The following is a 58,270-nucleotide window of genomic DNA, read 5'->3' on the forward strand; positions in this document are numbered from 1 at the left end:
TTTCAGATCTTAGAATAAAGAAAAAGTTCTCACCAAACCGGCACACTCTCTTTTTCTGTTCTCTTCCGTTTCGGAGCTGTCCCAACTTCAGCAACTTTAAAGGCTGTCTCTTTGCCGCTGGCAAGAAGAGCTTCTCCTGGATCTACCAGGAACTTTGCGGTATCCCTGGGATCGACAGGATGCGCTCTTCACTTTTACCGTCTCTTCGGGACGGTTTAGATCCGATAGGACTGTCTAGGAGCAAAGATATCGGCAGCGATCTCAGACCTCCAAGATCGCATGCCATATCGTCGCGATGCCAGCTCCGCCCTCCGCATGATGAGTAAACTTAATGTGGTTTGCAAACCATAGTTTATGCTTTAACATGGGTGGAGCTTAAATTGTAATTTATCTAGTTAATCATGATTAAGGCATCGTGTCTTAGTATGTTGTGCAAACATAATACAAGAAAAAAAATCATGTGGATATGTTTGGAGAGTGATAAGGCTATTTCATGAGAATCAGTTTGATGTAGTAGTTAAAAGTTCCAGGCAAGAAACTTGGAAACTGAATTCTTGTCCCACCTTAGGCACCAAGCCAGCTGGGTCATTTTATCCTGGCCCCTCAGGAGGCAATGACAAACTATTTCCAAAAACTTGCCAAGAAAACAGCAAGGACTTGCCCAAGTTGTCTTCAGGAGTCTGCACTAATTTGAACACACACACACACACACACACACACACATGGCTATTCCATTGGAGTGGTAATATTTGTAGAGGATATGAAATGTTTGTATCCTGGAATTTACAAAACCCTAGAGCAGTGTGTGAGAGAGATGAGATCCTTGCTTGACAACACAATGTGGGTCTCATTTATTGACAGCTATTACTAAGCAATGTGGTTACATGACAACATGTTTTACAATTACTTTATTTAGTGACAAAAATTCCAGTCCTAACTGCTGTCAAAGACCCAGGATTACCTATATAATACAAATGGTGAATTGCTTAATCTTTCCCACTGCATTTTTTATGTATTAAACGGTGCCAAGTATGATTCAATAATGGCCATGCTACTGAAATAATTTACTTGAGTATATTTCACATTTTGGAGAAACTGTTTTCTGACGATAAGTATATTTGCATACTTTCGGTTGACCTTCTCCAATTATTTTCTTCATTCTCTTGAATATTTAAACATAGAACTAGGAACACAAATTGCTATTCAAGCTGCTTTGCTTTTATTCATCAATAGAATGAAACCTTTGAGGAAAAGCTGTCTTTGAAATCTTTATAAATGACACTGTGACTTCATTGGCATTTCTGGCATTGATATATCAACATTTGCTGAAGCAAATTGTTTTACTGAGAACAAAAAATGAAGCATAAATTCAGATTCCATTGACATTAGAATTATTGGCCTAAATTAAGAAATATCACAAAATCCCATCTATAATAAACATCAAGGATAAGTATTTAATAATACTGCAAATAAAAAATAGAAGCAAAAAAGACTTCAGCAATGACATTCAGACGAGAGAGAAGCAGCTTCTATGGTACTAATTAATTTAGTACATACTGCTTTGAATTAATGATAACATCCATAAAGAATCAGACCAGCACCATTTCAAGGTATGAATATGCTCCTTATGTTCTTTGTAACAATAAAACAATCTGTCCTGGGAGGAGGACCATTTGATGAACAAACCAGGAACCTCTGGAAATAGATAGCTTTCACATTAGAGTGAAATGGACTTTTGCAATTGCCCCGTCCCAATTTTTAAGATGCTATGGAATATAGCTTTTATCTGAATTAGAGGGAAGAGAAGGAAGACCAGTGGTGGGATTCAGCCAGTTCCACCAGTTTGGGAGAACCAGTTGTTAATTTTCTGAGCAGTGAGGTGAACTGGTTGTTGGAAGAAATCATTAGGTCAGAGAACCAGTTGTTAAATTATTTGAATCCCACCACTGAGGAAGACTTATAATCTTCCATGACTAGCCAATTCATTGAAATCTTTAATTCCAGCAGCTTTTAGGGTGGTAGATAAACAAATTTTGAGCAAGTGGTTTAAGAGGTACTTTGTGTTTTTAAGTCATCAACTGTGCTTTTGGGGAAGGCATAACTTTTTTAAAAAAAATCTAGGCCCAATTAGTCTTTGTTAGCTGAGATTCATTTCACAATGGCTTTGAGTTACTTGATTTGTCTCCCCATTTTGTTAATCTGTTATTTTGACTGTGGTGTATAGCACTGTGCTTTTAATGGAGGCAAGCTTTTAAATGTTTTAAGAAACTGTTTCAATTATTGAAACATTTTCTATATTTTATGTGCGTTGATGTATTTTATTTATTTCAAATAAAGGACTTTATGGGCAGATGAATTTGAGTGTGTGGATGTATTTGCATAAATAGCTCACTTTTAAATAAATCAACAGCAGCTTCAGTTGTGTACAAAGGATATCCCTATTCTTTTCAAAAGAGGGGAAGATTCAGGAAGCCAAGCAATATAGCCCACCACTGAAAGACATGAGATATTCACAGAAGATCCTCACAAACTCACAGAATTGTGAATTAAGCTACCTGTAGCTTGCTTTAAGGTTTCAGGCAGAGATAGAGGATCTCACAAAGTTCAAGGCAATGCATATCTAGCTAAAAATTGAATGAGACTTTGGACATTGAGCATAATGGCCAATTGTCTGCTGAAGTGACAGTTAAGACAGTACCCAGAAAATTGGAATCTAGATTTTTTCAGGTTTCCTTTGAACTAGATTCCCACACTATTTGTGCCTTTCTTCAGGAGGAAAAAAAAAACCAGGAAAAATATGCTTCAATTCAGGATTTCTGATGTTGTGCCCTTCTGCCCTCCTTTCAAGTATTTGAAAAATACTACCACATGCCCTTTTGCTTCTTGGATGAGAAGTGATGCTGTGTGCAATTTTAAGGCAGCCATTGCTTATTCCCGTGCTATTAATAGTATTAAATAGTATTACAAGATAAATTACAATTCACTTTATTGTATATTTTACAAATTTATGAAGTTACCCAGAGCCCTGATGTCCATTACTTCTACATGATCCGCAGGAATATGTGTAGCATTTCTGGAAAGGGAATTCAGGGTTTCAGTATAATGAAAGAAAGCTCTAACCCTTCTTTTTTTGCAGTTCAAACAAGCATACATTTTCGGCCAAGTCAAGAAGAATTTCATTTCTATGTTCAGCTGGAATGAAAAAATATTCTAAAGAGATTTGCTGAAAAGCAGGATACAGTTTGGTTTACTGCAGCTAGAAAGAGCTGAGAAAGAAATGCAAATGCAAAATTTAATGTTGCTCTTGGCCATTAGAAATATGCTCCCAAAAGGACAGTTGCTTTCCTCAGAAGTTCTTTGTGATTGACATAAAGGGGGATCTTCTTGTCCACCACCTGCCATCGCACCATCACTTCAAAGTCACAACCCTGGAGAAACTGGAGAAAGAAATCCCAGACAGATTTTTTTTTTTATTACAATTAGTTTCCCTGCAGCCTCATGAAAGCTAGAAGGAAACAGCCTTGGAGCATGTGATATGAGTAGATTACCTCAAAAACTTCAGTGAGACTATTAATCTGAGATCGATGAGAATAAAAATCACCTTTAGGGTCTGCACTATTTCTCTTTGCATATACAATACAGTGTATATGACTGTGTCTGCAGTAGACCTGCTAAATGTTCCTCTTATTACAGTGTAAGGAATTGTGATCCATTCTCTATCTATTTCATAGACATGCATGCATGTACACACACACACATACACACACACACATAAATGCACAATTTATCTTCTTTCTTTACCATGATTTTGTCTTTCACCTTTCAGAGTGCTTTCCTAAATTTCCTTGGACCCTTCATCTATCTCCCTGGGGATCCACCACCCTGGGTTTTGTTCACAGGATCTTAGAATTTGCAACTTGAGGATAGCATGATGGTAAGAAGTGACCTGGTGACACATACTGAATTCAGACGCTTCATTTCGACATCATTCTGATCTTCAAAATGTACACTGATGGCCACTGTCTCTATCCAAGCATTGTCTGTGTTCCTTGGATCATCTACGTATCCTTTATATATCTGGAAGAAGATAGGATTCAGGGAGATAATGTATACATAGAGAGAAAAGACAAAAAGGCTGGTATCATTCAGAGGATAGAACAGTTCCTTATCAATCTAAAGAACAATTGTCACAAAGGTGTGTAGAAGTAAAAAGTACCATTCCTTCTGGAAAGGATGCTGGTGGTACTATTATTGTACTATAGGAAATACCTTTAGCTCAGATGCCCTAGAATAGAAGGCATTTTTCTGTTTCTGATGTGTGTTGTGAGATTAAGGAGTTTTTATAGTGCCATATAACACATGGATAAAATCAACCCCACTTTTAACTGATAAACTATAACATTTTATATCAAGCCAAATCCAAAAGTGCTTATATACTATCTAAAAGACAATCAAAAACCCAGCAAGGAAGGAAACAGCCTAGGCCTTAGAACATATCTCCTCCAGCAGCCAACACAGAAAAAAGTTGGGAACAATACCAGATAAATAATCAGGGAAGAAATAATACCCTAATCCAGGAACCATCAAAGAAGAAGCATATCCCCAACAAAATGGCAGAGCAAAATACTATATTTAAATAGCCACCCACTCCACTCTCCTTCACACTAATGATGTTACCTAACCTGGTTAATGAAAAGTTGGCAAAAAAGCAACTAAGCTAGCACGAAGACCCAACCCTGACCTATATATATTCTCCTATATTGGTTAAATCATTGTTTGATTACAGGCTTGTGAAAATGGATTAAAAAGTCTACTTTGCTAAATATTTGGACCTTATATAATATGGTTACATCATTACATACAGAAATTCTTCCTAATATCAATAAACAAAATGTGTATGACCCATGCTGTGTCTTCGGTAAACTGCAAAATACTGCAGAATTTTACAAAATGTAAAATTTCTGTATTGTTAAAATGTCATCTTAAAAAACATGATTCATTCTATGTTGTGTCCACATTTAGGCCCTATATGGCCCCAGCATCATAAGTGCAATTCTCTACAACTGTCATGCCTTTAAGAAGATAGTGGGAAAAATGGTTAATGTTCACCAACAATTCTATAAGACTCTTCTCCACTTTTATCAAGCCACAACTTCATGGCCAAATACCTCTGTTCCTTGATTCAGCAATTTCTGAAATTGTGGCCAGAACTCTCGTCTCAGGACCTGTTTTATTTTTTGTGGCAATGCTTCCCCAGGTTCTAGAGATCCCTGGAAAGAATCAAAGCATTATTTAGTGCACGAGGCACAGATTCTATTAACTGTAATGCTATAGAAAACAGAAATTTCTCTTCAGTTGGCAGTTTTTGTAATGGTGGGATTCAATTTTTTTTTACTACCGGTTCTGTGGGCGTGGCTTGGTGGGCGTGGCAGGGGAAGGATATTGTAAAATCTCCAGTCAGGGGTGGTATTTGCCGGTTCTTTAAACTACTCAAAATATCCGCTACTGGTTCTCCAGAACTCATCAGAACCTGCTGAATAACACCTCTGGGGTGGGCCTAATAAATTTAATAAAATGATAAAACTCTGAGGTGCAGGTAAGTAACCTTTTCTGAGGTATTAAAATCGAGGATTTTAATTATATATCTCTACCTTCAGGGCATATCATGATACTATTGAGGTTCTGGTGTTGGAAGTGTGGCGATCTAAACAGGGAAGAACATGCTTCAATTTGACCCAAGCAAACTGGACCAATTTTGATTTTAAGGTCCCCTTATATATGGAGATTTACCATCCTTTAGCTCTTTGTAGGGTTGCCTTGCCCCAGGCAGAACTGGTACACAATATGGGGATCCTCCAGGAAATGTGGCTGCTATTTGAGGAATAAGTAGCAGCCATAGCCAGAAGGGCTTTGTGCATAGATTGTCCTCTATACCAATTGTGTGGTTTCCTGAATTGGAAAGCATTACTAAAGATCACTGATGCCTTGATTGCCTCCTAAATGAATTACTGCAGTGAACTCTACATAGAAAATCAGCTGCAGTATGCAGTAGCCTGGGCAGTTATGAGAGTACCTCAGTAGACCCATATTGCGTTCTATGAGCTGCACTGATTCTGAGTTGGCTTCTCTATGCATTTCAAGAGGTGATTGCATCCTATAAAGCTCTTTATACCTTTCTCCAATTGTTTATTCCCAAGCTACTAGTTCTGGATAGGCATGCTGAGATCAATCCATTTGATATTTCATAATCTTTAAAAATTAGGATGTTTCCTCAAGCACAGGGCCTGTAGATTAGACGAACCCATCATTTTGGGGTTTTTTTTGTGTCTAAGGAGGTAAGTAAGTAAGATCTGTAGACACATGCCACTTCATTGGAATCAAATTCAGTCTACAGCACAGAACACATTCTTATCCACATAATGAAAAATATACCCAACTTATATGTTTTTATTATGGAAAACTTCAGAAGGCAGCCATACTTTTATTTTTTTCATATGTGTGGTCCTTGGCTTATTGTCCATTCTCCTCGGCTTATTGTCCTCAGCTTAGTGACCGTTCACAGTTACAATGGAACTCTGTGGGTCTACTTATGACCTGGGTTCAAAATGTTGATGGCTACCCCCTGTGGTCACATTATTGCATTTTGTGTGCCTAGCAACTGACCCACATTTATGCACCATCCTGTGGTGACCATGATTTTCAACATTTTTTGGAGGACAACACATTTACTTGTGCTTTCAGACAAAAATGCCCATTGCAGACAATGGATTTGCTTAATGCCCCTAGTATTTGTTTTAGAACTGCCATTTGTGCTTAATGCCCATAACAGAGAAAGTAAAATCAGATGATCTGCTTAACTACCAGCATAACATAACTGAAATTTTAGGCTCAGTTACAGCTTTAAGTCAAGGACTACCAATAAACATAGTTTGTTGTTTTAACAGTACATATTATTAATTGGCATGATTTCATTAAATTACCAACTTAGATCTTATTGAAGATAGACTGCCCCATATATGCTTACCCCAAGTAAAACCCAATTATCCAAGAAAGGGAAATTGACCACTAAAACTTCCAGCATTTTCTTCAAGTTTTTTCTATAAATGGATCCATCAACATTCCTTCGCCAACTATAAAAAAAGAGAGTATAGCTTGCTGTTGTATCAAGGTACATGAAGAAATCAAAAGGTATATGAAGAAATCTATAATACTAAAATAAAATGAGCTCTGATTGTTATCTGGATGAGAAGCAGTATACAAATGTATTTTTTCTAAATATGTATTGTATATATAATCAAACTCTATTATATCAGTCAGATATTCATTATGCACACACACACACTGAAAGTAGATATAAGCCTCTGCATAGTAGTTAAAAATCATTGTGATAGATTTTTCCAGTATCTCTATCCTATTCAGCCTTAAATATTTATTCAATAAATCATAAACTAAAAACTTAAGATGAATGTTCTGCTTTTTGATAATCAGAAAAAGTCTTTTGAAACTACATGCAGCTTCTGCTCATGCTTCAAATCATGAGCATCCAAGGTTCCCCCCCCTCCTGTTGCCATGGATACCACATTTAAGCTGCCAAGGTGCTGCTATCAACACCTAAGGCTCAGAAGTGTGGTGAAAAGTGGAATGTAGTTCACAATACTGATCTGCGGAAACAAGATGTCTGCTTCTAATCTCTGGATGAGTATAAAACAGGAATTAAAATAAAAACAAATTACAAAAGAAGCACATAAAATTTCCTCACCGTGTCACAACTGAATGCAAGGCATGATTGGGTCCAAAGAACCTAAGGATTCCTTGGCCCCTCAAGCCTGTCCTGCCCATGGGATTTCTGAAAGAGAAACATAGTTCTGTCATGAGCTAGGGCCATAGAGATGCTGCCCTTCCCCTGGGAACTCCCATCTGGAAACAAATGTTCAAGGAGAGGTCAGAACGATAAGCTAAGCCAGGGGTCTCCAACCTTAGCAACTTTAAGACTTGTGGACTTCACCTCCCAGAATTCCTCAGCCAAGTTGAAGTCCACAAGCCAAGGTTGGAGACCCCTGAGCTAAGCAGTTATTAGTTTGAACTAAGGCTCACTAGTACTTACACTTGAAGAAAAGCTGAATTACTGAGGAAAAGGCATTTGGATTGACCACCATTCAACTAAAACAGTATTATTTGACTGGCCTGCCTTTCCCTATGGAGTAACCCATCTCTACATAATCTGCTGAAAGAGAAAGGCTGCCTTCCAATGAAGTATCACAGTAATTGATTATGTCTCTTAGGAACCCTTAAGGAATCAGAGATGTTCAGCCTCTCTGGCTATGAGCCTTTTGTTTTGAAGACATTGAACATTTTCACCTCATTCTTTTACTAACCTAATTGTTATTATCTCCTATCAAGAAAATCTCTGGGTAAAAGTAACCCGGCTTTCTTTTAAATGCTGAACAAAATATATTGCACCTATAATTTGACTCTGGAATGTGCACTCTCAAAATATCTTGATCAAACTACTATGAAGTTGAAAAGGAGAGCAATTTCCTGAAGAAGATACTTCCAAATCGCTTCTTTTGTTATCTGCTATAACTGCTGCACTTGAAATGGGATATATGAGTTCAAGCATAAACATTCAGGACATCCATGATGGGACTCTGACTTCTAAATTCTGATGTTAACTAATTTTCAGCAAAAAGTGGAGACAGTAACCAAGATTCCCTCTGTGTGACTTACAGTGGCAGGCCACCCTCAACAGTATAAGTGCCATGGAAACTCTGCCTGTTGATCTCTCCATCCAGGCTGTTGAAGTTTATTCTTGAAAGGTTTTCCAAATTGCTGGAAGATAGGAGCAAAACTTTTATCTTTTTAGCATCTTTGGCCAGTGAAACGCAACTTTTAAACCAAAGGACCTCAATGTAACAAAAAAATAATCAGTAGAATATTTGTGATAGAAGCAAACAGAAGCAGCAGCTCCACTAAAAAAAAGACAATGGCCAGGTATAGTGAGAGGAAGCTAGTGGTAGGAAGCACCTATAAGAGCACTTACTCTCTCAGGAACTTTGGTGTGATATCCTCTTGTGTTTCAGAACTATAGAAGGGCGGATTATAGATATCGAACTCTGTCTGCCAGGAAAAAAAGGTTATTTTAGACTTCAGAATTTTGCATAGCAACATGTACTCTCATTTCAATTATGAGGTATTTTGGAGAATTCCAAAGTGAAAACTGAATTTCTTTCTGAATTTCCTTAGGCCTAGCAGATCAGGTACTATACGATACCATATTTTTTCCTATTGTTGTAGTGTTCTGCTTTGTTGTTCTTGTATTCTTGTAAGATGAAAATATGCATACTTTATAATAAACAAACATGGTTGCTCATGCATGAGCAATAGTTATATGTATATGCATGAGACAAGAAAAGGAAACAAAAGAAAAGGAAGCAAAATCTACTTAAGGCAACACATTTGCTACACATTTGAATATCTTTTTTAGCCTTGCTTCCATCATGTCCATATAGTGTTCATATATTGCTTGTGTTCTTTAAGTTTCTCAGCTCTCTTTTAAAGGATCTCTATTAACTCCTTCTGGACTTCCCATTTTTCACATTGTAGTCTGTTACAATTCAATCCTTATTCATTTTTGCTATCGGATAAAATCACCTCTGCATACTTTTTTCTACTTTTCTTTCACTTTTTTATTCAAGCCATATTCATAACCTATTAATTCTTGATCCAATCTCTTTTTTTATCACACTCACTTCTAAAGCATTCCATTCCTACTGTGTTCAATTGATTGATTTTTAACATATTCAACTTTCAATTCCATATAACATAATGGGGAAAGGCGTGCTCTTTACACAGACGTTTTTATTTCTTTCAACAAGCATTATATCCTCACTGTAATCAGATACTATCCATTACTTTTCTACAAGCATTTGCCGAGCATATACTTTCTCCATTTACAAACTGAGTTCAGAGCCAAGGCCTCTAAGGGTGATCAGATTCCACCAAATATATTTATTTCATTGTATAGGTATTTAGTTTATAGTTTTCCAGAATTTTCAGAATTGTAGACAGGTGAATTTATGTAGAATTCTTGTTATAGGAGATCCGTAGCACGGGATTCAGATTTGTTTAGTAAGAGGATAATTTAAGTAAACACTTGGTCCATTTAGCATTAATCAGGATAACAGAACCAACTGTCTAAATTTAAGATTCCTACCTGCCATGGCACCTTCTCATCCGGCACAGGGAAGCGAATGGCAGTAGACTTGGGATATAGGAGGTTCCTAGAACTCACATGGGACAGGATGAATAAAGATTCCAAGACTTCCTCTGCTTGCTGCTCCTTTGTTTCAGCAGCCCTGCTAGGGACTGAAACCCGCCCACCACAGAATTCTATTTATCGTATGTATCATCAATCAACATTTTCCATAATTTTGGAAAAATATCTATTTGCACTTGAGAAGCATTAATGACACCAGGGGTCCCAAACTCTCAGTCTGTGGTCTGGTGCCAGGTGCAGCCCAATTGGAATCAGGCCATGGAGGTGGTGGACAAGTGCACACGTGTGTGAGTGTGAAGCTGCATTTGTGAAAGTGGCATGCATATACGAAACCATCCCCTCTCCCCTCCACCCGTCTTTGCCTCCACCAGTCTGCTGAGCTAGAAAGATCGGAGAACACTGACTTAACTCTTCTAAGATAGAGTAATATCTTTCATTACACTAGCATATTTAATCTTGGATAAGAAACACATATTATAAAGGCAAGTGAAGTACCTCAGTTTTACCCATTTTCTCTAATTATATTAGGTGTTCAGCTCCCATAATCCCCAATCCACATAGGTCCTCGAACAGACTATAGGATTATATTTATGTAATATATTGTTTATTTTATTTTTTCTAATTCTTGAAGGGGCAAAGCTCCCCTTGAAACAGCAGATCCATGACCTGAGAGTCCTCGATTCCTAGCTACCACTTGGCAGGCAAGTAAAGACCATGGATAGAAGAGATATTTTTTATTAATTTATACATAACACCCCCACTGTTTATAAGTAACTTAAGGTGGTGACCATATCTAATACTCCTTTTCTCATCATATTTTCTTCACAACAACAACCCTTGTGAGGTGGGGTGGGCTGACAGAAAATGATTGGTCCAAAATCACCCAGCCAGTTTTTCATGCCTAAAACAGCACTAAAACTCACTTGTTTCTAGTCTGATGCCTTAAGGGACTTGCCATAGAAACTCATGTTACTATCACCACCAATTTGGTTTACCACAATACTCTCCTTATGGGGATGCCTCTGAAGACCACTCAGAAATATGTGACGCATGGGGTGGCCCACCCAACTTACCCAATATGGATTTTCTGCTGACATATTTTAATGAACCCTCTAAATGGAAGTGAAAGAGATGGGATTACGATCAATGTTTTTCTCTTGCAGTTCCCATGCTGTGGAACACCTCCCTTTTGAGATTACATTGTCATTCTCACTGTTGGGCTCAGAAATAAAAACATGTACCAGAAGATCTCTGAGGATTCATTTACTCTTTTTATTGTTGTGTTTTTATTGATGGTTATGTTTTTATTATATATATATATATATATATATTTTCTGAGGTTCTCGCGGGTATTTGTATGTGGATCTTTGGTTATTGGGTTTCTCGCGTAGATTGAGTATCTAGGCAGCGATGAAGTCTCATTCATCATCTTCAGGCTTCTGTCTTCAGCTCTGTGCTTCTCAGAGTCTGAGAAGCACAGAGCTGAAGACAGAAGCCTGAAGATGATGAATGAGACTTCATCGAAACGCTGCCTAGATACTTCCAATCTTACGCGGAGAAAACCCTAATAACCAAAGATCCATATATATATATATATATATATATATATATATATATATATATATATATATATATATATACACACACACACACACACACACACACACACACACACACACACATATATATAAGCAATTGATACAAATTCTAACATTTTGATTTAAGCAGTCTTCCCTTCTCAGAAAGGCCCATTGCTGAAGACACATATTGCTTTTCCTCTTTCAGATTTAAAAACTTAATGTGATGCATATAAGATTTCTTCTCATTTTTTCTAGGAAGCCAGAGAGAGAGAGAGAACAAACAACCTGAAGTCACCTAATGAGCTTCACACTGAGTGAAGAACCTAAATTTCCCCTCATTGCAATCCAGTACCTTAATTATATCAGAGAGTTTCTCAGGCAAAGATGATTCAGCAGTGCAATAAGGATCAACATGGCACAGTGAATATTTATGCAGGAAGTAATATAGCAAATGAGAGATCTGCCATCTTCAAGAAAAATTCTGCTCAAGATGCCATTATATCTGAGGTATATGGTCATTATTACATAATGTGAATGAGTGCTAAGAAAATCTACATTCATCTTCAAATGAGGCCAAATGAGCAGAACAAAATATAACTTGGAATGGTAAGAATTCTGTTTACTTCTTGTGATATATTTTATATTCAAATTCTAGCAAGTAAAAATATATATACATCACAGTTCTACTATAAAGGATGTGTGTGCATTATTGTTTTTTCCCCAAAATATAAAGTGGGAAAGAAAGAGTAAGTTCCCATTTATGAAATGAAAAATGATACATACATGTAAACCAAAATAAAAATCTAATGCAAAATGGTTCTCGGAGGTATGTGCTTGCAGAAAAACATACCTAAAACAGGAATATCTTCCTCTGTACCAAACCCACTGTTAGACAACGATTGAACAATCCATTGTAATCCCTTTGCAAATTGGAATATCTAGAGAAGAAGCAATTCATTGCACTTGTTAATTACTACATTCATTAAAAAGTGACTTTCAAGAAAGAAGGTTGGAAGACATGGCTTGTAAGTGAATCTAGGCCACAAGAAAGAACTCTAAAGTGTTTATAATGTTGGTTCATGTAGTATAACCTTTTTACAAGAGACCACTAAAAATTGGCTCTCCAATTGAGATATGTGCCTGCTTGTTACCAGTATATAGCTTAATCCACAACTTGCCCTATTGCCTGACACTAGGAATTTAATGACTAAAAGAAGCTTTAGAAGAATATGGGGGTCTGCAGAAATGCCTTTACTTCTGAAAGCACACAGTGTTCTTTTTAAATACTATAGCATGGCTGACATGAAACAGCCTTATATGCTTTCCAGTTCTCGGAGAGCTGCCTTGTGTCCAGATGGGCCAATGCTTTGCATAAGTTTTCAATATTCTCCAACTAGGCTAAGCTAAAAGACGGGATGGAAGCTTCAGAACTCAACCTTACCTGTTCTTCCAAGTGTAACAACCTTTGTTCCAATAGCTTCATCGTTTTCTCCTGATCAAGATCCAGCATTTCTGTTAGTTTATCCACTCTGGAAAAAAAGATTAGTATTTCAAGCAGCATCAAAGGGAGAGTGATTATACCCTCAAACATGAGGTTTTGTGACAGAATCAACTGCCTCACGGTAGAATGTTCTTCCACTACTGAACATATGTGGATCTTGTATTCTGAATCCTAATAGGAATACTAGGGACAAGTGGGATTTGGAGTAGTCTAAGGCCTAAAATAAGGTATGCATTTGGAGGGTTACTCAAACCTTTCACATTCTTCTGAATTATATTTCACAATCTTGATCATGAGCTGACCTGATGTTATTACTATTTAAATGGAAAAGACATTTTTCACCTGTCCGTGATGTGCTGGATTTTCTGCTCAGGAGTGTGCTTTTGTTGAGACTGTTGGAGTTGCAAATAATTTTCCTTCAGGTACATCTCCCAGGACAATAAAGCTGCCTCTTCATTCTTCTCAAATTTCTTTTCTGCAGGTCAAATCAAATATAATACATAGAGCTCTCATCTCAGAAAATTGACAGTTACAACACAGACGGACAATGGGGTAGGACATCATGACAGTGTGGCACTTGTTTTGCCACTTGGATGAAATTAGATTAGATTTCATTAGTTTAAATTATATTAGATACTGTGGAGGCCACTGCTCAGTAATGACCCTTCAATTACTGGCAGCAATGGATTTAAGAAACAAAGAATTGCTGATCTAATAATTTTTGTTAGGTGTTTTTTTCTACCTATCAAAATCAACTTTTATTGCTTTGCTCTTTCTCTTCTTTCTCTTACATTATTTCTTCTCATCTTTCAGAATTCACTGATCTGCATCACCTCTTCCAAGCCACCATATTCTCCTTTTCAACTGCTCTTGAATTCCAAAATATAATAGGTAGGCTAATATTATCTAATGCAACTGAGATTAAAGTTAGTTTGAGTTTCATTTACCTTCTGGCGACTGTACGAAAAATGCTTGTTCTTTTAATTTGCCTTTAGTAATAATTTGTAGCTTTTCCAACAACATTCCTGGAATCTTTTCCAGGAGTCATCTATTTTATATGTTATTATTTTCCTCAATCTGACAAAGAATAATTTTTTTTTATCCCATAATCTGCTCACATAATGTATCCCAAATATTTGGATTTCAGCCTGCTAAGTATCAGAAAGATAATAAACAGTTGCTCTATATTCAAAAATAATATTTTGTATTTTTCTATTAATTCACCAGACATACTTATAGGATTTCAAGTATACTCTCAAACTTTCATTGAGATTGATATGATAACGAAACATTTCAGATTCAAAGTCAAAAGGATGCTTCAGAATATAGGAAGTACCAAAGACAATACTGGAAGTTGGAAATGTAGTGCAAATTCCTTACATACATGGATATTTTTTCGGAAATTTTATACCAGCAGCCACATAATCATGGAAAAAAAGAATTGCAGGGACGTGATACATGTTCCAAAACATCTTTTTGTCTTTGATCCTGGAGTGCCACAATTCTAAATGCTAATTTCTTAACATCTTGCAGAATTTAACATTGCATCTTTAATTAGGCAAAACCATAATTCTACCACAGATTAAACCAGGCAAGAATAGAATAAAAAAAGTACATAAGTTATTTTAGTAATATTCAGGGGTGGGATTCTACCAGTTCACACCTATTCGCTAGAACAGGTTGTTAACATTCTAAGCAGTTTGGAGAATCGGTTGTTAGAAGAAATTACTGGCCTAATCCTGTAAGGAAGGCAGGAAGGAAACATTCTGGGGTTGCTTACAGAAACTGCCTCTCCGTTAACCCTTATTACATTCTTGGCAGGACTAGACTTCCTGTCTCAGGAAAGTCTCTGGAGTTTTTTTCCCTTCCTTTGCTGGTACTTTGCTTGTGTGGAGTGACCATTTAAAGCTACAATGGCACTGAAAAAAGTGACTTATGAACATTTTTCACACTTACGACTGTCACAGCATCCCCACAGTCATGAGAGGTCAGGCGAGGAGAAGCGTGCCTTGATGTGAGTGATATTGAGTTGGCCATGCCCAGCCAGTCACATGACCATCAAGCTACGTCCACCCAGTCACATGACCACCAAACCATGCCCACCAACTAAGCCACGCCCACAGAACCGGTTGTTAAAAAATTTGAATCCCACCCCTGGTAATATTCACACAATCAATATATTTCTGTGTAAACACTTGTAAAGTACTTGCTTAAGAGGTCTTCCAGAACCACAGACAAGTAAAAATGAACTGATGTGATCATTTGTAACGTTAGCACATGTGCCTTTTTATACTCTTCAAAATTAAGTATTTACTTGTAATGTAACATCTGTTAGTTATTCATGAGCGGATAACTTCAGACAAGCAGTCCAAAATCTTTCCCAAATAGGAAAATGTTTTTGTACCAAATGTCTTAATGAATGCATAGTCTCCTAAAATTGAACACAGATAAAATAATACTCTGAATATTGAATGTCCTTTTAATAATATGTCTGCCATTTTCTGAATGTTTACCTAACTAGAACTCAAAGAAGGAATTGATAATTCTAATATGTTTCATGTTGCGAGCATTCTTGGTTTCCTCTTCCATTGATATGGTATCACAGGAAGCCAAAATCCAAGTCAGAAAAAGGAATATAGAAAGGATGCTTTTTATAAAATCAGCTATCAGCTTCTTCTGTTCATAATCCTTTTCATTTGATAGGTTTCTGACCAAATGATTTCTCTTGGAAAGTTTCTATATTTGATGCACTGATATCCTCACCCAAATTAAAGTCTGCAGACAGCGTTTCCTTTGTCACATAAAAGAAACTGACTAGTTCCTTGTTCTGTCCATAGTATTTTTTAATAAGTTTCACTAAAGATGCCTTCTTTACTTCCTTCCTTTTCAACTCTAAGACATACTGCTTTATTTTTGCTGTAACTGAGAGGTCCTTATCCATCATGATGCCTTTCTGGGGTTTGTCTAGAATGAGTTTGTCATTGCCTTTCTAGAATTAGGTCCTCTTTAATGTTTACACATGCTGTCCATTTATATTAATTTCTTCATCCTTGGAGAACAAAACTCTATACCTGCTTTGTTCACTGTTTTATAGCCAACAGACAGTTCACTAAATGTGTGAGTGGGCTTTACCATTGTGTACTTTTTTAACATATCACATTAACCCAGGTTTTACATTTATAAGCTCGGGTTTGGCCAATTGGTATTTCCTTTTTTGTTCCTAATTTCTTTGTTTATTTAAGTCTTCTCCTTTGCAGTGAATAAGAAACTGTCATAAAAATTGAATTTGGAGAAAAAAAGAACAGAGTAAGATCAGAGTAAGCTGGAAGTCCATATTGTCCCCATACCTGTTTAACTTGTATTTACCAAACAAATTTATAAATGGCAGAACTTGGAGAAATGGCAGCTGAAACAAAAATCTGAGGTTTTTGACTAAACAATAACAAATTAAAATATAAAAACACTCCTTTTAACCACAATTATTTTTAAAAACCCTAAAAGTTCATTATGAAAATAAAAAGTGAAAATTTGGTTTAATATTAACAGATAACAGATAATCAGAGTTGGAAGGGACCTTGTAGGTCAGCTAGTCCAATCCCCCGCCCAAGTGGGAGACCCTACACCATTTCTGATAGATGGCAGTCCAATCTCTTCTTGAAAGTCTCAAGTGATGGGGCTCCCACAACTTCCAAGGGCAAGCTGTTCCATTGGTTGATTGTTCTCACTTTCAGAAAGTTTATCCTTAAATCTCTCAGGTTAAATCTCTCCTTGTTCAGTTTCTATCCACTATTCCTTGTCTGGCCTACAGGCGTTTTAGAAAATAGCTTGACCCCTTCCTCTCTGTGGCAGCCCCTCAAATATTGGAAGACTGCTATCATGTCTCCCCTGGTCCTTCTCTTTACTAGACTAGCCAAGCCCAGTTCCTGTAACCATTCTTCATATGTTTTAGTTTCCAGTCCCCTAATCATCCCGATTGCTCTTCTATTATATATAATATTATATATAATATTAAATATTAATGTTAATGTTTATAGTTAGTAAATTGGAGAACTTTGATTCTGTTTATGACTGGCTGATAACCTCCATTTGTGCTGAGAACTACATCACTAAAGAAAAGTACAGTGACAAAAAAAGCCCATAACATTTTACAAACAGAAGTACCAATGAGTTAAGTCAGAGTGCTGGTGTGCTTTGAGACCTCTAATTGATCTAAAAAGCTCTGATGGATTTTTTTTAATGCTCCATATTCTAAGAATCACCTCTTTCATTCTCCTTTTTTCCTTTGTTTCCATTGTTAAGGAATTACAAGTTGTCATAAAGTGTTAATAGGCAGAAGCTGAACTATGTTATAGCCTGGCTCAAAATATCAGGGCCTTACTGAGCTGCTTGTGCCGTGTGGTTGGCTTCTGAAGAAACACACACTTGACAAATATCTGTAGGTGGTTTAGGAGGATAAAAGGTGGTGGAGCTGGTGGCCTGCTATTATACTCTTCAATCAGGTCATGACGCTGAAATTTCCAGATTTGGTCAGTGTGCTCCTGCACCTGCTGGAATGTGTAACTGGGGAGAAGAAAAGCAAATGTATTACTGAGTTTAATCTTCTACATAACTCATGAAAACACAAAGCATAATGGTACTCTCCTGTGTATCCCACTAACTAAGAGTCAGTACAGAAACATCTTCTCTATTTATGGCAGTGGAAGAATGGATATTATAGAACTGTTTATTACTACCTTTATTAAAACTGCCTCTCTTTACCTGCCTCTGAGCCAAGTATTTTTGGTTCACTTTCTGTTCTATAAGTCTGTAGAGATTCTCAGTCATCCAGGTCAGGTTGTCCCAAAGATGCTTTTTTCCAGGAGGCAACTGCACTTCCTTGTTTTTTCGCTTCTCATCCAAGAAGCTTCTTCAGCTCTGACAGGACAGTGGGGAATGGAAGGGTTTATACTCCTTGCAGACAGCTGGTCATTTGCATCCTTTTAGAAGGTTGTTGAAGCACTTGGAGATATATCTGTGTCCTCAGGGTCACCAGAGTAGTGCTCCTAGTTCCTGTAGTCTGCAATTTTTCCCCCTTCTGGAAATCCATTCCTGCTCCCACACTATCCCTAAAAATCTGTTCAATACTGTTCTATACTAAAAGTCTGTTTCTGTTCTATACTGGCTTATAGTTGTTATAACCAATGTGAGGGGCAGACATGTTTATTTTATTTTCTTGTGAACCTCAGCACACTCTATGATGAGCAGGCAATACAGAATCCCGTGTGTGGAACTTACTTGAACATAGCAATGAGGAGATTGAGAAGGAGAATGTTGGTGAAGAGTAGGTATAGGCAAAGCAAAATTACTGTCAGCCACTCAGGAAAAATGGGCTTCTTGTTGGCTTCACTGCTCTCTGGACATTTGGGCTTGTATGGATCAGTCCCATTTGGGCTGCACTGATCAAAGTTGAAATTCACCCCTGTTAGAAAACATAGTAAAGCCAACAAGCGCTGGAAGTTACAGCAATAAGAGGAAGGTCATCTAATTCCCTGATGCACAACAAGTAACATACTATATTGCCATACAAACAACTATCATTATAAAGTCTTTAAAATATTTTTTAATGGGAAGGCCTGGGATGAATGATTCAACCCTCTATGATCTGATTTTTAGAAGGTAGTGCTAAATAGGAGAGATGATTCAGATGTGCACATACTATGAACAGCTATTAAAACCTGCTGCCATTGGAACGCTGCCAGAGACAGGTCATAACTTATCTGAGGACCTTGTGGTTATTTGGCTTGCTATTTATAGCCAGAGTCTAAAATATGAGCCCTGGAACACAGCAATGTAATTGTTTTGGGATTAAGAAGAGAGTATCATGAGGCACATACATTGTATGTTATTTAAGCAGACCAGAACTGGATTAAAAGGGAGGGTTTCATTTGGTTAAACTTTTCTCATATAAAGATGAGCTAAATGGCATTGTTTCTATTTATGCTGCAGCTTTATCTGGTATGGCATCATCTTTCACAATTATCTATCCTCTCAGCCATTTATTCATAATTTTACTGATTTTTGCACACTATGAAATTTGTACAAACACTTTTCAGAGAAGATCATTGGTGGGATAAGATGTTTAATAATGAATTAGTTTGTAATTATCAGTCAAACAAACTGAACCTTGCTAATCCAGAGTATAAAATAATTCTGTACTCCATACCATCAACATAGGAGGGGATCTGTCCAAATAATGTCAAGTACGAATGGTAAAAAACACCTCGGAAGATCCAGTCTACCCGTTTCTCATTGTGGATTAGGATAGCTTGTTTGGCTACTCCAAAGGATACTATCCAAACAGCCAAGAGAAAAAGGAAAAAGAAGATATCCTTCATCTGTAAACCCACCAAACAAAGCAGAAAGAAAGTCTTCAGGCATCTTCATAAAAAAAAAGTGAATTATGAAAAATTATGTTTAAGTTTCCATGGTGTTTATCAATAGAAACTACAACTTACCATTCTCTTCACTATAATAATCTTGGGACCAAGAGTTTTACTGATTGTGAATATGTGCAATAGACGCAGACAGAAAATAATGAAAGCTAGGGATAGTACAATTCTTCCAGGGTACAAAGTTTCTGGGAACCATCTTAGCACAAAGGATAAAAACAAAAATACATACATTAATTGTATTACCAATGTAACATTGGGGTGATGTTCCCAAAGATTCCTGGTCTTAATTATAAGGACATCTTAATTGCCAAAGAATGAAGTAATATTTTTCTTAAGGTAAACAATCGTTCAGACAAAGAGGATTATGCATACATTCTCTCTTCAGTAATATTTCATGGTATGCTTAGCATATTAACCAAAATATGAAAAAGACTCAGAAAATTATGGATTAACAGGATAGTAAATCTCTTATAGAAAAAGACTAACCAAAAAGGCTATATATTCAGGACAACTGATCAAAGAGTGAACAAAGGGGATTTGCATATAAATGAAACTTCCTCATATATAGAGTTAAAAGGAAAGGATTTGAATTCTAAGGCATATGTTGAGAGAATGTGATATAAACTTAAGTCTGATCTTAGGGCTTTTGCAGCAAAAGAAACTGGGTGAAAATTATTTGCATTTTGATTACTTTTTCTTTTATACATTATATCAGGTAGATTTCTTAAAATAGTAATTAGCATAATGAAACAATCCTTCCACCAAATTTTTCTTTGAAAAATAGGATAACATACACAGGGACTTACCTACAGACCAATCCAACTATAAAGATCAAAATGGCACATGCATCCAATTTATTCCAGTAATCACTGAAATATAAAGAAGCCATTTTGACCAAGCCAAACCCATCAGGATCACAAAAAAGCTAAAGAAAGAAAGAAGAAAGAAAGAGAGAGAGAGAGAGAGAGAGAGAGAGAGATGGAGAGAGGGAGGGAGGGGGAGAGAGAGAGAGAGAGACAAAAGATTTACCATGGGTTGGTTCAGACATTGTGATCCTGCTAATGATCTGCATCAGGATGTCAAACTTGTGTCATCATGGTGTCATCACATGACATAACGTGACTTTTTTTCCCTTCGCTAAACTGGGCGTGGGCATGTCCAGTGCATGATGCATCTGTCCTGCAGGCCACCAGTTTGACATCCCTGATCTACAGCATATTGAAAAGAAAATAAGCTTGAGTGATCCCTGTTCTCCCATCTCATGCACTCGTCTAAAAAAGATTTCTGAAGTTGTTAAATCACAGTTTTTATTACACTGAAACTAGTCTGATTTTGAATTAGGATATTGAATGCAATGTCCTTAAATGGTTACGTAGATTTGTACCATTTACAGAAAAAACTTTCCTACCATATAGAACAATCAATAACCTCTCAAAATGATATATACAGGCCACCTTTCCTTAAGATCTCAGAGTATAGAGGTACAAGTACTATATTATGTCATGCTCCCATGTATGGACATTTCACATGAGTTCTCTATGTTTACACGGTGCATGTCCTCTGAGATATTTTCAATTATATTGACCACCGGGAAGCACCACATTACTGATTTCAACCTTACTGGGAATTACCAGACATGGTTAGCTGTATATTATTCTATGGAGTTCATAGTCTCTACTAGGAACCCCATTGTGTAACATATGGCTCCCTGCATCTGACAGTTCCCATTAAGGATGAAAATGGTAATGCAATGTCTCCTAGTGGTCAGTGACACTGAACAATCAAGTAACAGTCTGAAGCTAAAGAGCAATGTTGTACTGATTTGTGCAACAATACCTGCCGGGCCTCTTCACACACTAAGGAGAAAAGCCAGAAATAGATGACATATTCTGGCCAGGATGGGGTTGACTGGAAATCTGTCATCAACACAAAAGCAAATAGGCAGAGAAAACTGAAGTAGGAAAGGATGTTGAGGTGGAAGATGACCACAGGGGCAGTGAAGAAAGCTCGGAAACGGTTTAAACCAGTAGTTGGCTGGATCCTCTTTTTTCTGTGAAAGGAAAGAATGGCAGATTGGCCTGGCTGTACTTATGGCAAGAAATCAATTTTGCATACCTCTTCCATATATCACTATGTCTACTGTATGGTTATGACTGAAATACCACATGGGCAGTCTTACTCTTTGTCAATGATCTTGACAACCCCCTCCCTGTTAAGATTCACCTTGGATAATTGCTGACAATGCTTATATCTAGCTTAAAAATTGTGCCAACTTTAGAATAGCAAGAATACTCCATATGCTGTGCATACTTAAAAGACATTTGTTAACATGGGAACTACATCTAGACATAGCAAAAATACAGGTGCATGCTTTTGTTGGCTAATGAAACTAATTTGATTATGTGTTTTATTAGTTTGAAGTTGGACATAAATCTGTATATTGCTGGATCATTTTACTAGAAAATAGGAAATACTAGTCCATTTGTTCTATATATTGTATAGATTTCAACAATTTAGAAAATGTAGAAGCTGACTTTTCTTATGAAAGACACACACTGTAGAAAAACATAACTGAAGCTGTTTCACACGATAACAATATGGCTGTAGAAGGAAAAATAACACATCTAATTGCTAAGATGTGTTTTACTTGCATCTAGTACAGATCTGGGCATTTTATAGCCACCAGGCCACATCTGGTCCTTTGGCTGTTCCTGTCCGGCTTTCAGGAGATTGATTGGATATTAGAAATCAAATGTAAATAAATGGGTGGGAGAAGAAACCAAGTTCAGCCCGGCTCTGCGCAGTTGCTGTTTGGTCCTTCAGTCAGCTGGTGGCTGTGGGAGGGCATGGAGAGAAAGACCTTATTTGCATCCATGTAGTATTCACCTCTTGCCTGGAGCAGCCTGAGGAGGCAGTGGAGGCGGTCATTGCATGGGGGGACCTGGGCTCAACCACCCACTGTTGTCTCGGTCAACACGTGACCTTGCAGGAGAGAGGGCAGAGCACAGCCAGGAACTATTGGTTAGTCCTCCAATAGTTCCTATTATGGCCCTTGAAAAATTACCCCTGATCTGGTATAAGGGTGATAGATAAATATTAGATAACATACAAGTTAATCATCTTTTTAGAGAAGAAATGGTTAATGAGTCGGTTGCCCACATCTGAATTTTGCCCTGGTGGTATTTTTATCTTGCACAGTAGGGAAGTGAGATGAAGTTACAAAGTCCTATAAATCTTCCTGTACTGCCATAAAACAGTCCAGTCAAGTTCTGCAAGTACCTGAAAATTATGAGGCCTGTATAGAGAAGAGGGAAGAAGAGCATGCACAGGATGACCTGACATATCCCATTATCGACACTCAGCTTTCCCCACCAAACTCTGGTTAAGAAGGCCTGAAAAGAGAAGTGACATTTTGAAAGTTAGATATCCTGGATATGGGAATCAGTTTGCAGAGAAGAATGAGACTGAACTCACCAAGGGACTTAGGATAAAAAGATGTGGCTAAGTAATGGATAGCTAATTATGCAATACACATTGGCAGTGTTTTAACAGGACAGAGGAGATCACCACGTGTGTAACCAAGCATGATACAAAATGCTGAGCTGAGCTATAAGCAAGGAATCTCGCCAAACCACAACAGAACTACAAATACATAATCCAGGCATGATGGGTCACTATGTGACAGCTTGACTCTATATTTCTGACTAGAAATATAGGCTTCCAAAATAGCATTGTTTTCTCTTGTCCCCCCGGAATTTTTTTCTTGGATGTTTTTTTTTAAAGTGCTACTACTTAGAAATGTGATTAATTGTGTCAAAAATGTAACCTAAGTCTGTTTAGTGTGAAATTAGTCATGCTATCATCTGGTTTAGAAATACCGCTTATGAAACAGTGATGCCATTACATAATATTCCCCTATCCCCACTTCAACTGCACCTGCCTGCTCAACAATACTATATCATCATTTGTTCTCCAATGCCATTTCACTGGTATAGAGTTTACGTACTGAAGTGCAAACCAGGGAACATCCTGTGCCATGAAGCTACAGAAGCAAATAACATAGGCACTTACAGAGTCATGGAAAGAAAGCACTGGAATTCTATTTAACATATTCATGTTTCTGTATCCTTGGAGTTTTTTTTAGCCACAGTAGGATGTGTGTGAGTGTGTCTGTATTAATACATAGACACTGCTGTCTAGGAGAGGTGGATCCTCCAGCACAGTGTTTCTCAACCTGGAAGATAGATGGACTTCAACTTCCAGAATTCTCCAGCCAGCTTGCTGTGAATTTTGGAAGTTAAAGTTCACGTCCATTGTCCAGGATGAGAAATACTGCAGGAGTAACAGAGGAAGGTGATCAAATTGAAAAGGAAATAGTAGGTGATGTTTGTTCAGCAATGCAATCATTCCTTAGTAGAAGTTATATATGCAGAGGCTACATATTGAGCAACTGGCAATAAATAAGGCTGGCAAGAGCTACTTAGATCCATGTTTTTTTAAAAAATTATTCAGTAGGAATCTGACTTATCCTTTTAAAATCCATTATTCTGCACTCTGGTATAATAGAGAAAAAGTTTTGACCTTCTGGGTAATCTATTTTCAAAAGAGTACAGTCATATCCTCTCACAGTCTTCCAAAGCATAAATATTCCCACTTTTTTTCCACCTTTTTTCATATTACGTAGCTTGTAGTTCTCTGACGATCCCTGCTTTTTTTTTTTTCCAAAGCTACTTCAATTCATCTGAATTCTTCTCAATGTGTGGTACCCAGTATTTAATATAACAGTTGAGACAGGATCTGATCCACATTAAATACAGTGGCTTCTTTCCCTTGATTGGGAATCAAAACAAAAGTATTGTATTCTTTGTTGCCTGAAGGGATCATGAGAAAGTAAGTCACACCTGAACACCCCCGTGAGAAACAAACTTCATATTTTTGCCTTCCAGGGCTAACTGGAGGCATGTGGTCTTTCCCCAGGCATCAGAGATCCGGATCAGGAGATGCTGGGCTCGCTCTTCATCCTTCCGATAACATTCTGTAAAAACACCTAGAAAAACAAGCAAGATGAGAAATAGTTATAACTCCTATCACATTCCTGCCCCAATTGTTTCTATGGATTGCAGAGACATTTTATCTTCAAAAGCCTATCGGGCTAACTTATATTGAAAGAGAGCAAAGTTCCCTGGGCACACATAACTGATTTTTTATAGATAAGGCTAAGAGAAGTGGAAAGGTATCGGTTATATTTCGTGGGGATTCCCATCATGAAAGATAACATCCATAATTCATATGTCAGTAACATTTGTTTTTTTCACCACAAGCATCATTATTAAAGCCAGTACTGTATTAAAAAAATTAACTTCAAGATAGGTCTTATTAGCCCCCATCTGATAACCCAGACAATATTACTGTAGTCCTTGGTGCTCTCTGAGCTTGGCTGTTTTCTTGCAGGTCTTTCATTACCCAGCTAGGTAACATCATCAGTAAGGAGTGGGGTTTGCTCTCAGTTTATATTCTGAATGCTTGCCCTGTCAGTGTTGGGAGTGGTCTTGGTGGTTTCATCCTTGATTAGGCTGTTATATACTGATTGATTGTTTATCTTAGTTAATAGTTCCTTGATTGGGTATTGTTTACTGCTTGAAGTTTCAGCAAGCAAAACAGGGAAACTCTATGATATTACTTCAGTACTGACATACTCTATGGCAATTGTCCTATCTGGAATCAAAGCAGAGGTGGTATTCAGCAAGTTCTGACCAGTTCTGGAGAACTGGTAGCAGAAATTTTGAGTAGTTCAGAGAACCGGCAAATACCACGTCCTGACTGGCCCCACCCCCATCTATTCGCTGCCTCCCAAGTCCCAGCTGATTGGCTGGGTCTTCTTTTGTTGCCCTGCACAGGGGAACGGAGCTGGAAAGCAGGTTAGTGGGGTGGGGAGGGAATGGGATTTTTCAGTATCCTTCCCTGCCACACCCACCAAGGCACGCCATGCCCACCAAGGCACGCCCACAGAACTGGTAGTAAAAAAAATTTGAATCCCACCACTGAATCAAAGCAACGGCTGTTCACATGAATGGAGCTTGTTACAGTTTCTTTGCTTGAAGCTGAAATAATTGTGTATGAATAGCTGTCCCAAGTATAACTGTAAGAAATTGAATAAAGCCTGGTTGAACGATGTGATAACAATACCTCGACAAAACCAGCCTAGACTCACCTACAGCTCGATGCTCATACTTCTCTGCCAGGGTTAGCATTTCCTCACTACTGTCAGTGTCATTTTCCTCCTTAGATAGTTCCTTCAGCATATTGCTGCAGGCTAATGCTGCTGCAATGCAATCTCGACTCTGAAGCAATGGGACAAGTTAGCACAAAAACAATATTTCTGGCTCCAAGTAGAATTGTGTTAAATTTGAGAGTCTGTTTGAGAAGGAAGAATGCACATTCCCAGATTGCAGGGATTCTTGCTATTCTCAATTCTTTATATCCTGGCTATGGCCCGTTTCCCCTGAAATGGTAATTCTGTGTCTGAACTATACCTCTTCCAATTGCAAGTTACATTTATGTACTAATGAATCTCTGTTAATCACAGATATGGAAAAAGAACTTTCAATGGAAACATTTACAAAGCTACATTTACCAGACCTAATCTGCATTTTCAACTTTATCACAAAAGCAAAGGGGTTGGATTCAGCCCTGTGTAGAGATGGTTTGAAAGTATAAAAATTTACCTGAGTCCAAATTATATCAGCCAACTCTTTGCGGTTTTGAACAATTGCCCATATAAGTAAATCCCGCACAGGATCCATGCTGAATGGTGCCTGAGCAGCGGAACGCTTATAGAATGCTTGAACATGTACTCCTTGCACCTATGGGAAATGAAATATCATCTTTAAGGAAATAGCACTTCCTTGTACTTACAGGAAGAAAATAGCATCCTCAGAAAGACAATCAATGTCAGGGAACGGAGTAAAAGGCCTACATGAAAAAAGCACCCCTAATAAGAAAAGGACAGGACTGAGGCAGCAGCCTAGGAAAAAAGAAATGAGTTCCAAAACAGCATGGCTGACTTAGCACAATAGGAATGTCCTCATAAATCTTTTTGCTCTGTCCCCTCTTGCAAAAAACCGTTAACTATACTCTAATATTCCCTAATCACACTATTTCACACTATGATATTCCACTGCCCTTTCGGTTATCTTCCAAATCTGTTGGATTTGAATTTCCATAACAGAATAACCAGTGGTGGGATTCAATTTTTTTTTACTACCGGTTCTGTGGGCGTGGCTTGGTGAGTGTGGCAGGGAAAGGATACTGTAAAATCTCCAGTCAGAGGTCGGTATTTGCTGGTTCTCCTAACAACTCCAAATTTCCGCTACTGGTTCTCCAGAACTGGTCAGAACCTGCTGAATACCACCTCTGAGAATAACCATGATATCCCAAACAACCTATTAGGGAAAAGTTAGTGTCCATGTTTGTATCTTTCATCCATCAGATATTTCTCAGCAGATAGAGAAATAAATTATTTGTCTCCAAAAAATAGTCCTCAAACTGATCTCTCACATTTTAAAAAAAAAATCACTATTTGCCTTGTGCTACAAAATGCGACGAAAAATGTAAATCTATTCCTCACTATACCTAAGGCTTCCAAGGCTGTTTTGCAGAGACCAAAAGTTGTAATAAAGGGATTTTAGCACAAGACCTTTTATGCTTTCAGTCTTGGAATAAATTGGGGAGTAGATGGGATACGCTACAGAGAATGGAAGTAAATATAGCAAATGAAACCTAGATAGGCCAAATGAATATAGCAAGTGTTGCAGAACACACCAGCAGTTAGACTACTCAATTCCATTCCCCTTTCCTTCACTTTTTCATTTTCTCTCTCACATGTTCCCATTCTGTGGTAATTTAGTAGAAATACAGACACACCTCACTTTTGGTTAGGGATTTCCCATTATTTTTATACTGTTTTTCTATTTCTTTTTGCTGATTATTTCTGCATTTTTTTATCCTGTCTTTCTTTCCTTTGCTTCTTTCATTTTCCATTGGTTTGTGTTAGTTTTTATGTTCTTTATAAAACTTTTAATAAAATATATTAAGAAAATGGAAGCAGAGTGATAGAAGAACAAACTGCTCTACAGTTCTGTATTGAAATCGAAAAGTTGTGGATGGTTTAAGGAATTGCTAGTATAAAAATGCACAGTACCTTGTTCTGGGGCACAGGAATAGGGAGATGATGTTTCTCAGTGTTCTTCAGCTTTGGATACAGCTGTTGTGTGAAATCTCCCAGCAGTTCTCTCAGCACTTGGGATACATGATGCAGCTGGATCCTTGGCATTTTGGAGATGGCGGCACGCTCCTTCTCTTCCAGCAACACTTTCTGCAGCTTCCCATGGAAGACACTGGAGGTTGCCATGTTTTCATAGAGGTAGAGTAAAGTATCCCAGGTAACAAATTCCTTCAACTGTATGCCTTGCTCCAAAAACAGCTTCACAAACTCTGGTTTGTTTGCTATGAGGGCAGCTGCCATCATTGGATGTAGATCAAAAGGCTGTTAAGCCAGGAAAACAACCAGAATGAGACAATATCAACACAAGTAAAATTGTTCTCCCCATGATAGGGAGAAAAGGGAAAGGAATAAAAATAGAAGTGCAAAGGTAAGGAGGATGCATGCATGAGTCAGGTCAGCATCTGATAATGGCAAGATACTGCATTCCCTGCAGCAGAGAAAGCAAAAAGAAAAAAAGATAAGAGGAGGGAATTGGCTACCCAATATCCAGGTATTCTCATTACCATTTAGCCCACATTCACTTTTCGTCAACATGCATTCATATCCAAGGTGTACAGCAAAAATACTCTCTTAAAAGTCTTTTGTTTGATGTACAAACATAAAGGACAGGACAACATCTAAGGACAATGTCTATAGCATCAGGAACTGCGTCCTATTCCAAGAAATAACTACTAATTATAGACAATTATACAGTGTATAAATATTACACTAACTGTGCAATATTTATACACTGTATAATTGTCTATAATTAGTAGCTATTTCTTGAAATAGGATGCAATTACTGATTATGTTAGTACTAAGACTGGAAAATAAATGTTCAGTGAATAACTTGGTAAATTGGTGATATAAGGGAATTGTATCTGTATGTATGATGCTAAACCAAGGCTGATTTTCCTGTAGCTTGTTTAAAAAATCGTAATCAGAGTCTTGCCAACAAGCCAACTGACTTTAGGTTGCTATCTCAATTTCTGGTTTGTTTCATCCTGAAAGTATCTAGAAGAGAGGAAAAAAAGAATAAACCAGAATTGTGGGTTCAGATAGATTAACAAACCATGATATTATAAATCAGAATTCATTGACAGAAGCAAGCCATAATTTCAAACTAGGCTTCCTTCTTGCAATGGATTCCCCTCTCACCAAACAAATTATAACTTAGTATTATATATAAATTTGGCCATCAGGACGATATAATGCAGTTTGTGTTCTGAGAGGCAAAGATACACAGAGTGATTGCAGCGCAAGAAAGGTCTCAACTGACAAGCTTGCTGTCAAACCAAGCTTGGCCTTCTAATCTCATCTTGTAATTACACAGGTAACAGAGGACATGCTCACTATCAGCATGTCATCTGACGTCTCCCCACCTTCCATTCATGATCTTCGGTGAAAATCTCACTCCTGGCAATATCCACTCTGTTCCATGCCACTGCAAGCTTCAGCTGGTAATCCCAGTTTTCATGGCCAAAGTGATCATGGCACCGGGAGGCTACAACAGAAGAAAAATCAAGAAAAGTTTTGGGCTGCAGCACAGTGTTATTTATTGGCTTATTGCCAGGCTCCAAAAACCAAGGCATGTTTTGATTCTTCCAAGGAGATTTTTTTTGTTCCACTCCTATAGTCATATACTTACCAAAGTAATCCATGTAAAGCAGGGGCATCAAACTCAAGGCCTGGGGGCCCTGGGGTGCTTAGATCTGGTCCGCGGAGCTGCCCTGGAAACAGCAAAAGACTGGTCCACAGTGCCTTTGCCTGTGAAAACAGAGCTCGGGAAGACTGCACACAATCCTCCCAAGCTCCGTTTTCGTTGGCAGAGGGTTGCAGGAGGCTGAGTGCTCAGGCCACCACAGGTGCCCCTGACACAAGTGATGTCAAGCTGGCCATGCCCACCCTGGCCCCTCGAGGTCAAACATAATCCTGATGCAGCCTTCAATGAAATCAAGTTTGACACTCCTGATGTAAAGCATATGTTCTGGGAACTTTTAGGGAGGAGCTAACTTTACTTGTTTCTCTTACACAAACTATCTGAGCTGAGTTCTCTCTTGCTCCTCTCGAATGCACTCCCTCACTCCTTGGAATGCAGATTACATTCCATCACTTCTATTTACATAATTCCAGAATCCAGCAGGAAACTTTAGGAAAATAGAAATATTTGTCTTGCAATGCAGATGTGCTCCAGGATCAGGATTCTCCTCCAGGCAATGGTTCTGGGAATTTATTTCATATGTACAGTACCTAAAAGTGCTTTCCAAAAGTTTATTCCAGGCAGAGAAAGATTTTCTACCATAAATGTTTATCTAATGCTGCTATTAAGAAAGTATATGTTCATGCTAATGTATTTTTAATTATACATTTTGTACAATCAAATAAATGAGGATTTCACTATTTTATTCTGAAAAAGTTGCTAATAAAATCTCTATTACCCATGAGAATAATGATTAGGGTTAGGCAACCTGGCATGTTCTAATAATTAAGTTCCCAGATAATAGTCCAAACAACATATTTGGAGAATCCCAGACTGCCAATTACAATTAATAATCTACCAAACAAATAAAGCATTTAGGCATTTCTGCTAAATCATCTTTTAGTTTTCTAGGTTTTATTCACCCACTGGTTGCAATGTCACCATCAGAGTGTGATATTGGGCAACAGTTTTACCACTGCTTATTGTAATAGGCATGATTTTGGGCCACTCACACAAAAATAAATAAATAGCTATAATGTTCTGTTTTGTCCTGCTTTCATAAAATTGAAGAAGAGTATTTAGGCCATAAAGTCCAACTCTCTGTTCAAAATGAGCCCAGGTTATATATCCTATTTTAGTAATTGCTGTTCTCACCTTTGAGCATTGCTTGCAAAATGGCCACATCAATATCTTGCTGTCCATCCTTGCCTTCCCTGAAGATGGTCAGGAGCTGCTTGTTTCGTACAATATCTTGGATCTGAAAAGAAAAAGATAATATACAATTCTAATGAACTGATCTTTCACAATTTTATTTAATGTAAGAATTAATTTTCAACTTTTTCACTTTTATACTCTCAATCACTCCTGTTTTTCTTTTTAAACCCTGAAACTGATTCTCTGTTTTTCCTAACACATAATGAAAAATACAGTCCCTTCGGACTGAGGATATATGAATATTTTCATACATTGTTCTTTCAAGTATTGAAACACTTCATATACATAAAAGTGACAAAAGTCACAATTGCTCTTTATAGGAGGCCAGTGTATCTTGAGCATACAAGGCTGGCAGTTATCTAAAGGTAGCAATAAGTGTGTAGAGGAGGTAAGAGCTGAATTTATGCCATTTATGTCAATATGCCATGCTGGTTACATTTATCTATTCGGTGCCAACTGAAGACATTTGCTGCCAACTTGAGCTGTGCCAACTCAAGATATTTGAATCAGACCACAGATCTGGCTTCTGCCTCCAACAAAAGGAAGCCCATATTCCTGCAATAGTAATTGCTGAAGTCTGCTCTGTCTGGAAACAATGGAAGAGGTTGAAGCAAAGCAGAGACTAACTCAGAAGGGGAAAGAACTATCCATTCACTCTCTCTTTTCACTCTCTTCCTTTTTTCCAACACTCACTTTTCCATCTTTCTTTCTCCTAATACAACAGGCTGCACTGGTACAACAGGCTACTCTTATCTAAGACCTACGTCAATGCAGGTTCAATTCCTGCTTTCTTCTATCCTACTTCCACATTGCTTCCACCACCTGAAAGGGCTCTTTTACAAAATACACCCACTAGGATCAGTGCTATTTTACATCTGATCAAGTACAGGCTTCTAATACAGTAAGGTTTCCCTTAGGAATTATAGAAAGGTAACAGCCATCTTGAAAGGGTCCATAAAGGGGGATGTGAACCAGTGGTGTGATTCAATTTTTTTTACTACCAGTTCTGTGGGCCTGGCTTGGTGGGCATGGCAGGGGAAGGATACTGTAAAATCTCCAATCAGAGGTGGTATTTGCCGGTTCTCCGAACTACTAAAAATTTCCGCTACCGGTTCTCCAGAACTGGTCAGAACCTGCTAAATACCACCTCTGATGTGAACTATATATTCCCAATTTATATACTGTATATCATGCAAATGTCAACAAGTAGTTCACAACCTATGGTACAATATCAACAAAATTTGAATAATGGTCAAACTTACCTTTTTAGTCCATTCCACAATCTTGTTCTCTGTAAACAATTCATAGCTGTCCTTGAAAAATATACTCAATTTTTTCTGAATTAGGCAAATGTTTATTTTATGGCTGGGGAGATTAGACACTTGAGCAATGACATCGGCTACTCGACCAGAGCCTTCCACAATCACACATGGCGTGCCATTATTGATTGCATTATAAATTGTCTACAGACAAAATAATTGGAATAAGTCAGCATTTGAGGTCATGTAATTTCATAGGGCCAATGAATTAAGTGACAATACCAATGTCATATACCCTTCTGGATGACCTACAGTTTTTGCTGTTTTCATCATCTGCAATTTGAATTGATAAAAAAGAAATTTCTCCCAACCTATGTAGATTTCAGTGAAAGGTAAAAATATCTTTATAAAGCTGCAGCCACCAGCAAGCACGCACGCTCTGGATTTATCAGGAATAAATTTTCAAGGTTAAATTAATTAATCATTTTATTTGGGTAACATTTTGACTACAGTTAAGCATCAATGATGGAATGCTTGGTAATATTTATCAATTTTAGCAAAATATTGGGCAAAATACTCTATGTTATTATTAATAGCAAGTTAGTTCAACATGGACTAGAAGGCATTATAATGATGTAGCTACTGTACGTTCAGTAACTGGGTCAAAACACTTATTTTAAGAATTATAATTAATTAGTTAATGATTTCTCATCTAACTGGAAGGAGGTAATGAGTGCAGCATTATAATCTATTCTTGAACATTTTTAATTATTTGTATAAAGATTTGCAGATGAGTCAAACTGGGTAGAGCACCTAGAAAACAAATAATGTTCGAAATGATTGTCTTGACTGTAATTCAGCAATGGGCTGAAAATAGCAGGATAAAATTTAACAAAACGAGTGCAAAGTTTTTCTACTAACTAATCAAAAAAATCAAATGCACAAATATATGTATAGATAATAACACTTGTGAAAGAGATCTGGCAATAGTGTGGGGAAACTCAACTTTAAACTACTTCAGCCAACATACAGTTTTCAAATTACAGGAAATAATAGTGCTACTTTATTCCCTAACCTAGTAGTTGGTTAGATCCCATCTCTAGTTCTGTATCCACCTGGGCACCAACTGTGAGTCATAATTCTAAGGAATTGGAATAAGAAAGGGCAATGAGAATGATCAGAAAGCTAACAAGTAATTCCTATGAGGAGAGACTGGAGGAATGGGGCATGTTTAGCTTTGAAGAGAAGATAGAGTTGAAACCATACTCTTTGAATCCATTAAAGAATATTACACAAAAGACATTAAATTATAGGAAAGCACATTTTAATGTAATGTAATGTTAATATTTTTTCCTCTAACAAAGTGGAACTAATATTAAAAAGAAATAGTGGGCTCTCTTTGTTGGATATATTTATATGGAGGCAAGGCAAAGACAACTGCCTGAAATATTTTAATTTGGATTTATATTGAGTTTGGAGTCATGGGGTTCAGTGTCTAAATGCCCCTCCTCCTGATTCTATCATCACCAATATTAGCATGACTGGCTTGTCACTGTCCCTTGTCTACAATGGTTCCTCTTGTCCTTTTAGCTCATTGAGAACTCAACAGGATCTTAACTTGCTTTCATTTCTCTTGAGCAACTACCACTGTTTAAAACCTTATACAACAACAAACTCCTAACTATCCTTCTCTTAGAATCTCCTCTCTGTGTTATACTTTCTTAGGAATTAGCAAGAACTCCATACAGCCATATTGCCTTCATAACCACCCAGTTACCCTGACAGCCTACAGAGTACTTACATCAAGAGTCCCAGGGCCACCCTCCAGTACTACACAGACAATAGGTATTTTAATGGCAACTCCTGTGGGGGAAAAAAGGTTCAATTGTTCATGTATTTAGGGGTCCTCCTTTCCTGGTATTCGTTTCAACTGGATATTGTGATGCACATAGATATTGATCCAGATTGGCAGTTATAAAACTAATTAGTGTTAAGATTCTAAAAAAATAGATTAAAAAACAATAACATATTAGTTACTTATAGCAATAGAATAAAAATAAACCCAGTCTCAGAGTTGTAGGTCTTTAGTCTGTTTCTAATAGTCAGTCCCTTTTTTTTTTAAGAAAAAGATAGCATAAATATTAAGTTGATGAACAATAAAAACAGAAACACAACTTATTTTATAAAATTGACAAATTATCTATTATTATTGACCCTTATCATTTTAGCATTTAAGTTTCCATAGCTACAAACTTCCTAATAATTTGGCATCAGAATTAGTGAGTCTTCTCCAGATTGTGAAACTGAATGGAAGAAATTACATATGAAAAAGAGACAGAGTATGAACATACCATAACCTACATCTCCAATAGCAGTACAGGTAGTTCTTGACTTGCAACCATTCATTTAGTGACCAGTCAAAGCAGCAGAGAAAAATGTGACTTACAATCAGTCTTTGCACTTATGATTGTAACAGCATCCATACAATCACATCAACAAAATTTGGGTGGTTGGCAACCAGTCTATATTTACAATAGTTGCAGCATCCTGGGGTCATGTGATAGCCATTTGCAACCAGCCCAACCAGCTTTCAACAAGCAAAGTGGGGAAGTCAGATAGGAGAAGCCAGATTCACTTAACGACCATGTGATTCACTTAACAATGGCAATGGTTCTCTTAACAACCATGTCAAAAGAAGTTCTAACAACCACCTTGCTTAGCAATGAAAATTCTGGTCTCAATTGTGGTCACAAGTCAAGGACTGTCTGTACTGTCCTAATTATACCCTCTTACAACATTCCCAACTTGATATCCTCCAGATGCATTGTATTAATTTAAGTAATTGCTTATTAATCCTAGAATTCCAGCTTTTTTGAGTATCTAAATTTCTCATTTGAAATCAGCAAGGTTTAAGTGGAGAATTCATCAATAGGAGCTGATCCAGATGCCATGATAAGCAATACAAATGCAAAAAATAGTTTAGTGTTCTTGGCGTATAACATTTTTATCAGGAACAAACTGCCATTACCTCCTTTCACCTTAGTTTGCTCTGAAATGTATTTCTCAAGTTTGCTCCTCAAAGGAATCTCCACCCCATATTTCCCGTGTGTTCCATCATCCACCAGAATGAAGTGTGAATGATTGCTATCCAGGCAAGAAAGACTTCCTTGAGTTTCCTCATCCAAAATATATTCTGCAGGGAAGCTACCCTAAAAATAAACAGGTTGAAAAAAAAACACACACAAAATTATATATTTATTGATCAGATTTATATCCCATCATCCAGCAGTAAAAAGTGGAGTATATACCATTCCCACCTCTTACTTTTCCCCACAACTACCCTGTTTTTCTTTACTGAGAATGAGTGGCTAATCTAAAGTTAGCCAGAAAATATCAATAACTTATGTGGCATCTAGGTTTTCCTGGTGCCAACCTAACACTTCACTTGCTACACCAACTGTTTCTCTTATCTGGGGCTCTATATTTGCTTGAGTTAGAATTTCCATACACAAATTTTCATTCAAATAATTCTGAAAAGCAAAACCTCGTTCCTTATTTATTTATATAAGCTCATTACACAAACTCTGTGCAGCTCGTATAGAATAAAATCTGAGATAGTATATTTTTAAAGTATAACTCTAACTCAAAATCATAAATATAATCAAATATTTAAAATTTAATGAATGCAAGGGTATTAAAAGTTGACCTGAAACTGTAATTATTTAATCTCCAAAGATTTGTTGAAATGATAGTTAGTATTGAAGGGAATATTTAAATTTCTGGAGGCTGAATGTTTCAAAAGGAGAAGATCAATACTGAGAAGACCTACTTCTGGGCTCTTGTTCCTGTCATCTCCTGAAAAAGGGATCTATAGCATTGCTTCTTGGGATGAAAAAACAGAAGAGCAATTCCATTTGGAAGAGACAATTCCTAGATAACTCCTTGTAGATTTTATAGATGATCACCAGCTATTTAAATTATATTAGAAATGTACTGGTAAACAATATAACACTTGCAGCATTGGTGTCATACCGTTGAGGTGGCTCATACCTACTAGCATGTTGGCTGGTACACTTTGCACCTATCGCAAATTCCAAGAAAACATCAAAAGCAGCCCTAAGTACACAACTTGTAGTAACTCTGTCCTGATTATCAGGAGTTACTGCCACCAAACTTTCTTACCTCAAAAGGTCCCAAACTGACATATTGGTAAAGGTACCCCTGGATAACAATTGCTACGGAAGGAGATGAGAGTTCAGGAGAACCCAGAAGTTGTTTACCTGCTCCCTCAAGGGAAATGTAATACCACCTGAGTGATAGTATTGCATGAATAGCAACTCTATTGGAGCAAGCAAAAACTCAAACACTTTTTCCTTACCATTACTAATAGGATCTAACCCAGGGTTGAATGAAACCATAGTGTCCCCCACATTGCAGATGATCCCAGAAGGAGACCATGGTAAAAGGTTATCAAATAGAATTGAGAGATAAAGTAAGACCAGAAGGGCAATTTCTGATTTTTATATCCTTATTTGAAGTCATCCACAAGACTAACCAAAGCAGTTTCCATTTTTTGGTGACTGGGCTGAACCTTGACTGAAGGAAATCAATCCAATCATCTTTATCTAGGATCCTGTAGGGGATAACAGAAGCTGGGGCATAGTGAAAAGGGGGAATCAGACTAGAATTCCTATGTAGCCATAAGAGAACTAAGTCCCTTGAGTGCCATTGACCCTAATGTAACTCCGAGCAAGGGCTGACTGTTAGTTGAGAGGACTCTTGTACATAGGCTTTTAGCAATAAATCAATTTAATTGAACCTTTATGGTCCTTCATACCTTACAGATCCTTTGTATCTCTTGTCCAACCACCTTCTACAACAGCTTCTTTAACATACAGAAATTGTCTAATACTGCTGGATTAAGAGATACCCTCATTTGGCAAGGGAACATCGCCTCCATTAAAAGTGAACATAATTCCTTCCATAAAAGTTCATATCATCTCTAGCCATATGAAGAAATTAGGTGATACATAGATCCAGCCTTCAGATTATCAAATTCACAATAAATGAAATGCTAAGAATCGCACTGGTATTTTTTCCAGTTTGTTTCATACTCTTTCTTTTTGCTTTCTGGAATAGGATGCATTATATCAAGACTAAGAATAAAAATGCCATCCAGCTCTATGAGGTTCTGTTCCTACATGCGATAGGACACAGTGAGTAGACTATTACTGTGCTAACTGAGCTACATCCAGGTAGATAATGTTATTCATGGGTATCAAAGATATAGAAACCCAGAGCCTAGCATGGTTTGCATTCCACCATTGTCTTGCTTCGCATCCTTAATAGTATAGAGAAGTACAAAGTTGTATAAGAGATGTTGATTTTTGCTATACTGAATTCATTCTATCTCATCTCAATCTACTTCCCACATCTTTTTTTCCAAACTAAATCCATATAGAGTTGTACTATGAATACATTTCTTCTAATAGCATGGTCTGAAAATCCTTTTGGCTCACCGTGCGGCAGATGAGACTGTTACGGTTGTGTACTGTCCCCCAAGATGCAATGCCAATAGCAACAATATCGCCTTTGTAGGTACTGCTCATAATAAAATCCTGTAGTGCTTCCCCTACATGCTTCATCACACCAGTGTGAGAACCACCTGTGATGATCCAAGCACCTGTAGAACAAAGATCCCAAGTGTAAAAATAGACAAGATGCTTTATTTCTCTATTTTTTTTCCCTCTGGGCCATGAAGAAATATTTTATTTATTTTTTAAGCAGAATATGTGCCTAACTTGTTTTAGGCTAGGTCAGCAATTTTTTACCTTCTTCTGTGTATTAAAAAAAAATAACTCTAGACTTAACTCACAATTTGCACTTTTATTAATTATTGTATTTTGTGTGCTTTTAATTATGGTAGATTGTTTTGGGACCCCATCTGGGCTGAAAGCTAAAATAGTTTAGATAAAGAAATAAAACTTCAACATACCCTATTAGTTTTGGTCAATGATTGCTTTACCTGCTGTTTGTACCACTTTGGCAAGCCCCTGACGGAATATATTCTTCAGTCTCATCTTCATACCGAAATTTTTAGCTCCTCCTGTCACTGATATTAAGAGGTTGGGTATATCAAGCCCCCAGTACTCTGTAATCAACTGGTAAAGTGTTTTTGGAGAAGTGCTGGAAGAGACTCGCACATACTACAAAACAGAAATCAAACATAGCAGGAATATATGATCATTCCACATAGTGATCACTACACAACCATGCCCAGAACCATCTAAGACCCAAGCTGAGCTATGTGGGATTTTTTTATATTCAAAGTGACTTGAGTCTTGTGAATCAATGCAATATTCCAAAATATAGTGTATAAGTAATAGTGATGCAATAGGAAACAATAGAGGGAATCTTCTGGGAACTTTCTAGAGAAATCTATTCTATGCTTGCCAGGTCTCCTCATCAGAGGCAACTCTTTACTTTCTACTTTCCCATTTCTCTGAGCATGTCTAAATGAGGATAAGACATTTCACTCTAATAGGGTGACAGAGAGTTTATAGAACATGCTATTTAAAGATACAATCAAGGAGATTCTAGTTGGGATATGCAGTGCTTTACTGTAGATTTAAGGGAAAACAGTGAATTGGAACAAGCATTGGTGTGGACATAATATGTTTTAGTAACTCTAACAGGGTGTCCAACCTTGGCAACTTTATGACTTGTGGACTTCAATTCCCAGAATTCTCCAGCCAGCATAAGCATGGCTGGCCGGGGAATTCTGGGAGTTGAAGTCTATAGCTCTTAAAGTTGCCAAGGTTGGGCACCCTTGCTTTAAAACAAAAGCATCCTTTCCTAAGATTGCACTGCAACTGCATGAGTTTGGAACAAAATGTGTCTGCTTTAAGGTATTGCCAAGAGGTATTATGTGAATACTATGAATCTGAAGCACTACATACATAGCCATAAGTTCTAGGTAATAAATCCAGAAATGATACAAGATATCTGTGGTTGGGCCTTATCACTTCAGAAAAGGTTATAAGTACATAAAGTTCAGTAGTATATAAAATTTCAGAAAACCCACTACAAGTAGTCTTCGACTTACAACCGTTCTTTTAGTGACCATTCAAAGCTACAACAGCACTGAAAAAAGTGACTTATGACTGTTTTTCACACTTACAACCATTGCAATATCCCCATGGTCACGTGATCAAAATTCAGACGCTTAACAACTGAGTCATATTCATGACGGTTGCAGGGGTCCCGGGGGTCATGTGATCACCTTTTGAGACCTTTTGACAAGCAAAGTCAATTGGGAAGCCAGATTCACTTAACAACCCTGTTACTGCAGTGAGTCACTTAACAACTGTGCAGGAAAGGTCATAAAATGGGGCAAAACTCACTTAACAAATGTCTCGCTTAGCAACAGAAATGTTGGGCTCAATTGTGGTCTTTGGCCAAGGAGTACCTGTATATCTTCCTTGAGGGGACACTTTCAATCCCAAGTTAACTCACCTTCCCAACCTTTTGCCCCAAGCCTGTAAAACTAATGTCCCCAAAGGCATCTGTTGGCATTTCCTGGACGTGTCTTCTGGGGTCCCATTCCTTCCCTTGGAACATGACAGGTTTTATGGCTTCCTCTAAGTGCTCTTCCCTGAGATAGCCACATTCACATGCCACTTTCCTGAACAAAAGCACAAGTAACTTAAAATTAAATATTGAAAATGCTGTAGTGACATAAACCACATAAAATTTTCAAGTGTAATCAGCACAAAATAGATTGTTCAAATTGGATATGAACAATCATTTTGAAATGTCCAATGTGCTTATAACAATTTTAATTAGCAAGAATAAAGATAGTAAGTGGCAAGCCAATTGGGAATTCTGCAAAATGCAGTTCAATACATCAGATGATGGAAGATTAACTACTGGAGTTCTCTAAATTCCCAGTCATTACAAAAGTAAACATCAGTACTACTCAATATGCCTATGCTAGGTTTATTTACTTGCATTTCAAGTGTTATTTGAATATTTTGGGCATATCAGTTTTATTTATTTATACACATTAGAGCAGAGGTCTCCAAACTTGGCAACTTTAAGACATATTGCAATGCTGGCTGAGGAATTCTGGGAGTTGAAGTCCACAAGTCTTAAAGTTGCCAAGTTTGGGAACCCCTGCATTAGAGCCTCCTTTCTCACTTTTAAAAATAATGCCAGATGATTTTTCTAAAATATTCCAGTGTTCCTTAGCCTTTTAATCATTTCTATTTGACTGAAAATAGTTTAGCATAATCCTTCATCATGTTTCTCTCTGAAACAAAATTCATTAACATAATTCCTTTATAAAAAGAAGCAACAAACATCAGAAATATCAAAAGCTGCCTCCAATTATGTGTTTTGTAGTGATTTTCCACTTGCTGAAATGTTATTGGAGTTGTCTGCAGTATCACAGCTTTTCTAAGCTAAAATGTTCTAACATTCCAGCCTTTACTGAGTCTAAACCTCCCTGATTAATTCTGGTTGTCCTCTTTTGAAGTCCTCCTAGTGATAAAGTTAATCAGAGTAGTTTTCTTACCCAGAATCTGACAACTGTGAACTTTCAATAAAATAAACACATTCTTTTTTCTGAATGTTTTCAGGGATCCATAAGCGGAGATTTTCCTATGGAGAGAACAGGGAGCAAAAGATTAGTTCTTACTTAAAAAGCATAAAATCGTCTCCTTCCCAGAGCAAATTCATATTCTATGCATAAAACACTAGGGTTTTTGTACTGCTTTTTGAGCAAAAACAATTCCAGTATTACATGTAGTCCATTATTCTTTAAAAGAGTAATGATTATCACATCTAAGGAGAGCAACAAGCATACAAAAGTATAAACTTTATATAGCTAACTACAATATAATTTTACACTCTAGTGGCAACAATGAATTTGAATATCCCTCCTATTTTCTTTTTCTTTCCCATCCTTTTCGGGTCTAAATTTGTAATTTCCACCCCATAGTAGGTCAGCCCCCAAACAAACCATCATCTAGCTCTTCCTTTTTCTTGAACTTGCCTTTTCATTTATGCTGGGAGAGAAGTGAGCCCTGCGCCTGCTTCTATTGGAAGGGCTGTTGCTTCTTCTGAAGTTGGAAACCATGGTGATATCATAGCAGCTCTCAGGATCAAGAGGATAGCCTTCATCATGGTGGATCTTATTCAGCTCCGTTGGTATTCGCAGACCAGGCCCAGCCATGGGTGCATTTGTTAGATCAATCATCAAAGTTGTTCAAGTACATTTGGAAGATAAATTCTTGAAACTACCACCTCAGACTTCATGGACTGCAAATGCTGTATTCTGCATATATTTCATAAAACACCAAAAAGACATATGTTTCTTTTTTCTTTTTAAGTCCCAATTGAAGCCTCTCACAAAGACCTCATCTTTTAACTTAAGAATTTGGGATATATTTGTCATATTTTTGTGTGTTCAGAGAATACTGTTTTTTAATGTTCTGTCAGGTCAACCTTGACCCCTAGTGATTATATGGATAAATCTCTGCAGTTTTCTTAGCAATATTTATGGAAGTAGTTTGTCAGCACTTTCTTGGTACTGGACACATACGTGGCTTCTTTGCCCAAGGTGAATTACCACTTACAGTCTCCTGGTTTCTAATTCTTAACCATTAGATCAAACTGACTCTGCTATAGAAACTACAATAGCAATAGCAATAGCACTTAGACTTATATACTGCTTCACAGTGTTTTATATAGTCATCATATTTTCCCCAACAATCTGGTTCTCATTTTACCAACCTTGGAAGGATGGAAGGCTGAGTCAACCTTGAGCCTGGTGAGATTTAAACTGCCAAATTGCAGGCAGCCAGCAGTCAGTAGAAATAGCCTGCAAACCACTGCATCATGACAGTTCTATATAACAACTAATACCTTTTGTATTTAGGTTGAATGGGTAGTCAGTGACTGTAAGACCAGAGAGAATAGCAGTGTCATAAAGGTACAATAATTACTAGCTTCAAAGTCATCATGTGTGTTCTAGAAATAGATCATTAATTTGTGGAAGAAAAAGAAAAAAAAACAAGTTAAATTGAAGCTACATATTCATTAGCACACTAATAAACGACCCAAGGATGGTACATTTTATATGACCTCATTTTATTCTGCAGGATATTCTTATTTAGCTGACCAATATCTGTGAATAAACTGCCAAATTACATCAAAATGCCATGGGGTGTCATTGTTATGTTCTGATTAGGAAAGCCTGTTAACTTGAAAAGTTATTTCCAATATTCAGAGAACATAAATACTGTATGTGTGAAAACCACTTTGATCTACAGGAATAAATATCTGCTTAAGACAATAAAAGAAAAGAGTTAATTGAACACATATTTCTCAATACCTTTTTTGGACAGAATGTATTTGGCACCCTCATTTATCAGAAAACTAAACATCATATCAGATCTTTATTACAGTCATAGATTAGCATAAACTAAGCATAATTTTAGGCTCTTCAAGTTTCATTAAGTATTATGTTTTTTTTTTTCATTATGTTCTCCCACTACTTAAATTCATTCAATACAATCAGAAGGAGATTTGACATTTGGATATTTAAATGATTGGCATATGCAATATGCCAATTGTGCCTAGCCTCTTTGTGAAAGCTTCTTTTTAAAGCTTACATTAGATAGGGCTGTCATTAGTTCCTTGATATGGAAAAAACAGGTAGCTATCCAAAGCTAGTTTGCATAATGGCAATAGACTTAGAAAAGTAATTCATACACTGTAACCCATGAAGAAAATAGAAAAACAAGTTTACTTCCAATGACATGTGCAGTAAATCACAATGATGGCCAAAAGGAAGCAGGTGCTTCTAACAGCACACATAAGTGATGTCATTACATAAAACCCATTATTCCTGATATATTTACATTCCAAAAATCTTGTGCAAGTACTGATGTCATGGTATCTGTGTGATAACATCATCCCTCTTTTTGCAGATGTCCATGCTTGTTTCAAATACAGAAGTAGTTCATATGTAAATACCTCTTTCTTCAGCGTTGATCAACTAAACCCCTTTTAGCCATTTGTATATCATGGATTCAACAGACATGGATTTCACAGAAGATAAAAATACTTTCAATACAATTTTCAAAAAAAACTTAACAGTTGGTGCTAAAACGCTATTTCAAGTAGTTACTAAATATAATATTTCACTTAAAAATATATATTCCACCAAGAAATACATTCTCTCCCACAGGGAATGACTTTACAACCACATTACTTAGCAATAGAAATTCCAGTCCCAGTTACCATCATTGTACTGTTTCATGCTGCACTATGTTTTATGCTATATTTTAACTTCTTTCCAAACTGCTGCCCATCTCAGTCAATGACTCTAGGCAGTTTACAATTTAATCCTTATAGTCTTACTCCATTAACCTCACAGTCAACCATGAAGGTTAGCCATGTGCTAGAAAGTACAGTAGTCAGGATTCCCAGGTGGGAAGGCCTGCTTTTCAGTGGGCGAAGAGGTAGTGGAACTCAGTCAGCCGAAAGAGGGTTAAAACAGCTCCTCCTCACTTTTCTCAGAGTATATCTGTAGTTATGCTATTAGTTGCTTTAATCTGGCAAGATTCTGTCTGTAGGTGAAGAACAATAAAAGAAATTGCTCTAAAGTAGCTACGTGTTTCTTCTTAGTTCTTTTATGTGTTTATGACCAACTGTCCAATGATTTATTTTCATTTGGTTCTCTCACAGTATTTATGCTAATCTATAATCATACATTCCAAGTAGTCAAGTATTTTATAAAAAGTATTCCTGCAATCATGGCTGAGACATTGCCGTTTTTCCAGGGATATCTACAGGGGTGGGTTTCTACCGGTTCTGTCCACCTCTGTAGAACCGGTAGCTCTGAACAGCAGTAGACATAGAACTGGTTGTATGTCTGCTGATGTTTTTGCCCCCCACCCCTGGCCACCCGGGCTCTTACCTGATCTTTATTTCCTGATTTTTCAACTTCAGCTGCCGAACGAGGCACAGATGCAGTTAAAAAAGTAGGAAAAGAGGGCTGTTTCAAAGGCTGAGTCTCTGCACACAGCATTCTGATGACGATTTACAGGCGCTCTTCTCACAGCGTGCAGGGAAGCTTGTAAATCCCAGGTAGTTAACCCTGTTCTATCCCACCCCTAGATATCTAGTTAAATTAATAACTTAAACAATTGCTATAGCAATAATAACAATAGCTATGAAACTGGACTTCAGAACATAGAGTTGGCCTTGTTTATGCTGAATCTTTTAAGATGCCATAACATGGAACAATATTATCAAAAGAAGCCAAATGGTAGAAGATAATATATTTAACTATTTGTGCATTGCTGTGCTTTGAACATGGATTATGTTGTACGGTAATCCAGAAAAAGTTATGTGTGCCATTTTTGTTATGTGTGTCAACGAAGCAAAAAGTGAACACTGTCCATTCTATGTTCCAGTAATTAGAAAAAAATGTTAATTTGCCTTGCTTTCTTTAAAAATATTTAAGTAATTAATTTAATCATAAATTTTGCTATTCGCTTTGGTGATTCTTCTCTATATCATCAAATCATTCGCTTCAACAAAACATTCCCTTAAGGATTAAGTTTCATTCAGGCTATAATTTAAAATATTCAAATTATAATATAAAAAAGAAAACACAGCATTAAGTAATGTCCGGGGACTAATCTGTACCTTTCAAATACACAATTTTGTGTACTCAAGTAGTTTAAGATATACCATTAGCTAAAATGACATAAAATGAAATTACCTAAAGTTATCTGATTAACTGGATGCTTGAAATATGTTAATACATGTTAGTACATCAGACTTTCTAACTAATCTATTAAAGCCCATAGATAACAATGGTTCACCAAGGTTACAGACAAGATTATTTCCTTCATTTGTTTAGATGCTAGGAATGAGGCCTTCTGCAACCCAAACAAACAAACATGTTCTGGTACCAAGTTATAGACCTATTATAAAATCTTGTAATTATTCCAGAATGGCTTCATAAAAACTTAGTTCAGCGTCTCAGAAGCCAATCTGAATATTTCTTTTTTTTAATCCTGGATACATCACAAATGAGCTCCTTGTGATCACAATGCAAATTCTCTTTAGACACAAGCTGCAAAACCATGCACATTTAGGAACACATTATACTGAATGCAGAACACGTCCACACATTTATGCACAACTTAAAAGGAGAAAATAAAGAGCACTATTGATTTCATACAAATCCATGGCCAATAACTCGATGCATGTGCTCATAGACCCACTTGCATATGCAATGTACTCAGCAAGCTTTGCTTAAAATGTGACAAGGATTTCTTCTGACCTTGCAATGCAGAATTATCTCAACATAGAAAGAACACTTACTAAGCAATTTTGCACAGCCGAATCAGCAATGGGTCAGAGTTATACTAGGCTGGCTGAGACATACATTCCCAGCTTTTGATGCTTCAGGGCACTATCTTAGAATATGGAACAGAAAACAACCCAGATGGCTGTATATACTTGTCCAACAGCATCCTTCCAATCCCAATTTTACTCACATATTCCTTGCCAGTCAGCTGTGAAGGAGACACTTTTGTTCCATGCTGTAAACTCATTACCTTATTGCTGAATAATGCCAGGAGTCTACAGGAGCTTTTCTGAAGGGACTGCAGTTCAGAGGAGGAGGAGGAGGAGGCAGCAATCCAGGGGGCTGCACTTTGCCAGCAAATCACACTGCAGAAGCTGCTCCTAGTCATTCACAGAAGCCTGTGATGGATAGGCCAAGTGAATTGAGTTTCCTAGGCTAAATAGCAAATAACTCTTGTTTGCCTTGATTTATAGAGAAAGCAGATTATCTTTTGTTCTTTGATTGAACATTACAAAAAAAGGTGGCTAAATTCAAATTGCTTTAAGTTGTTCAAATGTAGCTTCTTTCAGAAGGAATAAAATAAGATGATGCCTTAAATATTTAAAAAGATGCTCAGGAAAAGATTTGCATATAATATGTTCTGGGATAACATTTTTATCTCATATTTAGAATGCATTCTCAAAGTTTTCTCCCTTTTCAACCAATATTAAATTGGTATTTAATAAACTGCATTCCATTGGTATTTAATACATTGCAAAAATAGACTAATAATGTACATAGGATGACTGTTTAGCTTCTTCTGTATAAAAAGGACAAACCAGTTTGGAAAATATTCAGGGAATGACTCAGGATAAAAAGCAGAAAGACAGATTGCTCCTTTAAGACTAACCTCGTAGCATTCTCAGCTACCCCTCCCCCCATCCACTAGAGTTGACATAGATTGTAGTATTTGTCAGATTGTTTGATCTTGTTATCTTAAATCTGTTTGCCTAAACAAATATTATAACTGTGTCATAAATAAACAGGGGTGGGATCCAACAGGGTTAACTACCGGTTCGGTATTTATGAGCATGCTGCGCGCGCATGTAAATCTTCGTCAGCTTGCTACCTGGACAGCTGAGCAGTGCTGCGTGCAGGGAAGCAGCGTTTGAAAAAGCACTTTTTTCCTGCTTTTTCAACTGCAGCTGTGCCTCGCACAGCAGCTGAGGTTGAAAAAGCAGGAAATAAAGGTCAGGTAAGACCCCGGGCAGGCGGGTGGGCCAAAACAGCAGCAGACATATATTCGGTTCTATGTCTGCTGCTCTTCAGAGCTACCGGTTCTACAGAGATGGACAGAACCAATAGAATCCCACCCCTGATAAATAAGTAAAAAAAGAATATAGGATGTAGCTCCCCTCCCCTACAGTATTTACACTATTTAATTGAAAATAAATATATATGGTCTTTTAATTTTTTAAATATTTATTATTCATTAATATTTTTAAAAGGGAGGGATAAGAGTGAGCAAGTTCTTTTAGGATCCAGAAGTTGACATTACAACATTATGCCAAGAAACATCTATATGAATAAGTATAATAGTATACACATTTTAACAAAGTAATCTTTAAACAAATCAGTGACAAAATAGAATAAGAATAGAATGGAAAATATTATTGCATTATTATCTTCTTTTCCTTCATGGTACTGTATTACTTTGGCAATCTGCATCTTGTGCAAAATGTAGAAGACATAATTACATGACTATTCTTGCTTTTGTGAAAAAAATGGAAATATAGATTATATCATGTGAATATATACAGATATTCAGAGGAGCCACAGCTATGTATAGGAAAAAATGCCAGCATTACCCATAAATATTAAATATATTAAAGAGACACAATTATGCATGCATCCTATACATACATACTACAGGCAGTATGTGTGTGTCACTTTTCCACTTAGAGTTTATAATTTTTCTGATAACTGAATGTTCTGGATATCCAAACTTTCAGGATATTCACTGAAACCTTAACCCTTTACGAGCTCTAGTTTTGCTGTATTACAAAGCACTACTTCTAGTTGGCTATGTAATACAGTCTTATACAAACTAAGCCTGGTTTGCTGATCTAAATCTGGATTAGTTCTTCTACCTGCTAACATCACAAATACACAAGCATTTTGTGGTGGCGCAGTCGTTAGAATGCAGTTCTGCAGGCTAACTCACTGCTCATTCCGGGAGTTCGCTTCTTACCAACTCAAGGTTGATTCAGCCTTCCACGCTTTTGAAGTTAGTAAAACGAGGACCCAGATTGTTGAGAGCAATATGCTGACTTAGAGAGGGCTGTAAAGCACTGTGAAGTGGTATATAAGTCTAAGTGCTATTGCTATTTTCTAGCAATGGAGGACCCTGTTATTTCCAATCCATATACTATCTGAATTCTATAAAACCTTGCCACAAAGGTTAACATATTAAGGTCAGGATGTAATTTGACAGTCCACTTAATCAGCTGAAACTGTTTGGAAGACTTTACCTAAAAATTGCACACCTATATTGAATATTATCCACTGATAAAAACCAATCTTTAATTTAACCTTAAAACTTCGAATGTGCACATAATCCACAGAATGAAGCATGAACTAAAAACTGTAAACAGGATTGAGTGCAACCTATCATTTTCTTTTTCTTTTTCTTTTTTGAACAAATTTTATTAATTTTTAAAGACATACAAAACATGAAACATAAGAACATAAAACCTCTTTTCTGAAAGTTATTTGTAGATTTTAACAAAACAAATAAAACATTTTATACACCATTGGCACATCTCGTTATAAACACATACATATCTTTTCAAGTTTCTCATTATTTTTCCCTTTACTTTTATTCAATTATATTTCTTTTCTATATTTATCTATTTTATACGTTTTTATTCACTATACCTATTTTTCCTTCTGACTTGCTTTATTCTCTTCTATCTTTTATTCTCAATTGTCCTCTTCTAACATTCCTCCAAGGTTTTATTAGCTCAATCAAACATAAACACACAAAAACACAAAACATAAAAATATAAAAAACATATTTTCTGAAAGTTGCTTAGTCCCGGGTTACAACTCTTCGTACAGACACAAATTCAAATTCATATTCATTTTGTATACCATTCCATATCTTATTACCATTTTCAATTTTCTATATAGCTTCTCATCTCTTTTAAATTTTTTTAGTTTTATTTTATTTATCTCATCTCAATTCAAATCATAATATTTATTATTCTTTGTCTGTTCTGTTTTATCCATTTATCTTTCTTCTTTAAACAAAACTTCTCCTGTACACTAATTGGAGTATGACGCCTTTGTCTCTTTCCCCTACATTTATAATACTTAATATAAAATACATAACTTACATTGGGATTCTGTTTGGTACATTCTAAAATTATACAATATTATCAATGCCAATACAAATCTATTCATTAATATTAATATTCATTTATATCTTAGACACTTAACACATTACTTTTCAATTAAATATCATACTTTTATGGGAACACCAATTTTCCATAGTTATTTCCCCCCCACATCACATATTTTAAATCATTATTTCATTAGAATGTTCCCCCTTCTCCTACTTCAAATCTCTCATTTCACAAAAAATTTCACTGGGATAACACCATCTAATCATTAATATTAATATTCTTAAACATTTTACCCATTTCAATTAAATATCATGCCTTTATGGGAACACTCATGCTTTCCATAGTTATTCCCCCCACATCACATATTTTATATCATTGTTTCGTTAAAATGTTCCCCCTTCTCCTACTACAATTCTCCCATTTATTTACTAAACATTTTATCAGATTTTAAATTACTTATTGTTTCCAATTTTCTAAGATTATTTCTAAGTACAAATATAAAAATACAATCTTATGTACCTTTCCAGAATCCCTTTTTCAATAAAGTTTACCCATTATCTCTAAAAGACTTTTGTTTCTTTGCATCTTGCTCCCCACCATTGAGGCTTCTCGTTCTCCCTTGCTTATTCTTCTCCTTGCCCTCTTTACCCCCGTGTCTCTCCACCTCCCTTTTGTTCTGCTTTCCTCCTTTCTGATGTTTTCTAACATAGTATCCACTTTTCACCTTATTCTTCTCTTTTTTGGTTGTTTTTCCAAATCTTAAAGTCCCCTTTTCCTTTTTCTCTTTCTCCTTTTCTTCCCCAACTAAAGTCACTTGTTCATCAAAAATGGCTTCTTCTTTATCCCAGTCATCCTGTTGCACAGTCAGCTTTTCATAAGTACAAACCGCCATTTCTAAAAATTGAAAAAGAGTGCCAAGAGAATCCTTCCCTTCTTGCTCTTCCTTTTTATATTTTTGGTATTCAAGTTTCAATCCATCCACAAGTGATGCCATTATAGAGAGAAAAGGTTTTTCCAAACAACCACCCAAGTGCTTTTAATCAAAGATAGTTCAAAAGCTCCAAAATCACCAAGCAATCCAAATAAGCTGTTTCTTTTAAGTACTTTCTCCTTCTTCACTTTCTCTTTCTGGGGTTAATGTTTAGTCACAAAGTTTCATTTAAAATATATCTTTTAGAAGTCTTATTGATGTTTAATAACTCTTTAAAATTCTAGGCAATCTTCTCCTTATTTTCAAATTTTGCTCCAATTTTTTTTCCCCTCTCCTTTCCCACTCACAGCAAAAAGGTTTCCGGTTTGCAAGGCTTCGGCAGCGGCAGGGATTCGCGATACCGTGCGATCCCTGCTGTGCTCGCTGCCAAGGTTCCCCCGATCCGCTTGGATTTGGGGGATATAGCTGCCCGTAGAGGCAGCTGAAGACAGGGGATCCGGATAGGGGTTTGGGGTGTCGCAGACCCCTCCCCAGCCGGCAAAACCCCTTTTCCCAAGGCGGAGGAGCGGCGGTCAGTAATGGCCACCACAAAGAAACCTGCAGCCGGACAAGATTGTGCAGGAGGAAGAAAGTCGGAAGAGCTGTGAAAGTGGTTTTTGACCAGGATAAAGTAAGAGAAAGTACCCTGGAATTTGAAAGCTGCCAAAGATAAATTGTTTCCAGAGAGAGTTACAAGTGGCGAATGGAATTCTAAAAGGGAAAGTTTTTTTCTTTTCTTTCTTTTCACTCTCCTTCCTAACATGACAGCGGATGGAACTATAAGAAAAATTGGAAAACCTGCATTGGAGGTAATTAAATGCTGAAGGGATAAGGATTTCTGAACATTTTTTTTTAAAAAAAACTATCATTTTCTATTATTCCCACAAGTACCTTTTGTCCAACTGAGAGTCTGGCATGTTGATTTTCGATTTAAAGAACAGAAAGAAAGCTTTTCACCACCTGATGGTGACAGAAACCAAATCACCTTGCATTCTCAGTAAGGCTGCAAGATACTTGGTAGAATATTCAGGGTGCTCTTGCACACTTTTGTCTATTGCTTTTAAGTAGTCCAATTTTTCCTTCATATTTTGATCTCATGGAACAATTGAGGAACAATTTTCCAAATAAATTTTTTTTTACTGAGTGCACAAAGTAGTCCACCTTTGAAAAACAAGAATCGGTTGGGAGGCTTCCGGTGGCAGGACAGGGACGTGCAGAGGTGGAGAAGACTGCTGTGGTTTTCTATTACCTTCTCTAGCGTCTGGAGCGATCCCCAGGGGATACACAAACCCCGGAGAGGTTCGTGTCAGTATAGGAGAATCTCGAAGTTACAGGGTGGGGGTAGGCAACCCCTGGTAACGAAGAGAAGAGCTCCTGAGCCCAGCGTGGAAGAGCTAGCTGCCAGTTTATGGCGGCTCCAAAGTCCGGTCTGCCACTGAGGTGACTAAGCAAGATAGTGACAGCCTGCAAGATCGGAGCAGGAAAAGGTGTTGAAAGAGCTTAATACAATATTGAAGATCGAAGATTGAAGAATGACAGTGGGGTGAGAGATTTATCTTCCTGGTTGTGAGTAGCACTTTGTGGAAGCAGGAGAGAAAAGCGGCCAGAAAAGCAGCTTGAAAAGCGGAAGTGTGACAATCACGAGCAGAAAGGCTCGTTAGAACAAAAGTGTGGATTACAGCTTTGAAAGGAAACTCCTGGGGAGAGAGGAAGAACATCAGAAACCAGGAGATCGGAGACTTGAATTTGTGAGTGATTTGGCATTTGGGATTAACTTTTGACAATATTTGAGAGGAAGGAGGTGACAGAGGGGGAAAAATTGCGGCACTGAAAGTGACTTATTAATTCTCTGAATTGAGTTCAATAGGATTATTGGCTTTATTTAATACAGCTGGGAGGACAGATTGTTAAGTGACCAAGAAGAGATGACTATTGGATTTTGGAGGGAATAATAGGTGAAGGAGATTTGCACATTGAACTCAAAACCGGGAAGGGGAAAGAAGGAAGAGGAAGAAGGAAGAAGAGACCAACAGAAGGCTGGGAAGGATTGACTTCTTATTGCGATTAATCAGCACATTATACCATTCGCTCCCGGAGTGCTGGGAAGAAACTCAAAACTTAAACCTTTAGCTTGAAGACTGACTATAAAGTTTATTTTATATTTTTCTCTTATCACATTTCTTTATTTGTAGGAATTTCTATTTGGTAATACTTTAATATTACCATTTGGGCACTATTTTTACAATTTGAACCTCTAGCCCTTGCTTATTGACTGCCTCAAATCAAGGTAAACTTTTCCCTCTTCTCTTCCCCATTGTTCCAGTCTTTCTCCTTCCTATCTTAACCCCTTAAAAGCCTGATAAATTTACCTACTCAAAAGGAGGGGGAAAAAAAAGGTATATTGTCCTTATAGATTTCAGTGACAATTGATTTGATTGTCTTAAATAGTAACAACAAAGAGTGAAAAATAGTGTTGATTTAGATTATTTAGAATACTTAAGATTAATTCTTAAAGAAGTAACTGGGTTGGATTTGATGTATTATTGATGATTAATATTGATATTCAGTATATAAATTAATTATAAAGATTATTATATTATTAGATAACATTTTATAATATAGGTGTACAGACTGCCTATCTATATATTTGATTGAAGTATTAGAATAGAATTTTTATTTTAGGGTTAAACACTGAATGGTGATCTGGGACAATATATCCAATATAGTGCAACAACAAAAACAAATATTAAGAGAGATGACCTCCACGACAACTATGGCTTTGAAATCGGGAAAGAAGACCACCCCGACCCTAACAACTACTTTAACTTCTGCTTCACCAACAATCCAAAAAACCATTGAAGAATCTCTAATAGGGGAAAAACAGTCCAATGTCTCTAACGTTAATATACAAGCTACCCTACTATCCTTGCAAGAAGCAATATCCAAGATGCAAGAAATAATGATTAAGAATCACATAGAAATCAGAGCGGATATTAGCGAATTAAAAGATGAGATGGGAAAGCTTAAAGTGGAAATGAAAGCAGATTTACTTAAGGTGGAGGATAAGATAGGGTCCTTGCAACAGGCTATGGAGAAAACGAAGTTAAGATAAGAGAAATAGAGAGTAGGACAGAACGGATGGAGACAAACTTTGAAAGGATAGAGGAGGAATTTAGAAATGTAACTAGAGAAACCGAAGACTCCCTCGTCCACCTCGAAATGGATAAAGCAGCGGCATATTTAAGGTTTCAAAATGTGGTAGAAGCGAAAAATGAAGAACTAGAACAATTAATGGCAGAACTATTGGCTGAATGGTTAGGGAAAGAAAAAGATGATCTAATCAAAGAATTTGACGAGGTGTATAGGGTCAGCACAAGTTATGCTAGACGCCATAACTGCCCAAGAGAAATTCATATTCGTTTCACAAGGAGGTGTGTGAGAGACCTAATTCTTAAAAGGTCCAGAGAAGAAACAATAACATATAGAGGTAAAGAGATTACGATCCTAAAACAAATCCCAAGGAAAGTGAGGGTCATAAGACAGGATTATAAATTCTTGGCCAATTATTTAAATAAAAAGAAATTCCTTTTAAATGGTTAATCCCAGAAGGGATGTTAATAACTTGGAAAGAGAGAAAAATCAAAATAGATTCTATAGAACAGGCCCAAGACTTTCATGATCAGCTAATAGGCACGGATAACCAATACACCAAGGAGGAAACTAAAAGGAAACCACAGGATGATCGTAATCGCCATAGAAACCAAAAAGAAGGACTTCCTCAAAATTTAGGGAACGACAAACCACAACCAGGGAGAGAAGAACCAATCTCACAACAACAGCAAGAAGAAAACCGAATCATCACTAGACAAAAAACTAAACAGACCTAGATAAATGGAGATAGGAAAGAAACTCCTCTCCATTAATATAAATGGTTTAAATTCAACATCTAAAAGGAAAAGGATATTAACTAAATTAATTAGACAAAACGCAGACATAATATGCCTACAAGAAAACACACATTAGGAAAAAGGATGAAAGATATTTAATTTGCCCGAAACTTGGAAAACTTTTACAGCACCAGCAGACAAACATAAAAAGAAAGGAATTGCAATATTTGTGAAAGATGATGTAAAAGCAGAACTAATCTGGTCGGATCCGGAAGGAAGAACTCTGGTTATACAAATTTGGATTAATCATATCACATTTTTATTGGTAGCAATCTACGCGCCAAATGAAGAACAAGGGAAATTTTTTAAAGATCTTCATCAGAGAATAATAGGTTTCGAAAAAGGAATATCTGCATGATAGGCGACTTCAACTCCATTGCTGATCATCAAAAAGACCATAGTAATGTGAATAAGAACAAGAAAGGGAAAAGAGAATTTTCTATGCCCTGTAAGGACATGATGAAAGAATTAAACTTAATAGACTTATGGAGAAAACTAAACCCAGAAGAGAAACAGTTCACATATTATTCAAATCCACACAAAATCTGGACCAGAATAGATATGGCCTGGATGGATGGGGAATTGGCCAATGAAATAAAAGAAATTAAAATCCTACCAAATGAATGGGCCGACCACAACCCAATACAACTAATTTGGAGAGATAGGAGAAAAACAAAGAAAAGATGGACACTAAATACTCAGTTAATAAACGAAGAAGAGTACATTAAGAAGCTGAAAGAGGAATTAAATTATTTTCTAAAAGAAAATAATAATGAAGCAACCACTAAACAAAATATTTGGGATACAATGAAGGCAATTATAAGAGGAACAACAATCTCCTATAATGCCATGAGAAATAAAAGAATACATGCCCAACAAAATAAATTCCAACAACAAATTAAAGAATTAGAAATACAACTTCAAAAATCCCCTAAAAATTAGAGAACACAAAATCAGTTAATAACAATTAAACATAAATTGAACTTACTTGAACAAGATAAAATAGAAATTAACTTGAAAAGGTCCAAACAAAATTATTTTGAGCATGCAAATAAACCAGGAAGATGGCTATCCCATAAACTTAAAAAAGTGAAAGAAAAGAGATTGATACACCAACTAATGGATGAGAAAGATGTCTTACAACATGAGATAGAGAAGAAAAAAGATATCATTTACAACTATTTTCAAAGATTATATAAAAAGGAGGAAGTTAATGAAGATAAAATAAGAACTTATTTAGAGGAGACGAATGACAAGGTAATTGAAGAGGAATGGATAGAGTTATTGAATAAAAATGAAAAACAAGAATCTTGGCTTCCGGTTTGAGCTTCTTTGACGACAGACCGAAACCGCAACTCTGCGCAGTTTCGATCCGTGCTCACCGCTGGAGCGCCCCGAGCCAGCTGGTTTCGGGGCTAAGCCACCCCGTAGAGGTGGTGAAGAGGGGGGGCACTGCCTGCAGGGTTGAGGAGAGCCGCATCTGGAGCAGGGTTTGATATAGCGCTCCCTATTTTTACTATTTGTTGCCTGTTTGACACGAATGCAGTAATCCACTTATGAAGAGATCTGGAAATGCCATAAGAGTTTAGTTTTAACAGTAGTTTGTCATGTACCACTAAATCAAAGGCTTTGCAGAAGTCTATGTAAATTGCGTCTATTGCTTTACCCTGGTTGAGTAGAGTAGTCCATATGTTTTTGCAGTATAGGAGTTGTAGGTTGCAGGACAATTTTTTCCTGAAACCAAATTGTTTTTTGGAGAGTAGGTTGTTTGACTCTAAGTGGAAGGTGATGAATTGGTTAATGATTGATTCCATGACTTTGCATGTGACACAACATAGTGAGATTGGTCTGTAGTTTTCAACCAGGCTGGGGTCACCTTTTTTGAAGATAGGGATGACTGTAGCTAAGGACCATAGGTTTGGTAAGGAGCTGGTTCTGAATGATATATCATATATAATGCTTAGGGATTCTGCTATGGCAGAGGAAAGCTTTTTTAAGAAGTATGTACATAATCCATCGGGGCCAATAGATAGGGATGGTTTTAGATTACATAATACCTTTTCTACATTTTTTTGTATAAAGTCAATATGTAGTAGATCATTGTAGTAGATCATTAGTTGTGGTACGACTAGGAAATGTGGGGCATGAGCCATTGCTGTTAACAAAGACTGAGCTGAAGAATGTGTTGAAGAGGTTGGCCTTAATAGCTTTGTTGCTGCAGTCTTTCCCATTTGGTCGCTTTAGAGTTTGGTGTTTACAAAATTGTAGAAGGCACGAGTAGATTTTGTATATAGGATGTTTTCCTCCTGTTTGCAGTAATAATTTGTACATTCTGCCTTTATCTGTTGGCATAAAGTGTTGTATCGATTTTAAAAGTTTGCTACATAGCTAGTTTTGTTTTTATGCCATAGTGAACTGCATTGGCTTTTTTGGCAGTTGCAGCTGCAGGACAGTCCTGGCTCATTCTTAAGCGGTTGTTCACTAGGACCCTTTCACACAGTTACTATAGTTAAGCCAATTCATTTTCTTATCTACTGCTGTTGCAAGCACAACCAGCTCCTGGCTCCTTTTGATTTTCTTGGGAGGTTTTATTGCCTTTCACTTTTAAACTTTCACTGCTTATCTCTGATTGACAAAACATGCTGCCTTCAAATGAAAAGGAATTTGGGTAAAGATCCAGCAGTTAGTGAAGATCAATCTTGAGCTGTACAGCACATCTTGTTTCTTATTTTAATTCTAAAATCACCATTCTATCAGCCTCTATCCATAACTTCAAAGCCTATGGCCAAGCTATTCATGCTTTACTGCCTAGCTTTCCTCACTCTCTATCCAGATCTTTCACCTTCTATTTTTCTTTCTTGACCTCCCTGAGAGCAGCAGCTGTATGTAGCCAACCTTCAGAGCCTGGGCCTGGGTGTGACAGTGATGGGGTGCTCTCGGGGCCAGTGTCTCTAGTATGTGTGGAAGCAAGGGTAAAGACATGCAGCAGAGGGAGAAACCCCTTCCCTATTCCCCTCTTTCAAAGTTAGAAACATGAAAGAGGAAAGAGGTTGGGTTGTATGGCTTAGGAAAGCAAAAGAGAACAATTTATCAATTTCTGTCACTCCAATGGTTTTTTTCATACCTAACACTGCCTCCAAACAATCAAAAGGATGTCTCTATTCTTAGATATTACCAGGTGGAGCATATGTAAATCAAACTGACTATATTATTGATAAAAGGACGTGGAGCTCAATTATAGCATCAAAGACATGGCCAGGTGCTGATTGTGAAACAGATCAGTAACTGCTGATCTTCAAGCCCCAAGTTAAGCTAAGAATAAGAAAGCCATAAGTTTTCACAATATGATTCTGAACACATGCTCAAGGAGAACATAAAGACTCACTTTGAAATTCTGAACTCATTGATAGAGAATCAAAGGAATTAGGGAAGGAACTTAAAGAATGAGTTAAGGATGAATATAAAAAGACTGCATAAAATGAAAAAAAGAGAAGAAAACTAGATGTCAGAACAAATCATGAAAATTGCCAAGAGAAGTCAAAGCCAAGAAAGACAAAAATCTTAGAAAGGATCTTAACAAAGAGTTTAAGAGAGCTAACAGAAGAGACAAGAACCAGTATTACAACATCACCTGTATAAAAACATTGAAAATAAAAACAAAGAAACAACATGGAAAAACAAGTTCAGACTTTCAAAAGATCCTTGAACTCAGGAGATTCCAATCACAAATTGGTTTGCTAAAAGATGTCAGCTGACAGACAGTAACGGCTTTAAAGGAGATCAAAGGAAGATGGAACTAGTATGTTGAAACACTATATAATATATATATATATATATATATCAACATCTAAGATACTTTACAAGATGTTGTTTACTTACAAGAATCCCTAGTACTACAAGGTGGTGTTTGATCAGTACTCCAGTTATTACCAAGTCGGAAAGTAACAGGAATTGATGGAACATCCACTGAAATACTGTGAGCAACAGAAGAAAAATCAGCCAAGGTTCTACCCAAGATAATCTGGGGAACAGTACAGTGGCCAATCAATTGGAAGAAGTCAATATACATTCCAATGAAAAAAAAAGTGGTCTTAAGAGAGTGTGTAAACTATTGTACAATATCCTTAATTTCACATGGCAGCAAAATGATGCTCACAATCATCCAAATAAGATTAGAGCCTTAGATGGAAAACGAGAGATGGTCAAGCTGGCTTTAAAAAAGTCCGAAGAACATAAGACATTACTGCCGATACACGCTGGATAATTGAAAAAGCCAAAGGATATCCAAAAAAGTAGACCTCTGAGCAGTGGTGGGATTCAATTTTTTTTTTTTACTACCGGTTCTGTGGCCGT

At 37.0% G+C, this 58,270-nt stretch overlaps 1 protein-coding gene across 2 annotated transcripts; it reads right to left on the reverse strand.

Moving 5' to 3' along the window:
- Nucleotides 1-1,262: 1,262 nt before the first annotated feature.
- TRPM2 (transient receptor potential cation channel subfamily M member 2) lies at nt 1,263-45,925 on the reverse strand. Of its 2 annotated transcripts, XM_026667740.2 has the most exons (33): nt 45,865-45,925; nt 41,280-41,561; nt 40,800-40,885; nt 39,740-39,908; nt 38,250-38,430; nt 37,744-37,907; nt 35,253-35,433; nt 34,026-34,087; nt 32,228-32,428; nt 30,906-31,008; nt 29,434-29,555; nt 27,989-28,333; nt 26,514-26,651; nt 26,000-26,129; nt 24,690-24,835; nt 23,068-23,180; nt 21,625-21,838; nt 20,595-20,713; nt 19,852-19,984; nt 19,560-19,731; nt 18,632-18,815; nt 17,736-17,917; nt 13,700-13,832; nt 13,298-13,385; nt 12,707-12,794; nt 10,214-10,365; nt 9,041-9,117; nt 8,728-8,829; nt 7,760-7,846; nt 7,025-7,130; nt 5,169-5,270; nt 3,961-4,077; nt 1,263-3,437 (listed from the first exon to the last, which is right to left on the reverse strand). In XM_026667740.2, the coding sequence occupies exons 2-33, from the start codon at nt 41,481-41,483 to the stop codon at nt 3,312-3,314; spliced, it is 4,527 nt and encodes a 1,508-aa protein (XP_026523525.2). In that variant the 5' UTR covers nt 41,484-41,561; nt 45,865-45,925; the 3' UTR covers nt 1,263-3,311. The 2 variants fall into 2 exon arrangements, with proteins under 2 accessions (XP_026523525.2, XP_087821018.1); XM_087964892.1 differs by lacking the exons at nt 41,280-41,561; nt 45,865-45,925 and having other exon boundaries at nt 40,800-40,880.
- Nucleotides 45,926-58,270: the final 12,345 nt, after the last annotated feature.

The sequence above is a fragment of the Notechis scutatus genome, chromosome 4 (assembly GCF_049901735.1).
Source record: "Notechis scutatus isolate UNSWTSFEM ecotype Mainland chromosome 4, rNotScu1.2, whole genome shotgun sequence".
Taxonomy (NCBI): domain Eukaryota; kingdom Metazoa; phylum Chordata; class Lepidosauria; order Squamata; family Elapidae; genus Notechis; species Notechis scutatus.

Bases quoted from the DNA above. Each gene is read 5' to 3' on its own strand.
- TRPM2 (XM_026667740.2), bottom strand. From the start codon at position 41,483: ATGATTGATCTAACAAATGCACCCATGGCTGGGCCTGGTCTGCGAATA. The intron at 17,918-18,631 runs GTAAGTTCCACA...TCTTCTCCCCAG, and splicing joins CTCCTCATTGCTATGTTCAA to TTACACATTCCAGCAGGTGC. The intron at 13,386-13,699 runs GTGAAAAATGTC...CTTTTTTTCCAG, and splicing joins ATCCAGCACATCACGGACAG to AGTGGATAAACTAACAGAAA.